Source organism: Diadema antillarum, unplaced genomic scaffold, assembly GCF_040938485.1.
Source record: "Diadema antillarum isolate AM-2024a unplaced genomic scaffold, OU_Dant_1.0 seq00002359_RagTag, whole genome shotgun sequence".
NCBI classification, from domain to species: domain Eukaryota; kingdom Metazoa; phylum Echinodermata; class Echinoidea; order Diadematoida; family Diadematidae; genus Diadema; species Diadema antillarum.
In genome coordinates this window covers 42,017-114,105 of record NW_027272973.1, presented here as the reverse complement: position 1 = coordinate 114,105, position 72,089 = coordinate 42,017, and the positions used below count along the sequence as shown (strand labels likewise).

Below are 72,089 nucleotides of genomic sequence, written 5' to 3'. Positions count from 1 at the left end.
AATACAAGACCTTAGAGCAGGAACATACTTTTGGAAAAGTTTGAGTCCTTAACTAACATTAGTCTAGCTTCTAGCTGCTTTCAAATACTTTTCATGTACAAACCTATGGTAACTTTAGAAGGGTCTGGAGCTAAGACTACGCGGAGTTAAGATCTGATATTTTGGGATTATCTATATCTCTACTAGGCCTATATATCCTATTAACTTGGGTTCTTAACTCTGAGGTCACAAAGTGTGAAACCCCCTAACTCTAACCCTAACCCTAACCCCCTAACCCTAACCCTAACCCTAACCCTTAATGATATACTTCATATACTGCGGAATACCCGTAACTCTAACCATAACCCTAACCCTAAACCCTAACCCTAACCCAAACCCTAACCCTAACCTTAACCCCTAACCCTAAACCCTAACCCTAACCCTAACCCTAACCCTAAACCCTAACCCTAAGCCCTAACGCTAACCCTACCCCTAACTCTAACCCTAACCCTAACCCTAACCCTAACCCCTAACCCTAAACCCTAACCCTTACCCTAACCCTAACCCTACCCCTAACCCTAACCCTAACCCTAACCCAACCCTAACCCTAACCCTACCCCTAACCCTAACCCTAACCCTAACCCTAAGCCCTACACCCTAACCCTAACCCTAGTCCTAACCCAACCACAACCAGATCATGGTTAACGGCGAATTTTGGAGAGCGTTTGGTGAATGGATAGAAGTGAGTTCTTAAAATATTGCAACCTACATTGTTATCCCACCCCTAACTACTCTTTAGCGTCAGTAAAATAGCATCAGAAAAAATAAAAAAATCTTTGCTAAATCGACACAAATTTAAAATGAATTAGGTCAAAATATCACAAAGTATAACAAAGCGTGACGAAGTATGATGAAGTAAGCGATAAACTGACCAGCTTGTATTATTCAATTGGATTATTTCGATGATTGCAATTTGTTTCTAATCCCACTCATTCAAAACCCTTTTCTGTGTCTCATATTTCTTTAGGGAGTCATCAGGACCAAAGGAGAAGTCAACTATGTATTTGCCCTAATAGAACATGGGATGTGATAGGGTGAGCACGAGTTCAGCCATTTCACGGAAGTAATACCGCCACGTTGTCTAAACTACCTCGAAGTGCACTCCGGCCTCGACCTGACGATGACTGAGGGACAGATAATGTTAAATGGCGAGTTACAAAACACCCTTCGTAAACAAGAAAGGGTGTTCCAACCGGAGGCGGACATGCTAGGAGTTACTGCAATCCTGAAGGTGGCGACAGATGGCTCCATCATTGACATTGTGAGTAAATATTCATATTTAATCATTGTTTCTAAAGTTCAAATAAAAAAGGCAGGTATTCATTTATCATTTTGTTGAAAAGCAGATGGGAGGTATGGAAAGAAAATTTAAAGACGTCTGGAAGCAAGACTAATTGGAATCAAACTTTGAAATTCACTTACAAAGGACTTTACTCATGGCTTAAGCCCTGAATACTTAACAACGATTAGTCTTCCTTCCAGCCGCCTTCAAATTTCATGTACAAAGTCTATGGGTTTTTGGACTTAGAAAATTTTTCGACTTCTCCATGGGCAATGTACATAAAACTTTAAAGACGTCTGGAAGCAAGACTAATTGGAATTAAACTTTGAAATTTACATATATAAGACTTTATTCATGGTTTAATAGTTCCCTTAAATATAAATGCTTAACAAAGATTAGTCTTCCTTCCAGTCGCTTTCAAATTTCATGTACAAAGTCTAAGGGTTTTTGGACTTCAAAAATTTTTCAATGTCCATAGACTTTGGACACTGTACAAAGTCTATGGACATTTTCTAACCCTAACCCTAACCCTAACCCTAGTCTTCCCTCCAGGCGCTTTCAAATATTGTACATAATAGGAATATTTTCAAAGACAGAGAGAAGAGAGAGAAGACTAATAGGAGTTACAATTTCAAATTCCAATATGTTTGACCTGCCACCTTTCTTAACATATTTGTCAATTATGAGTCCTTCAATACAATTAGTTCTCCTTCCAGACCCTTTCAAATATTTCTATGTACAAACATAGGGTAACTTGAAAGACGGCTGGAGCAAAGACTACTTCAAGTAAGACTTTGAAACTTATATATTTTGGACATTGTTCCCAACTTAAGTTTTTTCTCAAGTATGAGTGCTTAACTTAGTTTAGTTTTTCCTCCAGGCGCTTTCAAATATTGTATATATAGTACATAGGAAATTTTTCAAAGACGCCTGGAGAGAAGACTAATCGGACTTACAATTTCAAGGTCCAATATTATTGACCTGCCACCGGACTCAACATATTTTTCAAGTATCAGTCCTTCAATACAATTAGTTCTCCTTCCAGACCCTTTCAAATATTTCTATCTACAAACATACGGTAACTTGAAAGACGGCTGGAGCAAAGACTACTTCAAGTAAGACTTTGAAACTTATATATTTTGGACATTGTTCCCAACTTAAGTTTTTTCTCAAGTATGAGTGCTTAACTTAGTTTAGTTTTTCCTCCAGGCGCTTTCAAATATTGTATATATAGTACATAGGAAATTTTTCAAAGACGCCTGGAGAGAAGACTAATCGGACTTACAATTTCAAAGTCCAATATTATTGACCTGCCACCGGACTCAACATATTTTTCAAGTATCAGTCCTTCAATACAATTAGTTCTCCTTCCAGACCCTTTCAAATATTTCTATCTACAAACATACGGTAACTTGAAAACGGCTGGAGTAAAGACTACTTCAAGTTAAACTTTGAAACTTATATATTTTTGATTTTGTACCGAACTTAAGTTTTTTCTCAAGCATGAGTGCTTAACTAAGTTTAGTCTTCCTTCCAGGCCCTTTCAAATATTGTACATATAGTATATATCAAAAAATTCAAAGTCGCCTGGAGAGAAGACTAATTACACTTACACTTTCAAAGTTCTATATGTTGGACCTTCCACCAGACTTAACAATTTACCAAAGTATGAATAATTAACTATCATTAGTTTTTCTTACAGACGCTTTTGTATTTTTTATGTACAAAAAAAATTGTAACTTTAAAAACGGCTGGACCAAAAACTACTCAGAGTTAAGATCTAAAATTTCGGAATTATGTTAGTCTCGATAAGAACTATCTACCCTATAAATTTCAAATCTTAACGATATACTTCATATACTGCGGAATACCCGTAACTCTAACCCTAACCCTAACCCTAACCCTAACCCTAACCCTAACCCTAACCCTAACCCTAACCCTAACCCTAACCCTAACCCTAACCCAAACCCTAACCCAAACCCTAACCCTAACCCTAACCCTAACCCTAACCCTAACCCTAACCCTAACCCTAACCCTAACCCTAACCCTAACCCTAACCCTAAACCCTAAACCCTAAACCCTAAACCCTAACCCTAACCCTAACCCTAACCCTAACCCTAACCCTAACCCTAACCCTAACCCTAACCCTAACCCTAACCCTAAACCTAACCCTAACCCTAAACCCTAACCCTAACCCTAACCCTAACCCTAACCCTAACCTAACCCTATACCCTAACCCTAACCCTAACCAAAGCCCAACCCTAACCCTAACCCTAACCTAACCCTATACCCTAACCCTAACCCTAACCCTAACCCTAACCAAAGCCCAACGGTAGGGTTACCCTAACCCTTACCTAGTTTTCTTCCTCAGCAGTTGGCGCGAAATTCAAATATACAGTTGGCACTATATAAAAATTAAATCACAAGTCGTAGCTGTCTGCTTACATAGCCAGTACAAGCATGTATGGAAATAATTGCACAGCCAGGCTCCCCACATGTACATGAATTCTCCAGCCACAGTCAAGCAGTTTTTTGCTTTAAAAGTTGGTACGAAATTTAAATATTAACAATTTGTGTTACATTCAAATTAAATCACAATTATTAGTTTGTGCTGCTTACGGCCAATACATACATGTATGGAAATTCCCCAGCCAGACTAAGCACATGTATGGTACCCACAGTCAGCCAGTTTCCCGCCTTAACAGTTGGCGCGAAATTCAAATATAAACAGTTGGCGCTACATTCAAATTAAATCGCAATTCTTAGTTGTGCTGCTTACATAGCCAATACATACAGGTATGGAAATTCCCCAGCCAGACTAAGCACATGTATGGTACCCACAGTCAGCCAGTTTCTCGCCTTAACAGTTGGCGCGAAATTCAAATATTAACAGTTGGCGCTACATTCAAATTAAATCGCAATTCTTAGTTGTGCTGCTTACATAGCCAATACATACAGGTATAGAAATTCCCCAGCCAGACTAAGCACATGTATGGTACCCACAGTCAGCCAGTTTCCCGCCTTAACAGTTGGCGCGAAATTCAAATATTAACAGTTGGCGCTACATTCAAATTAAATCGCAATTCTTAGTTGTGCTGCTTACATAGCCAATACATACAGGTATGGAAATCCCCCAGCCAGTGAGACTCAGCACATGTATGGTAGCCACAGTCAGCCAGTTTCCCGCCTTAACAGTTGGCGCGAAATTCAAATATTAACAGTTGGCGCTACATTTAAATTAAATCACAAGTCCTAGCTGTGCTTCTTACATGATAGCCAATGCATAAAAAGTATGGAAATTCCCCAGCCACACTCAGCACAAGTATGGCAATTCCCAGCCACAATCAGCCAGTCTAAACCTAAGTCTCGTCCTAATTGGAAGTAGTATTATTGGAATTCAAATTGTATTTCAGAGTATTTCAAACCAACATGGCGGGAATTTACATCAACAGGGATATCGATAGTACCATCCTGATTGGAAATCACAATGTTATGCGTGCTCAGTTTAAGCAGAAGTATTTTTGTGGGACAGCAATCATCACTAGGGCCTCCAACAAAGGCGTAATTTCGAGCATAGCCTCCTTATCCAGGCAGGAAACGTCGAGGGTCTGAACGCATTATGTCCTCACTAACTACCCTTTGGCTGCCTTCAGTGGGGGAATCCAAAAGTTCCTGGTTGAGAAGCCGTGCACGGGTAATGTATGATATTGTACTTTTTTCAAATGAAATTACGTATTTGGCGTGAACATTAATACAATTATTGATATCAATATGAAGGTAGAAACTACATTCTTCTTGCCACAAGAGGGCATTATTGCAATTTATACATGTGCATACTAACATTATTCTTTAAAGTTGTTTTCCAACATTTTCTAAAAAGAAAGATTCAAAGGAACAGACTGAGAAAATGTGTAAAAAACCTATAGGAAAAAACAATTCTAATGGTTCTTTGCACGTTTTTTACACGTATGTTTTTCCTATTTGTATTCAATATAGCCGAGGGCCTTGGTCTCGATAACATTCGAGTAACACATTGCACCACGTCAGAAGAGGTGGTAAAGTTATAAAAGAAACCAACCACAACCAGATCATGGTAAACGGCGAATTTTGGAGAGCGTTTGGCGAATGGATAGAAGTGAGTTCTTGAAATGTAGCAACCTACATTGTTATCCCATCCCTAACTACCCTTTTGCGTCAGTAAAATAGCATCAGACAAAAAAAATCTTTGCTAGATTGACACAAATTTAAAATGAATTAAGTCAAAATTTCACAAAGTATAACGAAGCGTGACGAAGTATGATGAAGCAAGCGATAAACTGACCAGATTGCATTGATTCAATTGGATTATTTCGATGATTACAATTTGTTTCTAAACCCACTTATTCAAATCCATTTTTTGTGTCTCATATTTCTTAAGGGAGTCATCGGGACCGACGGAAAAGTCAACTATGTATTCGCCCTAATTGAACATGGGATGCGATAGGGTGAGGACGAGTTCAGCCATTTCACGGAAGTAACACCGCCACGTTGTCCTCGAAGCTGCACTCCGGCCTCGACCTGACGATGACGGATGGATGGATAATGTTAAATGGCGAGTTACAACACATCCTTCGTAAACAAGAAAGGGTGTTCTAACCGAAGGCGGACATGATAGGAGTTACTGCAATCCTGAAGGTGGAGACAGATGGCTCCATCATTGACATTGTGAGTAAATATTCATATTTAATCATTGTTTCTAAAGTTCATATAAAAAATGCAAGTATTCATTTATCAATTTGTTGAGTAGCAGATGGGAGGTATGTAAAGAAATTTTAAAGACGTCTGGAAGCAAGGCTAATTGGAATTAAACTTTGAAATTCACATATTATAAAAGAATTTACTCATGGCCTAATAGTTCCCTTAAATATGAATGCTTAACAACGGTTAGTCTTCCTTCCAGCCGCCTTCAAATTTCATGTACAAAGTCTATGGGTTTTTGGACTTGGAAAAATTTTCGACTTCTCCATAGCCAATGTACATAAAATTTTAAAGACGTCTGGAAGCAAGACTAATTGGAATTAAACTTTGAAACTAACAAATAATAGACCTTGGGCCAGTCACATACTTTTGGGAAAGTTTAAGTCCTTAACTGATATTAGTCTTGCATCCAGCCGCTTTCATATATTTTCTATGTACTTACCTATGGTAACTTTAGAAGGGTCTGGAGCTAAGACTAAATGGAGTTACACTTTGAAACTAACAAATAATAGACCCTGGGCCAGTCACAGACTTTTAGGAAAGTTTAAGTCCTTAACTAATATTAGTCTTGCATCCAGCCGCTTTCATATATTTTCTATGTACAAACATATGGTAACTTTAGAAGGGTCTGGAGCTAGGATTAAAAAGAATTACACTCTGAAACTAACAATCAATAAAACTTGGGCCAGTAACATAATTTTGGGAAAGTTTGAATCCTTAACTAATAGTAGTCTTGCATCCAGCCGCTTTCATATATTTTTATTATGTAGAAACCTATGTACCTAACCCTAACATGTACAATTCCTATGGAAGGGTGAGAAAAATTCAGTTCGAAAAACCCGTAAGGTTAATACACATGTACAAAGTCTATGGGTTTTTGGACTTGAAAAAAATTCCAATGTCCACAGACTTTGTACACTGTATAAAGTCTATGGAGATTTTGAACGTTTATAAAAGGGTCTGGAGATAAAACTAAATGGAGTTACACTTTGAAACTAAGAAACTATAAACCTTGGGCCAGTCATATACTTTTGGAAAAGTTTGAGTCCTTAACTAATATTAGTCTTGCATCCAGCCGCTTTTATATATGTTATATGTACAAACCTATGGGAGGCAATTGAAAACTTCAAGAGCGTCTGGAGCAAAGACTAAAGAGAGTTAAACTTTGAAACTAACAAATACAAGACCTTAGAGCAGGAACATACTTTTGGAAAAGTTTGAGTCCTTAACTAACATTAGTCTAGCTTCTAGCTGCTTTCAAATACTTTTCATGTACAAACCTATGGTAACTTTAGAAGGGTCTGGAGCTAAGACTACGCGGAGTTAAGATCTGATATTTTGGGATTATCTATATCTCTACTAGGCCTATATATCCTATTAACTTGGGTTCTTAACTCTGAGGTCACAAAGTGTGAAACCCCCTAACTCTAACCCTAACCCTAACCCCCTAACCCTAACCCTAACCCTAACCCTTAATGATATACTTCATATACTGCGGAATACCCGTAACTCTAACCATAACCCTAACCCTAAACCCTAACCCTAACCCAAACCCTAACCCTAACCTTAACCCCTAACCCTAAACCCTAACCCTAACCCTAACCCTAACCCTAAACCCTAACCCTAAGCCCTAACGCTAACCCTACCCCTAACTCTAACCCTAACCCTAACCCTAACCCTAACCCCTAACCCTAAACCCTAACCCTTACCCTAACCCTAACCCTACCCCTAACCCTAACCCTAACCCTAACCCAACCCTAACCCTAACCCTACCCCTAACCCTAACCCTAACCCTAACCCTAACCCTAAGCCCTACACCCTAACCCTAACCCTAGTCCTAACCCAACCACAACCAGATCATGGTTAACGGCGAATTTTGGAGAGCGTTTGGTGAATGGATAGAAGTGAGTTCTTAAAATATTGCAACCTACATTGTTATCCCACCCCTAACTACTCTTTAGCGTCAGTAAAATAGCATCAGAAAAAATAAAAAATCTTTGCTAAATCGACACAAATTTAAAATGAATTAGGTCAAAATATCACAAAGTATAACAAAGCGTGACGAAGTATGATGAAGTAAGCGATAAACTGACCAGCTTGTATTATTCAATTGGATTATTTCGATGATTGCAATTTGTTTCTAATCCCACTCATTCAAAACCCTTTTCTGTGTCTCATATTTCTTTAGGGAGTCATCAGGACCAAAGGAGAAGTCAACTATGTATTTGCCCTAATAGAACATGGGATGTGATAGGGTGAGCACGAGTTCAGCCATTTCACGGAAGTAATACCGCCACGTTGTCTAAACTACCTCGAAGTGCACTCCGGCCTCGACCTGACGATGACTGAGGGACAGATAATGTTAAATGGCGAGTTACAAAACACCCTTCGTAAACAAGAAAGGGTGTTCCAACCGGAGGCGGACATGCTAGGAGTTACTGCAATCCTGAAGGTGGCGACAGATGGCTCCATCATTGACATTGTGAGTAAATATTCATATTTAATCATTGTTTCTAAAGTTCAAATAAAAAAGGCAGGTATTCATTTATCATTTTGTTGAAAAGCAGATGGGAGGTATGGAAAGAAAATTTAAAGACGTCTGGAAGCAAGACTAATTGGAATCAAACTTTGAAATTCACTTACAAAGGACTTTACTCATGGCTTAAGCCCTGAATACTTAACAACGATTAGTCTTCCTTCCAGCCGCCTTCAAATTTCATGTACAAAGTCTATGGGTTTTTGGACTTAGAAAATTTTTCGACTTCTCCATGGGCAATGTACATAAAACTTTAAAGACGTCTGGAAGCAAGACTAATTGGAATTAAACTTTGAAATTTACATATATAAGACTTTATTCATGGTTTAATAGTTCCCTTAAATATAAATGCTTAACAAAGATTAGTCTTCCTTCCAGTCGCTTTCAAATTTCATGTACAAAGTCTAAGGGTTTTTGGACTTCAAAAATTTTTCAATGTCCATAGACTTTGGACACTGTACAAAGTCTATGGACATTTTCTAACCCTAACCCTAACCCTAACCCTAGTCTTCCCTCCAGGCGCTTTCAAATATTGTACATAATAGGAATATTTTCAAAGACAGAGAGAAGAGAGAGAAGACTAATAGGAGTTACAATTTCAAATTCCAATATGTTTGACCTGCCACCTTTCTTAACATATTTGTCAATTATGAGTCCTTCAATACAATTAGTTCTCCTTCCAGACCCTTTCAAATATTTCTATGTACAAACATAGGGTAACTTGAAAGACGGCTGGAGCAAAGACTACTTCAAGTAAGACTTTGAAACTTATATATTTTGGACATTGTTCCCAACTTAAGTTTTTTCTCAAGTATGAGTGCTTAACTTAGTTTAGTTTTTCCTCCAGGCGCTTTCAAATATTGTATATATAGTACATAGGAAATTTTTCAAAGACGCCTGGAGAGAAGACTAATCGGACTTACAATTTCAAGGTCCAATATTATTGACCTGCCACCGGACTCAACATATTTTTCAAGTATCAGTCCTTCAATACAATTAGTTCTCCTTCCAGACCCTTTCAAATATTTCTATCTACAAACATACGGTAACTTGAAAGACGGCTGGAGCAAAGACTACTTCAAGTAAGACTTTGAAACTTATATATTTTGGACATTGTTCCCAACTTAAGTTTTTTCTCAAGTATGAGTGCTTAACTTAGTTTAGTTTTTCCTCCAGGCGCTTTCAAATATTGTATATATAGTACATAGGAAATTTTTCAAAGACGCCTGGAGAGAAGACTAATCGGACTTACAATTTCAAAGTCCAATATTATTGACCTGCCACCGGACTCAACATATTTTTCAAGTATCAGTCCTTCAATACAATTAGTTCTCCTTCCAGACCCTTTCAAATATTTCTATCTACAAACATACGGTAACTTGAAAACGGCTGGAGTAAAGACTACTTCAAGTTAGACTTTGAAACTTATATATTTTTGATTTTGTACCGAACTTAAGTTTTTTCTCAAGCATGAGTGCTTAACTAAGTTTAGTCTTCCTTCCAGGCCCTTTCAAATATTGTACATATAGTATATATCAAAAAATTCAAAGTCGCCTGGAGAGAAGACTAATTACACTTACACTTTCAAAGTTCTATATGTTGGACCTTCCACCAGACTTAACAATTTACCAAAGTATGAATAATTAACTATCATTAGTTTTTCTTACAGACGCTTTTGTATTTTTTATGTACAAAAAAAATTGTAACTTTAAAAACGGCTGGACCAAAAACTACTCAGAGTTAAGATCTAAAATTTCGGAATTATGTTAGTCTCGATAAGAACTATCTACCCTATAAATTTCAAATCTTAACGATATACTTCATATACTGCGGAATACCCGTAACTCTAACCCTAACCCTAACCCTAACCCCTAACCCTAACCATAACCCTAACCTTCACCCCTAACCCTAACCCTAACCCATACCCATAACCCTAACCCCTAACCCTAACCCTAACTCTAACCCTAACCCTAACCATAACCCTAACCCCTAACCCTAACCCCAAACCCTAACCCTAAACCCTAAACCCTAACCATAACCTTAACCCTAACCCTAAACCCTAACCCTTACCCTAACCCTAACCCCCTAACCCTAACCCCCAACCCTAACCCCTAACCCTAACCCCCTAACCCTAACCCTAACCCTAATCCCTAACCCTAACCCCTAACCCCTAACAGTAAAACTAACTCTACCCTAACCCTAACCCTAACCTAGTATCCTGCCTTAACATTTGGCGCTACATTCAAATTAAATCACAAGTCGTCGCTGTCTGCCTACATAGCCAATACATTCACGTTTGGAAATTTTACAGCAGGACTCAGCACATGTACGGAAATTCCCTAGCCACAGTCAAGCAGTTTCCCGCTTTAACAGTTGGCGCGAAATTCAAATATTAACAGGTGGCGCTACATTCAAATTAAATCGCAATTCTTAGTTGTACTGCTTACATAGCCAATACATACATGTATGGAAATTCCCAGCCAGACTCAGCACATATGGTAGCCACAGTCAGCGAGTTTCCCGCCTTAACAGTTGGCGCGAAATTCAAATATTAACAGTTGGCGCTATATTCAAATTAAATCACAAGTCCTAGCTGTGCTTCTTACATGATAGCCAATACATAAAAGTATGGAAATTCCCCAGCCAGACTCAGCACAAGTATGGCAATTCCCAGCCACAATCAGCCAGTCTAACCCTTAGTCTCGTCCTAATTGGAAGTAGTATAATTGGAATTCAAATTGTATTTCAGAGTATTTCAAACCACCATGGCGGGAATTTACATCAACAGGGATATCGATAGTGCCATCCTGATTGGAAATCACAATGTTATGCGTGCCCAGTTTAACTCTTTATGTGCCACGTTCGCACGTCCGGCTCAGTCGACGGCGTGCCAACTTCGCATATTCTGCTCAACAAACAAAGCCGCCAAAACCGATCGATAAATCGCTAATCACTGCTAATCCCGCGGCACAATGAAAGCGTTTTCGTGCTTTTGTTGCTCTCATTATACGGCTTGCATTCTATGTGGTGATTGACTATCAAGTGGTGTTCCCAACTAGATTTGCTCGTACATTCTAAGTTTCTGTCACGGTTTTATGTGCAAAAGCCATGCCTTTACAGTAATGTAGCAACTGGTCATTCGAAAGAGAAATTGAAAATAGATTCGTCATACAATTTATATCGAAACAAAGTTTGGCATTCCTCTTTAACTTTGCCTATTATTATGCCCATCTTAACAGAAATTTGTAGAGGTTATAGAAATTGGAAAAACAGAATTCTTTCTCAAAGCATGACTACCTTCGTGTCTCGGAATAACGTGGCACACAGGGGTTTCCACCATGGCACATAAAGAGTTACGCAGAAGTATTTTTGTGGGACAGCGATCATCATCAGGGCCTCCAACGAAGGCGTAATTTCGAGCATAGCCTCCTTATCCAGGCAGGAAACGACGAGGGTCTGAACGCATTATGTCCTCACTAACTACCCTTTGGCTGCCTTCAATGGGCGAATCCAAAAGTTCCCGGTTGAGAAGCCGTGCACGGGTAATGTATAATGTACTTTTTTTTTTCAAATGAAATTACGTATTTGGGGTGAACATTAATACAATTGATATTGATATGAAGGTAGAAACTACATTCTTCTTGCCACAAGAGGGCATTATTACAATTTATACATGTGCATACTAAACATTATTATTTACATTTGTTTTCCAACATTTTCTAAAAAGAAAGATTCAAAGGAAAAAACTGAGAAAATGTGTAAAAAACCTATAGGAAAAAACAATTCTAATGGTTCTTTGCACGTTTTTTACACGGTTTTTTTTCCTATTTGTATTCAATATAGCCGAGGGCCTTGGTCTCGACAACATTTGGGTAACACACTGCACCACGTCAGAAGAGGTGGAAAAAGTGATAAAAGAAACCAACCACAACCAGATCATGGTAAACGGCGAATTTTGGAGAGCGTTTGGCGAATTGATAGAAGTGAGTTCTTGAAATGTTGCAACCTACATTGTTATCCCATCCCTAACTACCCTTTAGCGTCAGTAAAATAGCATCAGAGAGATGAAAAAATCTTTGCTAAATTGACCCAAATTTAAAATGAATTAGGTCAAAATATCACAAAGTATAACAAAGCGTGACGAAGTATGATGAAGTAACGCGATGAACTGACCAGCTTGTATAGATTCAATAAGATTATTTCGATGATTAAAATTTGTTTCTAATCCCACTTACAGGCGCGCCGGAAGTAGTTTTGGATTGGGGGGGGGGGGGGGCAAACATTGGAGGGGGCTCAAGATTAGACCATGCATATGTTACACAATATACACATCTCGTTTCATAAAATTGAATGGTTTACTTTCACCAAACCAATCTGGCTTTAGAGAAAAGCATTCGACTACCACTTCACTGTTAAAAGTGACGGATGACTGGTTACACGCCATTGATAGAGGCAAGTACACTGGGGCGGTTTTCATTGACATGAAAAAGGCATTTGACACCGTGGAGCATTGCACAATGATAAAGAAGCTGCACTCTATTGGAATTTCCGATGAAAGCCTTCGCTGGTTTGAGAATTACTTGTCTGGTCGACAAAATCGAATGCGTACATACTTTTGTAATGCAATGTCAGATCCCCTGGAAGTGTGTTACGGAGTACCACAAGGTTCCATTTTGGGGCCTCTCCTCTTTACAATTTATATCGATGACATTGTCAAACAGATTGAAGTGTGCAGTATTCATCTTTATGCAGATGACACTATTTTATACTTTTCTCATTCTGATATTAATCAAGTTGAACAGGCTATCAACATTGATTTGAATGGCATCAATAGATGGATGTGTTTAAATAAGTTGAGTTTGAATGTTGATAAAACTGAATGTTTGTTGATAGGATCACCCGCAATGTTAAAAAGATGCAATGAATGATAAATGTACAGGTAATTGGTAAGCGTATTCAGTCCAAACAAACAGTGAAATATCTCGGAGTTATAATTGATCAAGAATTAAAATGGAATATTTATATAGAAACATTGTGTTTGAAGATAGGTAATTTGATAAGGTTTTTGGGTCGTCTTCGTTTTAATTTAAATGAACAAAGTATGAGGATAATCTATAATTCTATAATTAAACCTTTGTTTGATTATGCAGATGTACTTTATGATTCTGCCCATAAGAAGTATACTGATCGATTACAGAAATTACAGAATAGAGCGGGGAGAATGATCCTGAGAGTCAGTCCGTATATGCATGTTTCAAATCACGTTATTCATCAGACACTAAATTGGGAATCTTTAAAAACACGTCGCTTAAAGAATATTTTGTTAATGGTATTTAAAACTCTAAATGATTTCAGCGCTCCTTATTTATTGGACCGGTTTAATTTTGTATCTCATCAATATTCTTTACGATCTTATGGAAGATTGACGCTGTCAAAGCCTAAAACAGAGTACTGTAGACGTATGTTCGCGTACCGTGGGGCATCAATGTACAATACTGTTCCCTTGGATATAATATCTTCATCATCATGTAATTCCTTTAAGAAAGCTATAAATAATTATGTATTACATTGGATTTTATGATAATGATCACGTATCTCTGTATTATGTAAAACGTTATGTTATATGGGGAGGGCTGCGGGTGGGGGAGGGAACATTGTATTTTGGTAGTCGGTATGGGGGTATCATTTTCATAAGTTTTTTTTTTTGTAATGTTGTTTTAGTTGATTTTGTACACTGATGTATCATTTTTTTTTCGCATCATATCATTATGTGTAAGTAAGCTTGTGTTGTTTTTATTGTATGGAGTTTCGACTAATGTAATTTTTTGTTCATGTGAAGTTGGACCCCTCGGAAGACCAGCACGGCCATGAAGGCCGAGCTGAGAAGGGCAATCCATCCGTTTTTCTTCAGTTATATATTCCAGTTGTATTGTATCATTGTTATCTTTTTATCTTATACGGTGAATAAATAAACAAACAAACAAACAATACACATACACACACACACACACGCACACACATCTATTATTTATATATATATATATATATATATATATATATATATATGTGTGTGTGTGTGTGTGTGTGTGTGTGTGTGTAAAGTGGCGTACGGTGGGTCGAAACATGGGGGAACCATAAAGTAATTTTGACGGTCTATATGCTTGTGCGTGTGTGCGTGAGCAATAATGGGACTACAATACATTACGGAATGTGATACATTCAACAACGCAGTCATTGAGGAACATTGTAAGTTTTCCTTACATGGATTATGGAATGACGGTGTGTAACGATCGACAAATTATATACTGTCAGCAACATAAGGTGAATGGCATAACAATAAAATGCGAGCGAGCGAAGCGAGCGAGCTTGAAAATTTTGATATTCTACAGTTCCAAAACTGGAGTTTTAATTGTAGCTACATATTTCGCTTTGAAATAAATGGGGGCGCATCGGGCGCAACTGCTGGCAATTATTGGCAGCAACATTAGGAGAATGGCATAACGATTCAATGCGAGCGAGCGAAGCGAGCAAGCTTGAAAATTTTGACATTCTACAGTCCCAAAACTGGGGTTTGTAGCTTTATCTTTCACTTTGGAAATTAATGGGGCGGCGCATCGGGCGCAACTGCTGGCAATTACTGGCAGCAACATTAGGAGAATGGCATAACGATTCAATGCGAGCGAGCAAAGCGAGCGAGCTTGAGAATTTTGACATTTTACAGTCCCAAAACTCCCGTTTGTAGCTATATCTTTCGCTTTGGAAATTAAGGGGGGCATCGGACGCAACTGCTGGCAATTACTAGCAGCAACATTAGGAGAGCGGCATAACGATTCAATGCGAGCGAGCGAAGCGAGCGAGCTTGAAAATTTTGACATTTTACAGTCCTCAAACTCCCGTTTTCTAGCTATATTTATCTTTCGCTTTGGAAATTAAGGGGTGGGGGCATCGGGCGCAACTACTGGCAATTACTGTCAGCAACATTAGGAGAATGGCATAACGATTCAATGCGAGCGAGCGAAGCGAGCGAGCTTGAAAATTTTGACATTTTACAGTCCAAAAGCTGCCGTTTGTAGCCATATTTTTTTCCCTTTTATTCATATATATACATATTTATTATATTTTCTTTGTTTATTCATTTATTTTTATTATCATTATTATTCTTTATCTTTTTTATTTTTTTTTTTTTGGGGGGGGGGCTTTTTTTTTTTTGGGGGGGGGGGCGGCCGCCCCCCCTGCCCCCCCACTTCCGGCGCCTATGCCCACTTATTCAAATCCATTTTCTGTTACAAAACACCCTTCGTAAACAAGAAAGGGTGTTCCAACCGAAGGCGGACATGCTAGGAGTTACTGCAATCCTGAAGGTGGCGACAGATGGCTCCATCATTGACATTGTGAGTAAATATTCATATTTGGAATTAAACTTTGAAATTCACATATAAAAGACTTTACTCATGGCTTAAATGTTCCCTTAAATATGAATGCTTAACAACGATTAGTCTTCCTTCGAGCCGCCTTCAAATTTCACGTACAAAGTCTATGGGTTTTTCGACTTAGAATATGTTTCGACTTCTCCATAGGCAATGTACATAAAATTTTAAAGACGCCTGGAACGAAGACTAATTGGAGTTACAATTTCAAAGTCCAATATGTTGGACCTTACACTGGACTTAACATTTTTCTGAAGTATGAGTCCTTCAATACAATTAGTTCTCCTTCCAGACGCTTTCAAATATTTCTATGTACAAACATATGGTAACTTAAAAAATGACTGGAGTAAAGACTACTTCAAGTTACACTTTCAAACTTATATATTTCGGATTTTGCACCGAACTCAATTTTTTTTTCTTAAGTATGAGTGCTAAACTAAGTTAAGTCTTCCTTCCACGCGATTTCAAATATTGTACATATAGTATATAAAAAAAAAATCAAAGTCGCCTGGAGCTAAGATTGATTACAATTAAACGTTGAAACTCACATATGTTGGACCTTCCATTGGACTTAACATTTTCCCACAGTATGAATTCTTCAATACAATTAGTTCTCCTTCCAGACGCTTTCAAATATTTCTATGTACAAACATGTTGTAACTTGAAAGACGGCTGGAGCAAAGACTGCTTCAAGTTAGACTTTGAAACTTATATATTTCGGACTTTGTTCCCAACTTAAGTTTTTTTTTTCTAAAGCATGAGTGCTTAACTAAGTTTAGTCTTCCCTCCTCTGGATGATTTTTTTTTTCATTTGAACAATTATAGATTAATTATACTGAGGACAGAGTTTCAGAATTTGTTATAAATTGGAGAATGAAGAATCAGAATTTTTTCAAAATTTAGAACAAATTGCAATGAATAAGGATGATGACATGGCAGAGTTACGATAAGAATGCATGAGTTGGGGCTCAAGGAAGCAGAATAAAAGAAGAAGGCATGCATAGATTACAAAATACACTGCCACATTTCTCAAATAATTATGTGAACCTCCTATGTCATCATCCTTGTTAAGTGTAATTTATTTAACGTTTTTCAAAGTATTGTTTCTCTGCTCAAGAAATACAGTAAATTCCACAAATCTATACATGGAGTTGTCGATTCATGTACTACACATGGGCGTAAATGGGGGGGGGGGGGATGGGGGATATATCCCCCCCCCCCCCAAATGGAGGAGGGGGGATAGCCTGTACAATCATCCCCCCTGAAATTTGAGGAAAAAATGGAGGAAGAAGAAATGTGATTGCATCAATTTGGGCATACTACATGAAGTTCATAATGTCCGCCTTCAGACAGGCAACAGAGCTGAACAGTATTCTATCTTGTAGGATAATGTATACATAATTTTCTCAAGCGCTCGCTCGCTTCGCTCGCTCTCGAAGAAAGTAATATCGACATAAAGGCCGTGTCACACCACTACCAGCCTTGCGTGCGACTTGCAAAGAACAATTTTGACTACCCGGAGGTCCCCGTAGATGATCCACACATGACAGTACCTAGATAGCATGTATCTCAAAAGTAGTCGCCCGGAGGTGCGCACGCATATTTTTTTACCCGCAACCGTGTTTAGGCCCTCTCACACCTTTTCCGGGCAAGCTACTCGGGCTTGTTACGTGTAGGGATTTTCTAGCATACCGGACATTCCTGAGGGCGGAAAAGGATTTGTGCGAGTCAGCGCATGAGTCTTACTTGCTGGACGCGTTGTACTTGCGAGTATATACTGTGTGACCTTTGTACCAGTCGCGTGGGGGGCTGACAACTCAGTGAAGGAATTCCTCTAATGGAATGCCTGAAATCTCACAGAATTTCATTATCTAGGCTGCATACGGGACTGCGAAGTACCTGCGTGGGAATTGCCTGGGAAGTACTGCCGCTAAGGGTCTCCTACTGGCGTTCTGCGTGGACCTCTACGGGCATTCCCGCGACTCACGCGGAAAAAGTTTTGGTCATGCTCAAAACTTGGCTGCGGTTAAATCGGACTTGCGTGAGCACCTCCGGGCAACTACGCGCTAGATACTGTCAGGTGCGGACCAACTGCGGAGAGCTCCGGGGAGTAAATTTGTTTCCCCGCAAGTCAAGCCGCAGAAGTTCCCCCGTACGGTATGACAAGGCATGAATGAAAATTGCAAACATTCTTGTTCGCCCGCTGAAAATCTTCTACGTGCTGGAAACTACCTCCTCGCCACAAGCCCGCGTAGCTTGCCCGGAATGGTATGGTCCAGACGTTGACAACGTCAAATAGCATAGGCTTACATGTAAACATGCTATGACGCGAGCAACTCGGGACCATCTGCAAATTATATACGAAAACAAACAAAGAATAACAAAAACTATACCGCCATAATTGAACCCCCCCCCCTCCATTTCCTGAATCATTCCTGAAACGATGATGAATCTGATACATCTGTGGGCATACCCAGGGAGGGGCGTCGAATGATTCCCGAAATGAGGAAAATTTTCTTGCGTTTTTTGATAGAAAAGTTGAAAGGTGGTGTTAGCACTCGCCCACGCCTTCTCCCTACTCGCCCGTGCCCTCCTCCCCCCCCCCCCCCCGCCCCTACGCATACACAAGTAGACTGTGGTTACACTTTAAACATAGACAGTTTTCCAAATATGCCACAAAATGTGTGCACCAAAACGTTTAAATGCAATCAGAAAATACAGAATCCCTCGTGTGGGAAGGGGGAATAGGGAATAGGGCTTATCCCCTCCCACTTTCTCTGATTGACAAATTTCCAGATTTTCCAACAAAAGTGTGCACCAGATTGTTGAATTTCAGTTCTACAACTGAAAAAAAAGCTCCCTCGAATATGGGAGACGTATCTTGCCGCCCTCCCATTGCTTGGTCCCCTCTATAGACTTAGTATACTTTGGGAAATTACAATTTCCGAATTTTCCACAAAAAGTGTGCTTCCGATCGCTTTATTTCAATTCTAATAACGCAAAAGCTCAGTCTTGTGTTCCCCCTCCCGCACCCTCCCCCTAAGCTCTACCTCACTAGACCTTGTACATATAACACAAAGATGGTGCACACTAGGAATAAGAGCTAAATTCCATGATTTTAACACTTCCCTGAAAAAGTCATATTTATTTCTTCAATTATTATTTTTTTTTTTTGGGGGGGGGGCGGCGCTGGGAAAAAATTCCAAGTATTGCACCAAAAGTTTGCACCAGATCGCTGAATTTCAGGTCTGAAAAATGCAAAATCATCTTCGTGTGGGAGGAGAAATGCCCATTATCTACACCCTCGTGTGCCTGCTTTTTCTGTTTGAATTGCTTAACAGACAGCGTTCATGATAATTATTCATCGTAGAAATTAAGAGTTTATTCAAATGATACCGTTTTATAGGCAAATCGTTCATTGTAATCTACATCAAAATATTCTGGTACCTTAAAGTGGGACTATTACAAGTCGATAAAACACCCAAACATGCATAAAATTGCACCATTTACAACGTCAAAATGCAAAAAGTTCTCACCATGGGGGGGGGGGGGACTATTTAGTAAGCCTTCACAGTGATGTCGCACAGGCGGAGCAAGAGCTGAAATACCACGATGTAGTCATTCAATTATCTATGAATATTTCTTTTTCTTACTCGTTTTTTGATAGAAAAAAATCCCAAATTTCACCAAAAGTGTGCACCAGATCGCTAAATTTCAGGTTTGAAAATGCAAAATCTTCCTCGTGTGGCCAAAATCACACCTTCCCCCCTCTAGGTCGCTCCGCTCAATCGCACAGATATTCCAACTCCAAGTCCCTCCCCCATCCACCATAATTAAAACGGAACGATGCCCAAGGGATGATTAGTTTATTGACTTGAATAAAAAAAAATTGAAGAATACAATTAATAGCTACAGGAAAATATCTACTACATTATTACATACAAAGAAATGGATATCTATATTACCATTTTATTGAATTTATTTGGGCATTATTCAGGGATGAATTTTTGAAAGGGGGGGGGGTGGTGTCAAAATCGCCTGTCAGTCAAGAAGAAAGAGCATCAAAAGACGAGAGAAACAACGACAAAAAAAGTCTTCATACTTTTAAGGTCTGATTTTCCGCCGAAAGTCAAAGTCGGCTGACAAGCAAAACAACAAACAATCAAACAGACAAAAACAAGAACAAAAAGTCTTCATATTTATTGCTGCCACTTCCCTCCCACTTTGCATGCAAAAGAGTGGGACATTCGATCCCTGTAAAGTGCGTGTTGGTGTGGGGGGGGGGGGGAACCAAGCTCCCCCCCCCCCCCCAAGGGCTGCGCCGGTCCGGTTATGGGCTTGTAACCCCCCCCCCCCCCCACTCCTCAGTACGGATTTACGCCGTTGGTACTACATGATGTGAAATTATGAAAATCGTCTGGAATATCCCTTTAACTCAAAGGTTTGGGCGCTAACCCTAACTCCCATAACTCTAATCTTAACCCTAACCCTAGCATTCCTTGGAGCTAAGGTCCAAACTTTTAGGGGTGTACTTTCTTTACCAAGGGGTATCCACACAGGAAGTCTGGGTCCTTAACTCAAAGGTTTGGGCGATAACCCTAACTCCAATAACTCTAACCCTAACCCACCCTAACCCTAGCACATGTATGGAAATTCCCTATCCAGACTCAGCACACGTATGAAAATTCCCCAGCCGCAGTCAGCCAGTTTTCCGCCTTAACAGTTGGCGCGAAATTCAAATATTAAATGTTGGCGCTACATTCAAATTAAATAACAAGTCCTATAGCAGCTGTGCTGCTTACATATATAGCCAATACATTTCCAAGCCAGACTCTGCACATGTATGCAAATTCCCCAGCCACAGTCAGCCAGTCTAACCCTAAGTCTCGTCCTGATTGGAAGTATTATCATAATTGGAATTCAAATTGTATTTCAGAGTATTTCAAACCAACATGGCGGGAACACACATCAATAGGGATATCGATAGTGCCATCCTGATTGGAAATCACAATGTTATGCGTGCCCAGTTTAAGCAAAAGTATTTTTATGGGACTGTCACAGCGATTGCACTTTCTTCAAATGAAATTACATAATGGGGTGAATATCAATACAATTAATATTAATACAAAGGTAGAAATTACATTCTCCTTGCCACAAGACATGGGCGTAAATCGGGGGGGGGGGATGGGGGAATATATCCCCCCTGAAATGGAGGAGGGGGGGATGGCCTGTACAATCACCCCCCCCCCCCTGAAATTTGAGGGAAAAAATGGAGGAAGCAGAAATGTGATTGTATCAATTTTGGCATATTGCATGACGTTCGTACGCCCGCCTTCAGACAGGTAACAGAGCTGAACAGTATTCTATCTTGTAGGATAATGTATACATAATTTTCTCAAGCGCTCGCTCGCTTCTCTCGCTCGCGAAGAAAGTATTATCGACATAAGGTATAGTCCAGACGTTGACAACGTCAAATAGCATATATAGGCTTACATGTAAACATGCTATGACGCGAGTTACTCGGGACCATCTGCAAATTATGTACAAAAACAAACAAACAATAACAAAAACCTTACCGTCATAATTGAACCCCCTCCATTCCTGAATCATTCCTGAAACGATGATGAATTTGATACATCTATGGGCATACCCAGGGATGATCAGGGGCGTTGAATCTATCGGGGGGGGGGGGGGTGGCAAAGGGGCGTTTGCCCTGCCTCTACGGAAATGTTGGGGGCAGACAAATCATTTCTTTATGGAAAATTGTCCAACTACCGCCAGAAGTATGCACCGGATCGTTGAATTGCAATCATAAATATGCAAAAGCTCCGCTACTTGGTCCCTTTCGATAGACTTTGTACACTTTTGAGATTGACGTATTTCCTTAATAATATTTTATCAAAGAGTGTGCAGCAGATCTTTCACTTACAAAAGCTCCCTCATGCATAAGAGGCGTCGATGGAGGGGGAGGGGATGGTTCAATAAAAGTATTGAGGACAAACATATCATTTTGCTCCTCCTCGTAACTTCCGAGAAATGGAATTTTTTTTTACTTTTTTGATTGAAAACAGTCTAAATATTCCACCCAAAGATGGCTGAATTTCAATTCTGAAAATACAAAATCTCCCTCGCGTAAGAGGGGGATAGGCCTAACCCCTTCTATACCCTCCCCGTTCAGTCCTTTCTACTTTAATGCACTTAGACTGACAGATTTTAAAATGTTTCATCTAAAGTGTGCACCATGTCTGTTACTTCAGTTTTAAAAAATGCAAATCGGTTCCGTAGGTGGGAGGGAATATCTAGATACTTTAAATTAACTGAGGGCCCCCCCTAAAAAAAGTAGTATACACTTTTTGGATTGAAATTTTCCCAGATTACATCATAAATGTGTTTATGAGATATTTTCATCTGAATTCTAAAAATGCAAAAGCACCCTCGTATATGCAGGGGCGTCGATCCTGGAGGACGGGGAGCGCGGACGGGGGAAGAGGGGAGGGGCAAATATATCATTATGATTCCCAATGATTCCCGAAATGAAGACAATTTTCTTGCGTTTTTTGATAGAAAAGTTGAAGGGTGGTGTTAGCACTCGCCTACGCCTTCTCCCTGCTCGCCCGTCCCCTCCCCAAACCCCGCCCCTATACATATACAAGTAGACTGTGGTTACACTTTGAACATAGACAGTTTTCCAAATATGCCACAAAATGTGTGCACCAAAACGTTTAAATGCAATCAGAAAATACAGAATCTCCATCGAGCAGTACACTGCATCTGACTTGTACCTCGCTCGGGTGATCACGCAACACTCAAGAAGTCTGTGCCGCGGACATTGTTTCATTGTTTTCTTTTTTCTTTTTCTTTTTACTTTTTGGCGTTTATATTTCTCCAATTCAGAAATTGTCATTCCTTTAATTACATCCCCAAGTAAGAAATAATCTCACATCCGCATCTGGGAATCTACACCCCACAAGCAATGCTTCTATGTAGATTCCTCATATTTCACATGTTTTATTGTCTTATAAGCTGTACGTGACAATTCATCCAGGCTTTTGTATTGTGATGTTTATGTTTTATGTATTTGTTGAAATGTGGAATATGGAACAATAAAAAACAAAACAAAGTAGGAAGGGGAATAGGGAATAGGGCTTATCCCCTCCCACCTTCTCTGATTGACAAATTTCCAGATTTTCCAACAAAAGCGTGCGCCAGATTGTTGAATTTCAGTTCTACAACTGAAAAAAAAGCTCCCTCGAATATGGGAGACGTATCTTGCCACCCTCCCATTGCTTGGTCCCCTCTATAGACTTGGTATACTTTTGGGAATGACGATTTACGAATTTTCGACAAAAAGTGTGCTTCAGATCGCTTTATTTCAATTCTAATAACGCAAAAGCTCCGTCTTGTGTTCCCCCTCCCACACCCTCCCCCTAAACTCTACCTCACTAGACCTTGTACATATAACACAAAGATGGTGCACGCTCGGAATAAGAGCTAAATTCCATGATTTTACTCTCTAAAAAAAATCGAGTGAAAATATTCACTCTTAAAGGAGTGAATATGAAAAAGAGTGAATTTAGAGTGAAATTGGAGTGAATTTTGAGTGAAAATGTTCATTTTCACTCATTTTGGAGTGACCTCAGGGATCACTCGAAGATTTTGGAGTGATCCCTGAGGTCACTCTAAAACGAGTGAAAATGAACATTTTCACTCAAATTTCACACCAAATTCACTCTTTTTTTTGTATTCACTCCTTTAAGAGTGAATATTTTCACTCGATTTTTTTTCAGAGAGTAACACTTCCCTGAAAAAGCTCTATTCATTTCTTCAATTACTATTTTTTTTTTGGGGGGGGGAGGCCGCTGGAAAAAAAAAATCCCAAGTAGGGCCTATTGCACCAAAAGTTTGCACCAGATCGCTGAATTTCAGGTCTGAAAATGCAAGATCACCTTCGTGTGGGAGGAGAAATGCCCCTTTACAAGACGACACTATTGCACTTTATACATGTGCATACTAACATTATTCTTTAAATTTGTTTTCCAACATTTTCTATAAAAAAAAAGTTTAAAGGAAAAGACTTAGAAAATTTGTAAAAAACCTATGGGAAAAAAACAATTCTAATGGTTCTTTACACGTTTTTTTAAACGTACATTTTTCCTATTTGTATTCAATATAGCAGAGGGCCTTAGTCACGACAACATTTGGGTAACACACTCCACCACGTCAGAAGAGGTGGAAAAAGTGATAAAGGAAAACAACCACAACCAGATCATGGTAAACGGCGAATTTTGGAGAGCATTTGCCGAATGGATAGAAGTGAGTTCTTGAAATGTTGCAACCTACATTGTTATCCCATCCCTAACTATCCTTTAGCGTCCGTAAAATAGCATCAGACAAAAGTAAATATCATTGCTAAATTGAAACTAATTTAAAATGAAATAGGACAAAATATTACAAAGTGTAAAAAAGTGTGACGAAGTATGATGAAGTAAGCGATAAACATTATTACTGACCAGCTTGTATTGATGAAATCGGATTATTTCGATGATTGCAATTAAAGTTTCTAATCCCGCTTATGTAAATCCCATTTTCTGGGTCTCATATTTCTTCAGGGAGTCATATTTCTTCAGGGAGTCATCAGGACCGAAGGAGAAGTCAACTACAATGTACTAGTATGTCAAATTTGCCCTATTAGAACATGAGATACGATGGGGTGAGGATGAGTTCAGCCATTTCATGGAACTAATACCGCCACGTTGTCTAGACTACCTCGAGGTGCACTTCGGCTTCGACCTGACGATGACTAAGGGACGGATAATGTTAAATGGCGAGTTACGAAACACCCTTCGTAAACAAGGAAGGGTGTTCCAACCGATGGCAGACATGCTAGGAGTTACTGCAGCAATCCTGAAGGTGGCGGCAGAAGACTCCATCATTGACATAGTAAGTATAATTCATATTTAGTTATTGTTTCTAAAGTTCAATAAAAAATGTAATATAACATTTTTCGAAATTTTTTTCATATGACTTTTTTTTTTTTGTTAGAAAACGTTCCAAATGGTCCAAAACTTGTAAAACACACGTTTTAGGAATTTCTTTTTCACATAGGTTTTGTACACAAAATTTCAAAGAGAGCTGGAGGCAAGACTAATAAAAGTTACACATTGAAATTTAAATATGTTGGACCTTCCACCCAAGCAATGATTTCTTGACAGTATGAGTGCATAACTATGATTAGTCTTCCTTCCAGCCGCTTTAAAATATTGTATGTAAAATGTATACGAAAAATTCAAAGACGGCTGGAACAAAGACTAAACAGACTTTCGGTCTGAAAAGCAAAAATGTTGGACCTTAAACCACCACAATTATTTTGTGAAGTTTGAGTTCCTGAATATAATTAGTCTTTCTTCCAGCTGCTTCCATTTTTTTTATGTACAAACAAAATCAAATGGTAAACTTAAAAGCGGCTTGATAGAAGACTACTCGGAGTTAAGATCTAACATTTTGAGAATTTGTATAACTCGACTAGGCCTATCTCCCAAATCAATTTAGGTTAGTCTTATGTGATTGAGCCCTAACTCTAACCCTAACCATAACCCTAACCCTAACCCTAACCCTAATCCTAACCCTAACCCTAACCCTAACCCTAACCCTAATCCTAACCCTAACCCTAACCCTAACCCTAACCCTAACTCTGTACATTTAATTTTGATACATTTTCGCAGTACTTCATCCGAACAGAGATGACATTTTCATTTGACTATGGGTCTTTGGACATCAGATGATAAACTGCGGAATCATCAATAGCAATATTGATCATGATTATTAAGACAATAAATTAATGTACACAAATTGAAATTGCTTTTCTTGACTGGTATTCTAAAGTTTTGAAAAAGCAACAGAAACCAAATATGTAGTCTAACTTCTTCATCAAAACTGACTTCGAGCATAAAAAGTTCTAATACTACAAGTATTTAAATCATTGAAAATATCAAAATCAAGCTCATTTTTTCAGCCTTTTAGCACTGCTGTGAACAAACACAATTACGCCCATTGGCCGACAGAAGAAGTCATTCGTCTTTTTGAAGGACTTTTGTTCCTTTTCGAGGGACTCGCGGTCCATTCTGGGGAATCATCGTCCATGCGGGGGACCCAATGTCATTTGTTATAGTCCTACTTAGGAGACTCAGTCTGTTTCTTTTACTCATGACATGTCTTTTTTCGGTGACTAAGAATCTCATTTAGGGATTCATACTCTTTTGGGGGACCCGCAGTCGTTTTTTCTGAGACTCGGTCTTTTTTTTTTTCTTTTTTTTTGGGGGGGGGGGGGGACTCAGGTCTTTTTTGTGGGACTAAGAAATCTAATACAGAATTCATGAAGAAAACAACAATTTCTATCAAAGTGGAAAGCAAAAAGAGCTGGTTATTAAAAAGGGACTGAAATGTCCATTCCAGTGAACTTTTTTTTTTCAACTTTGACCCATCATGTCCTTTTTGGAGGGCTCATAGTCCTTTTTTTTTGTCGACTCAGTCTTTTTTCATGGAACTTCGTGTCCTTTTTTTTTGGGGGGGGGGGAGGGAGGGGGAGTCATATTTTATGTATGTGTCAGTATTCTATAGCTAATCCTAACCATAACCCTAAGGTTAACCCCAACACTAAATGAAGAAATTAATAAGAAGCAAAAACCAAAAGTCTGTCTCAAGCAGAAAAGCTGTAAGACCGGAAATTAAAAAAGGTTTTTAAATGGTTTAAATTTTGTGGAACTCTCATGTCACAAATATCTTGCCTTTACCGCAACCAAACCATAACCACAATCCTGACGTAAATGTTTACTCCTAACCATAACCCCTTACCCTAGGTATGAATATAAAAATTATACTAGGTGGATGATTTAAAAAAAAAAAAATCTCACTTTCGATGCTTATCCGATACTGTCGTGTTCGAAAATTGTACATCGGATAAAATTGTCATTGATATGAGTATATGAATGTACAATTTAGTTGGAGATAATTTGAATATGAAAACATAAAATTATATCGGTTTCAAGAAATCCAGAAATAGAAGAGTGAGCCCGTCAATTTTTAACATGAATACACGTCGCGTAGTAATTCGAATTACTACAGTACAACACGACGTAAATAATTACGTCGCGTAGTAATTGGAATTACTACGCAACGTAAAATTTGCGTCGTGTCGTGATTTAAACTACTGGTACTATACACGACGTAATTCCGAATTACTGCTCAACGATTTAACGTCCCGACATGAAATGAATCAGTGTCGTGTTGCAATTCATATATGCTACACGACGTAAATAATCACGTCGTGTTGCAATTCGGATAACTATGCCACGTAATTATTTGCGTTGTGTAGCAATTCGAATTACTACACAACGTATTACGAATTACTGCTCAACGACTTAACGTCCCGACATGGAATGAATAGGTGTCATGTTGCTATTCATAATGCTACATGACGTAAATAATTACGTCGTATCATAATTCCAATTTACTACGCGACGCAAATAATTACGTTGTGTTGCAAATGATTACTACACGACGTAATTGCGAATCACACTACGTTGATGAAGCAATGGCGTCGCCGTCGGAAGAACAAAGCGCTGCTGGCACAGCGGGAGAAGCACCGCAACAACCAGCGGGCAATCAAATTCATCCTACTGAAGTATCTCGATCTATCAATCTCCAAAGAAATGCACAACGAAAGGCTCAAGTACGGAGTTTCCCACGAACGAAGAAATTGGAAAAATTAGGCGTGTATTCGTCCTGCAAGGTATTTTTTACTGTTCACTCAGATATATGTTGGCCCACATACTTGCTTTTGCGTGTGTGGTACAGGTCAATGCCTGGCTTTGACATACATAAATGCAGCTTGTTGCAGATTCAGCGTGCAGCACAGCGGCCGGAGCCTCTCGAACTGTTTAAATGTGAGCCGATGAAGTTCGGAGCCCCGAATGATGAGGGTTTGTTTCGATGCCTCGACATTTTTGCGCGGGAGACAGACTGCAGTTTTCGTTTTCCCCGGTTGTTTATAGATGCACAGAGAGTTTACTTCTAAATTTTACTAGATTGTTGTATTCATTGTATGACTAGAGTACGTAACTGCGGCAGTATGCGGCCGTGCAGCCGTTCGCGGCAGGTACAACATACTCGGTAACATACCGCTAAACACAGCATTGCACTGTTACATGCACACTACACATACTAACACACTACCAATCAACAAAAACCAACCGATAAAATGGGCACAATCTCTGACAAAAGTGAAATTTTCCCCCCTAAATAACAACATATCGCATCCAAAAAAAAAATTTCGGTACTTCTTAACAATCCACAGTTAAGAAACAATGGTCCAAGAAACTGGATTTTTTGTTGTTTTCCCAATGTTCATAGATTTTAAAAACATATCCTCACGTAAAATAGAACTTTCGCGAGCCGATGTGGGCCGCCATTTTTTTCGGAAAGTGGATGTTACCATCGAAAAATTCAGAAAAACACGATATTCGATAAAGACATCAACAACACCGCCAGAATTGCGATCTTGTTTGTGGCCAATGCATGTGCGCCCGCTATTTTCACGTGCTTTCGCAATGGGAATTGGCGCTTACGCAATGTTCGCGAGACATGTGAAGGCGTTCAGCTGAAGATCGCGGAGCACGCGCGTATTGCATAGGGATTGTACATCGTGCCGCAAGCAGAACTACTACAAATGTACGTCGCATATTGCCCTTATCGGCGAAAATTGTGCCGGGTTTTACCCTGATCGGCGAAAATTGTGCCGGGTTTTGCCCTGGTAAATCATGAAAACTGCGTTTGTCAATGGTAAATTTCTTTTATGAAAACAATTGTTAATGAATAATCTTGTCTATGATGTATGAAATGGTTGAAAATAATTTGCCTGATTTGTTTACAAGTTGGAAGTTTGAAGTTTGAAGTTTGAAGTTTGAAGTTTGATTTATTACTCAACGACCCTCATGGGGTATGGGAGTACAATGTCAATTGAAAATACACAAAATAGAAAAATTCAAATAAGAATTAACATATATACATGTATAATACAAATATATACAAGATATCAACATACTTTTCAAATATAATTTGCATAAAAGTATGTTATAAATAATATACTATACAAATGTAAATCTATCACATGAATTACGAACGATGCAGGCACTGTCTGATGCAAATAATCATGCAAAGGGTATATAAAATAGACTAAATCAAACGAAATAATAAAGTGCAGTAACTATCTAAAAGAGGACATTATTACCTTACAAAACCTCGAAATGTTTGACAAAGTCTTTTTCTTCGTGGAATTGAACAATTGATCATATTTAAATGTGTTAGGATGCTTCCTATAATATTTTTCGAGAAATCTTTTACGTTCTGTCGTAAAGAAGGGACATACAAACAAATAATGAAATTCATCACCAATATCATTTTGAGAACAATAGGTACACAAACGTTCAATTCTTGGAATGTCTTTGTAACGCCCAGACACTATTGGAAGCTTATGATTAAGGCAACGAAAATGTGTTAAAGATTTCCTATCATTTTCATTAAGACGAATCAGATACTTTTCAAAGCATAATTGCTGCTTAAAAATTCTATAAACAGTGCATTGATTGTTTAACTCAACATCACTGTGCCACTCCTGTTGACTCATATCTTTAATTTTTGTATTTATTATTCTTTTGAATGAAGATAAAGATAGATTACTTGCTTGACTCTTCCACACGTCAGAAAGGCCTAAGCTATCAAGAGTATTCTTTACTTTGAAAATCCAACCCATCTGATTTTTCCCCTTCAAAAAGGAGAAAAATTCAAAGCTATAAATGATGCTTGATAATTTAGCTGATTTCCCGTTTACAAGACGGTACCAGAACATTAGCATTCGACTAGTGACAATTTTTTCCAATTTGTAGTGCCCAAGTTCACCGTAAGTCATGCAATTGGGAGTTCTCTTGTTCAGACCAAGCAATTCTTTACAGAACTTCAAATAAAACGTTTCAATTTGAATTACATTTTCAAAACCCCAAACCTCACATCCATATAGCAGAATTGGTAATATCAATTGATTAAATAGCTCAAGTTGAATATCAACAGGTAGACAAAGAGATGCAATTTTGCTCTTCATGGAAAAACCCTTAACAATGCTTAAACTGCCGCAAACGGGATATTTTACTCTAAACTAGTAGTAGGTTAACTACACGCAGCCGCTGTCGCTTCACGACAGCGGCTGCACGTCTATTCCTTCGCAGACGTTGTTATTTTTCAGCGGTGGGTGTGCGTTTCCTTCATGAATATCTTTATTAATCGTGGAAAACTAAAATATAAGGAATCCCCATAATCTATGATAATCATTCAATAATCGGTATGCGATTTTTTGTTTAATTATGTCAAAAACTCACCGAAATCCGTGGCTAAAGTCAGGTCTGTAAACGTCCGTATTGCTTCACTCCTCATCTGCATGTTATTTGAATGGCATTCACTCTCCTATACTACAACGTAGCTAGTCGGGGCGGAAGTGATGAGCTAGTCGGGATGACCCATAAAAAGTTAAAATCATTGCCGGTGCAGCACGCGCGGATACGAGTGCTGTAGCTTTACGTACGTAACACATGAAACGCACGGGGGAATGGGCGTACGTAAAACGCAACCACTTCCGGTTCCACATGCGTGGTAGTTTGTTGATTTTGTGAAGCTCTCGAAGGAAAAGATGCCACCGCACAATCTACTCCAAAAAATTCAACAATAAGGTCTGGATACCAAAAAACCCCCGAATTCAACTCAACCATCAGGAAAATATGCTGTAGATGAGTGGTAAAAATGATCTTACTCTTAAAATCAAACAAAATAAAAGGCATTTTATGTGATTTTGCCGGCAATAGTGACGATCGTTTACAACGTTTAAACACTAACACATGTCAGACCGCTGTGCTTCGCACAGCGGTCTGGTCAGGCTAGTAGTAGTACTGTAGGTATGACTGCGGTTAACTAGACACCTTCTATACACAGCCCAGTCGCTGTAAAGCATGGTAAGTAGCTGTACTAACAGCGTCTGGTCGGGCTAGTAGGCTAGACTGCGGTGTAATATCCTAGATCATGAGATCTATAGAACTCTATATGCCAATGCAGTTACCGTATGAGTTTGTGCACTAACGTAAGCTTCTCAAGTAAATTAGACCAGTCTGAACTGCATTTTATAAATTTTATAATGGGATCGAAATCTCTGTGATTTCGTTTATACCATGCAGTTGTATGTTCCTTGCTATTAGTATTATTATTAATAGTATTATTATTAAAACCCTTATCAGTGCTTATAACGTGTTAAATACATAGGGCCTACATGTACATTAATATTTGAATTGAATAGCAATATAGATCTACATTCCTCCACCCTTTGTCTACAGGCTGAAGACTCGTGTAAATGTAATGGCTGGAAAAATCCTAATCCACCCCCTACTCCGACTCAGCCATCTCGTCTTGATATAGCAACACCATTAGCAAGCCGCTCTGATCCTTGTAAAAGTTGTGGACATCAGCTAGGTAAGTGTTAATTTGGGTGCGCCAAAAAAAAAAATGACGTGTGTATTCATTTAGTAACCTTTGTCCGACTGTAGCAATTATATTCAAGATCTACAGTAAATTTACATAAGATTTACTTGTATTTCTCACTGATACTACTCGTGCTTTCTGCTGCCATTAAGGTAATGACCATATCAATTTTTTTCAAGCTTTTACAATACATGTACCTGTTACCATTAGAATGCCTGGTGTTGATTCCAACAAGCATGGATTATCTCCTCCCATTTGTTTATGTCTACAATGTATACGGCCACGGTACTGATATTTACATTATTTCCCCTTGTGTGTGTGTGTGTGTGTGTTTGTCTGTGTTTGTGTGTGTGGGGGGGGGGGTTGAGGGACTAATGTTGACAGTTTGCAAGGCGTGCAGATTGTTCCATGGTGCACAACTTTGTTGGTGTTCAATTACATTTTAGTTTGGAATACTGTACACAGTACAAAGCTGAATTACAGACAAATGTCCTTCTCAGCTTCAATGCAACTTGTGAGTGTATTATTGGCATTCAAGATGTGTCGTTTGTTTGGTGCACATTTAAGTTCATTTGGTCTTGTTGAATTGATGTGGTAGAAATCTCAATTTTATATTCGAATTTTATTGAATTCATGTGGCTATACAGTCATTTAGAGATCACTGGGGAAAAAAGGATATGGTGATGAGGAATGTTATATTTTTGACGACCTGACAACATGTACATTTGTATGGTTTTCTATGATAGTGACCTTAATGAATTGTTTAGAGCTATGTTATAAAAGATACAATGTAGTTCAGATTTTAAAGTCCTACCAATTGATGCATGCCACCTTTGTCAGACTGAAGAGTGCTTGAATAGTACATTAAAACATTTCTAGGAGGAAAAGCATTGCTTGACATCAAATTCACCCCATCATGTTTGTGAAAAGGGTGCTTCTCTCTTCTGACTATTTATAGCAAATGTGATGATTTTCCTGCAGATCTGGAGCAGTCACCCATTGAGTGTTTTGCCTCATGTCTGACTTCTGATGCATACAGTTCAATAATTTGCAAAATGAATACGACATAATTATTTTGTATTGTGCATTTGTGACCTGCTAAAACAAAAGTATCCAAAAGTGGGGGGAGAACGATTTTCTGAAAATGACATGACATTATTCTCTTACTCTTTAGCTTTAATTTTGTACATAAAAAGACTCATAAAAGTACTCGGTTGTGAAGATATTGGGGAATTTGTGAGACCATGTTGAGTGGTCTAGGAAATCAGCATTTCAAGAAAACCAGCTTCAAAGTTTTCTTTACGCAACCATGATCAAGGGGAGGTATGAAGATGACTTCTTGAAAATAGAAGGTATGCTCATAGGAAACTCTGTGATGTTCATTCAAGCTTAGTGCCAGCGGTCTACGTGCAACCAATCAGTAACCAGGGTACCACGCACTCATCAATAAAATCACTCCCTCATTGCTGGGGGAGTCTATCTGCGGCACTAAATCCAAATCTTTGGACGCGTTTCTGTTCCGCTGAAAGTGAGAAAATCATGGCCCAGAAAATGCTAATTTTTTGCCTGTCCTTTGATCATTTAGCTTCAGAATTTCACCAGGTGATGTAGTTGAAATATTAGACAAGAAAATGTCAAATTATATCTGATTGCTTCAGCTGATTTTGATGATCTGACTTCAAACTTGATTTTCTCGGCTCAACCCTCAGCGACTTTTTAATAGGATCCTTTTGTTTTGACGTTGCACATTTGGAAAGATCACTGGTGTAAATGTAGCAAGAATTGCCAACCCACTTTGATGTTAAAGTAACAAAAGCAAATGCACAAATGATTTACCTTTCCTATAAAGTTTGACTACAAACCATACTTTTGCTCCTTCTAGCGACTCATGTTTCACACCTGGAAGATGTAGCTGAAGAAGAGATTGACAGACTGCTTGGAATCGTGGTTGATGTGGAACATCTCTTTATGTCAGTTCACAAGGAAGAAGATGCAGACACAAAGCAGGTCTACTTTCATCTTTTCAAGGTATGAAATACTGTTAGAATATTGTCAACTAAAAACAGTCAGAATTTCAGTGTTTGGCGTATTTTCTTTATATGATTTTTAGTTTGAAAAACATTTCCCATGTGGGTTGTAGATGAGATTATTTACTACTTGTAAACAAAATGAAGTGTGACACTAAATTGCGTAACCATCTTGTGCTTTAATATTAAAAGTATATCACAAATTATTACAGTCTTTTGCTTGGAAGTACATTTCATATTCTTAATCGCTATTTTTGTCTCTGTCAGCTTGTTAGATACTTAACCTGTCTTGTGTTCCGACTGTACTGTACCTAACCAATAGCAGCTTACACATTGATAGAAACAAAGCACCTCAAACAATATTGCAACAAGTGGAAAACATATTTTGTACACTGTACTATATATTGGCATTGTGATTATACTTGAAAACAGCCAAAAGTATTGTAAATAACAAATCGTTACAGTGATTTCTCTTCAATGATCATGATAAAGATACAGTATATCTAATGTTTTTCTTACATGTGGTGTGCTATTTGAAATAATTTAATTTCTTCATGAAAGACATTCATGTGTAGCACACTTGTACGTCACAGTTGTACAATCCACAACTCATCTTGAAAAACTGAGAAAAGGTCACTTTAAATGAGTGCTGCTGTCTGTCTTTAGGAGGAATTGTGTGTACAGTTCTGTAAATGCTGATTTCTTTGACTTAACCCTAACTAGGCCGGGGGAGGGGGGGGGGGGCCCTCCGAGGCCCACCCCCTTGACATTCTGCGCGATGTATCGCTACATTGTATTAAACGTGAAAAGCTATTGCCGCGATGTTTCATGACTTTTTTCTTTCGAGTCTCGGTTCCGAAGTTGCGCATAAATATGTACAGTACGTGCATGTCGACCCAAAATTGCTCAAAAACGTGAATTCGTGTACAATTAAATGCAAACTGTGCTTACAGGCAAATTTCATAAAAGTATGATTACTTGGGGTTTTATTGATTAAAATTAATTAATAACATATTTTCTTGATCGGAACCATGTCGCGGACAAATTTCATCGAAAAACAATAAAATACTTCTGGAATTTTTTCTGATGGCACAATTTTTTTTTCTTATATTTGCTCAGAACACTAAAAAGAACATTTACCCCCAAAAATGTGCCAATTTTGAGCTTTATTTGGTGATTTATACCAAATTGTATGATTTCATGCATCATTATGCATAAATTAGCATAATTAAGCATAAATGATAATTTTGTTTTCAAAAGATTAAACTTTGTGGTACTATAGATTACATCATAGGCAATGTGTGTGCCAATTTTCGTTGCGATCGCGCGGTCGACGGCCGAGATCTGGAGGGGGGGGGGGGGGGGGGCCTGGGAGGCCTCCCCCCCGGCTCTATGATCTACCTGATAGCCCGGCCTACAGACTGTAGTTAGGGTTAAGCATTCTGCATTAAAAGCATTTAAAACTAGTAATATTGTTCAGAATCTCTTGTCCTGAGTATAATGACCCTTAGTGTACAGAACTGTCAAATTATCTATCCTATTAAACATTGTAGAGCCATCATAAGAGGAATCCCACCTTGAATCTGTTTTTGTTTTTTCTATCCTGATTTTATCTTTCCTCTTTGAATCATGCAAACAAAAAATTAGTTGGGAAAAAGGTAGTTATCGCAGATTTAAATCTTGATCAAATGTTTCTAAATTGTCATATTGTCATTTTGTTTAATGCTTTCAATACAGTCTTTGAAAACAGATGAATAATATACACTGTATGCTTGTCACAATGTTTATATGCAAGGCTCAACACTAACTGTGTTATATTTTGTTGATGGCCCATACCAAATTTTTTGTGCTTTTTTTTGTGGCCCAACAAAGGTAAAAAAAAATCAGAGAAATTAGATAATATGATCATAAAACAGTACAAAACAAACAACAAGCAAACAATAAACAGACCATAAAGTATGTAAAAATTTTCAGATATAACAAAGTGCTTCAAAAACTGTATTGTGACAAAGAAGTATATTATAAAATGACAAAAACATTAAAAAAATAACTGCAAGTACAGCTGTAATACATGTTTTATTGAGATTTATGTTGCCTTTTGTTCTGTAAAATGTCATGGGCTGATGTTTACAATGTAGAAGTTTTAGAAATGCATTGGAATTATGATTTGGGAGCATTGACAGCTGTAAGTTAAATACATGTCTTGTACAGGTAATTTGATTAGCTCACTATTTTCCTGGAATCTTGCTATATTTAATGATTCAAATCTGTTTATTCTTGCACTGAGCAGCTCCTTAGGAAATGCATCTTACAAATGAGCTCACCTTCAGTGGAAGGACCCCTTGGAAGACCTCCCTTTGAGAAGCCCAGCATAGCCAAGGTAAACCAACATCCTTCAGAACAGTGTTATTTCAGTACTGTTTTTTCATACACTTTCAATAAAAATACATATTCCTGGATTAGCTTTGGTTGAAAAAGGTCTGTCCTCGGTACTTTCCCCACCCACTATCACCCCCTTGAAAAACTAAGAAAACAGAAAATAAACTTCAGAAAATAACTTAAGGGAACATTGCATGTATCCTAGTTATATTGATCTTCACGAGGATATAGATCATGAGGTTATACATGTATGTATACACAAATGTTGTCTATGGTACACTATATGCAGTGGTGTATCTAGGGGGGGGGGGGCAAGGGGGGCACGTGCCCCGGGCGCCACTCCTTGGGGGCGCAAAAACGAAAAAAAAAAACGAAAAAAAGAAGAAGAAGAAAAAGAAAAAAAAAACGAAGAAGAAGAAGACGAAAAAAAAAACTCGCCCGGAAAAGGGGGGGGGGGGAGGGAGAATGGTGGGGGGGGCAGAAAACCAAATCAAACAAGAAAAAAACAAAACATGATGACGCGGACAAAATAACAATGTTTATTGTGTTCACACAAGAATTCCATGTTCTGTCAGCTGAAATACAAAAATTTTCGGCTCGCTCGCTGCATTCGCTCGCCAAAATTTATACAAATAAAGAAGGTAAGAACAAAACGTGATGATGACGCGGACAAAATGACAATGTCTTTTGTGTTCACACATGTCATTTTATATTTAGCAGGCAAAATGTTTCACGGAGCAGCGGCTGCAATTTCTTTCGTTCTGAAGCGATCGCCAATTGGATCAAAAGAAGGTGCCAACGGTTTCGAACATACGGGGGGGGGGGGGCAACAAAATCAAGCATGATAAGAACAAAAAGTAATGATGACGCGGAAATATACAAATTTCGGCTCACTCGCTCGTACAATTTAGAGTATTTTTTTCAAGTCCACAGTTTGTTGGTATAAATCGTTATCTATAAGGCCGTCACTATATCTTGATTAGAATTGTAAGATTCAATAAGCAAAAATGACAAGAATTCAATGTTTTGTAAGCTGAAATACAAAAATTTTCGGCTCGCTCGCTGCGCTCGCTCGCGAAAATTTATCAAAAAAAAAGAGAGAAGAAGATAAGAACAAAACGTGACGATGACGCGGACAAAATGACAATGTCTTTTGTGTTCACACATGTCATTTCATATTAAGCAGGAAATTGAATGTTACACGGAGCAGCGGCTGCAATTTCATTCGTTCTGAAGCGATCGCCAATTGGATCGAGAGAGGACGCCAACGGTTTCGAGCATGGGGGGGCGCAAAAAAAACAAATCAAAAAAGATAAGAACAAAACGTATTGATGACGCGGAAATATACAAATTTCGGCTCACTCGCTCGTACTAATTTAGAGTACTAGTATTATAAGTCCTCAGTTTGTTGGTATGAATCGTTATTCAATTTTGTAAGCTGAAATACAAAAATTTTCGGCTCGCTCGCTGCGCTCTCTCGCCAAAATTTATCCAAAAAAAGAAAGAAAAAAGAGATAAGAACAAAACGTGATGAAGACGTGGAAATATACAAATTTCGGCTAACTCGCGCGTACTAAATTAGAGTACTTTTTAAATTCCTCATGCAGTTTGTTGGTATAAATCGTTATCTATAAGGCCGTCACTATATCTTAATTAAAATTGTAAGATTTGATTAGCAAAAAAGACAAGAATTCCATGTTTTGTAAGCTGAAATACAAAAATTTTTGGCTCGCTCGCTGTGCTCTCTCGCCAAAATTTATCAAAAAAAAAGACAAGAAAAAAGAGATAAGAACAAAATGTGATGAAGACGTGGAAATATACAAATTTCGGCTAACTCGCGCGTACTAAATTAGAGTACTTTTTAAATTACTCATGCAGTTTGCTGGTATAAATCGTTATCTATAAGGCCGTCACTATATCTTGATTAGAATTGTAAGATTTGATTAGCAAAAAAGACAAGAATTCCATGTTTTGTAAGCTGAAATACCAAAATTTTCCGCTCGCTCGCTGCGCTCGCTCGCCAAAATTTATCAAAATTCATTACATTTAAATCACCCTCAAAGACCCCCTTTAAGTCCTTGAAAAAGCATATCATGTGGACTTTGTTTAAAGTCCCTACCGGGATGGGGTTGGGGTTGAACACTTTTTCAGAAATTAGGGGCGCAATTTTCGCGCTTGCCCCGGGCGCCGTTTTCCCTAGATACGCCACTGACTATATGTTGATGTTCCATGTTCTACAATGCATCTTAAGTGCAGCATGTAAACAGTGGGATATCAAGGACAAGAGGGATTGATTGATAGTAGCTGAGTAAAATGTTATTACTCTTTTTCGGGAGCAGCATTCAGAAAATTGCTTCTAAATATTTAACCCTAAAAAGATAGGGGGGGGGGGGGAATAATAGCGACTACTCCGCCGTGCGAAACTTTTTGACCGCGCCGTTCGCTGACTTTTTACTTACAAGTCTTGTGCATCTTTTGACACCATTTTCGCAAAAATCGAGCATACCATTATGACCTTTTATACATACAATCGTATGCCTGTCAGAACAAAAATGGCTCAAAAACATGATTTTGTGTATACAGTCTATGCAAATGGATTTTTAAATCTTTAATACATAAAGATATAATTATTTTCACTTTCGTAAGCTGAATCTAATTGATTTTAGCATAATTATGCTTGAAATAGGTTCTGTCGTAAAATTTGGGGAAAAAAATGATTCATAAGGTCGAAAAACAAAGAAATACATAAGAAATTCATAAAAAATAAAATACATAAGAAATCGATTTTGATACCAGATTTTTTTTGTCATAGTACATTGTTAGGAATGCTACAAAGAATGTCACCAAAAATTAGGATTCTAGGAGCTTTATTTTCTGATTTAGAGCAAAATATACGCCATTATGCATATATTAGCATAATTCATTATTTTGACAAAAATTTCCATTTCTTTTTGTATAGTTTGGTAGATTACGCCACTGGTAATGCCTAGATGCCAATTTTCGTGCCGATTGCGCGATCGATGGTCGAGATCTGGGGGGGGGGGGGGGCTGGTTAGGGTTAATAGTGTGAGGTCCTATTGAATTGCATTGACATTCTCACAAAACCCATTAATATGTAGGGGGAGGAATAATGTATACAGTGAGGTTTTTATGTTTGAAATTTGTTGTCAAACAAGTCCGTTTTCACACCAACTACAACAGCATGTCTTTATGAATTTGCTGCAAGATAACGAAAAAAAAAAGATGCAAGATTAAGTCGCACCAGTCCTATACAATTCTACAGTGTGCATGGCATCATTAAATTTTGTAGTAAAACTTTGCATTTCTCTTTTTTTTTGTGCTAATACAATTATGTCATTTTGATTATTTTATTCTTTTTTTGTTTTGTTTACTACTTGTCTTCAAAGTATGTTGCACTCAGAAGGGAATTTCCTTCAAGTCTATCACATTTGTTTGATCTTATTATGATGACAGCCTGCTTGTGAGTGTAATATGTCTCAATCTCATTGATTACAGGGTGTTTCCAACTTTGTCCATTACAAGTTTGGTCCCCTTGCTCACAAGGAGTGGATGATTATGTATGACCTTGCCAAGATGTTTCTACACTGCATGAATCACTGGAAGCTGGAGACACCTACTGCCAGGAAGCAGCGTGCCCAGGCTGATGAGGCTAGTGCCTATAAAGTCACATACACAAGGTCAGAGGTTGCAAGCAGTACTTTGTGATGCTAAAAGCTATTATACAGTATTCCACATTCAATCTTGCTATAGGATTGGTCAAGAGCTGATCACGTGATAAAGCGTAGTTTTTCCTATCACCTCACCTGAGAAGAAAAGTTCATTACACTCTATGTTGATAGTCCCTTCTGTTTCGCTGATCGCTTCAGTCCATACAGTCCTAACGCGAGATGAGTACGCGCGAAATAAAAGTGCGTTGCACTGTGGACTATCATTTAAAGTCGGACGATCCTAACCCCTAATGGTACGTTATTGTGTAACTCCTCCGAACAAAATTTGTGCGGCAATTGCGCAATGCCAGACTGCAGTGCTTGTGGGACAATGCTGCCACTGAGACACGTGTGTGTGTGTGTGTGTGTGTGTGTGTGTGTACGCACCATACACAAACATTGTGACCACGAGCTGTGATGATTGAAGGAGAGAGGCCAGAAGACGTGGGCTCTTTTGGCCTCTCTTCATGCGCATGCGCACTGTGAGTGTGCGTCCATTCGGAAGCTCGCGTGGCTTGGACAGCCATTTTGGGTCAGGTGATTTTGAGACCAGTGTGTGTTCGCTGACTCATTGAGCCAGTGCTATTCTCATTCGATGTCATGACATTTGATACAGAATGGGGAGCGGCAGCGTGTTGCGTTCGCCTCTGTGCCACTCAAACTCGCCACGATTGTAAGGCTTTAACTAGGTCACTTGATAGTCCACAGTGCAACACACTTTTATTTCGGTGCCGCGTGGTGCGCGGAGCAAATTCATTGTTTTGTCATATATGCCCATACGTCTAAAGTAATCTACGTAGCCTAAGCTGTAAGGATACCTAAAGACAGCTTAAAACGGTGTGAGATGTGGAATAAAATGGGAATATCTTAGGACCCCAGATGTGGAATATAAAGCAAATAATCAACTGTTAGTTTCAGGCAATGAGACAAACTATCACTTCCTCGGCGATCTGAATGTGTACGCTATCTTTCCTCAGCTGCACTTTGGAAAGATAGCTACATCCAGATCGCCTTGGAAGTGATAGTTTGTCCCATCACCTTCACCAACGTTGATTATTTGCTTCGATCATCATCATACCAGTTTTCATTTGGGTCTGTTACCCATTAACAGGTGGCCGGAATCACCTCACAGCTCTCAGAGTAATACATTAAACTCTTTGATCCAAACATAGAAACCACTATTATCATACTGGGAGTATATAGTTGTTGTTTTTGTTTTTTCAAGTTCATACAATGAGTTTTATTGCTGTATGAAATTAATTAGTGTACGTATGCCTACATTTTTCATGAAAATTGATCATTCTGTTCTCCGGTACCCTAATGCTTAAATTCTAGGTCATCGTGTAAAAGTCTTTTTCAGGAAAATTTCAAAAAAATGCATGAATCACGCAAGAAATTCAAGCCTTACGCAGTACATACGTGATTTGCGCATTTCATGAGTTTGTCTGACGTGGAACCTTCGTAGTTGTCCTCCGATGTGTGCCAGATCGGCGCTTTACGCTATTCCAGGTTTTGAGCAGCTCAAAACTCGACTTTGAGTAAGAGTTTGCGCAGTTTTGCGCTGTTTTATGTAACTTTTGCGTAGTTTGCGTAGTTCTTACACGAACAATGCATGAAATATGCATGGAATATCACTGAACATTCACAAAAATGTTGGCGCTTTTGCATTCATGCGCGATTCATATGCAGTTCATTAGTGATGTGCAGATTAAGCATGGTTTTCCGTAGACCTCGGTCGTCGCGCACAACCACGTATTCGCCTCATTTGGGGCCTTTGCGTGCCTATGCACTCAAAATGTGTGGTTTGTAATTGATTTTTCCATAGTTCTTGCCGAATTCATCAGTGATTTTCATCACCTAAATCAGCAAAAATTCTTGACGGACAAGCACCCTCAACCAAATTTCATGCATGATTCATGTGTTTATGCGACTTTTGGGCTGTGTGACCGAGCCCATAGTGCTATTCGAGCATGTTGTAATATGTTTGGATCATTGTTGTTTTTTAATGTTAATCTCGCATGTTGTACTGTAAAAGTAGAAATTTTCGTATATTTCGCGCATCAAGAAACTAGCACGAAAATAAAAGCAAGTTAATATTTTTGCATGCCACATGTTCCAGTGGTTGATGTCTTGATTCCGCAGAATTAAAAACACGCAAAACTCTTCTTACCAAGCCAAAAGTGAAAAATTGGTCGCGCGAAAATATTCACCTTTACAGTATATGTTTGTATCATTATTTTTAGCTTATTGAGACAAGAGTTGCTTTCTTATAGTCTGCATGTCTCAACGTAGTTTCAGGTAGTGTAAAACTGCACTGCATCATACATGGATTCTGAGTCTTGTTTTGATCTCGTCTCTCCTCCCAGATGGCTGTGTTATTGCCATGTGCCATCTTTCTGTGATAGTCTTCAACATCATGAACCAACAGACATCTTTGGTCGCACTCTACTCAAGAATGTTTTTCCTGCCATGCGTCGACAAGTACTAGATATGCTGAGATCAGAGAAGGACAATATGCCAGCTGAGAAACGCAACTTGGTGCTAACTCACTTTCCCAGGTAAAGAAAATCATCCCAGTGAGTAATGCTATTTTGAGAGACTTGTTCATGTACCTTTATATCAAGTACGAAATATTGTTTTTTAATCATAAACCTAATTACGTAAGTGCAAAATGATTGAAAATGAAGAAACAGATTACGCTACTTCCACTTTGAATATCTCCAGATAAGATTAATCTGAGAAGGTACAGAGGAAGGTTTGATATTGAAGTACATACGTAGTCAAGGACACAGCAGTTTTCTCTACAGTAAATGCCTTTTGATAGTTACCTAATGACTTGTATGTGGCATGAAACGAGTTACAGCATATTGACAACATGGTGAAAAGGTTTCAGGTCAGTGCATAGTTATGATCAATTTTAGTTTGTCATAAACCTTAACCAAATGTTTCATTGAGTATTATTGCTGCTACATTTTGTCAGATTCCTTTCCATGTTGGAAGAAGAAGTGTACAACAGTAGTTCTCCCATCTGGGATCCTGACTTTGCCCCAGTTCAAGGTGTGGACTCCATGTCATCCACAGACACAGCAGCTGGTGAGCCTGAATCTGTTCAAGACCTGTGTGTCTTCACTACATAGTTTATGGAAAATAGAGTAAATATTGCAAGACTTTTCCTCACTGAAAACTGAGGAAATCTTTTCAGGGACATTCAAGCATTAGTGTCCTTTTAAAAATATTGATAAAAAGCTCATCAAATTGTAGAATAATTTTGAATAATCATATCAAGGCAAAGTAACCTGTCTTGATATTTCACATTATGAGAAAGAGAGATTTGACATTAGGTCATCTGTTGTCATTTTTGTTGAAGAATTATTGTCATTTAAAAAGTGTACAGTCTGACCTCAGTTATCATGCCACGTGGGGACCAGCACCAGCCTGGATTCTTGATATGCCAGATATAGGAGGAACAATGTTTATCTAATATATGAGTACAAGTAGACTGCCAACCGAGTGGTAGCTACATGTACGTAAAGTAATGCACTGCAGCAGTAATGTAAATTATGTTTAGTCTACTTCAAATCATACTCATGAAATTGAAACATTTAAGAGTAAGATTCATAACATGTTTCTGTAGGGAATATCATAGAAAAATTGTGTGAGTTTTGTAGGAGTTTAAATGTGTTTGAAATCCCTTTTCTTTCTTTCTTTTTTTTCTTTTGTCTTCACTGCTTGGAGGCGTCCAGATAATAGAGAAGTCCAGATAAGAGAGGGTTGGATAACCAACATTGGACTGTACCTGTATTTTTTTTTAAGCAGTAGTGATAAGTGTTCAATTCTTATCACATTTCTAAATTCATCCAGGGAAAGGGTTTTAACATTTTATTGCTAATTTCATTTTTATAGGAAAAATTATGGTCTTTCACAAAATCAGTGTTATATCATTAGCAGTAAAGGGGCTTTGCTATTACTTTTATCTGTTCATCACAGAGCTGATGTCATTTAGCAGGATGATAAATCAGTCCGAATGCTTTTTTTTTTGTCAAAATGACATGAGAAAGTTGCCTTAATATGCTGCACAGTGCACAGCTAGTGTCATGAGAAGAAATTTTTCTTTTGCCACTTTTAATAGAGCACATTCAATTTCTAATGTTGCTATGATAAAATCCTATATGCAGACATAAATTTCTCGTTTTGTGACCGATGACATAATGTTCATTGTGTTGAACTTGACAAAGAAGCGTAGGGCCTATAAAGTTGACAAACATTCCGTCAGCATCGCATTTTCATGCTTTTTCCTTAAGCCACCGCAATGAAGAAAATAATGTGCCCAAAGATAGGATCAGTTGCTTTAATATTGTGAATCTTTTTGAGAGGTTTTATGCACATCTTGAATTAGGTTTTGTTTCGTTGTTTTTTGTTGAGCCCATAATGGTGCACAAAATCAGACAATTTGGTAAAAATCACTATTAGAAAGCTCAAAACAGGCACATTTTTAGTGTAAATATTTTTTTTTAGTGTCCTTAGCAAATGTAAGAGAAAAAAATAGTGGAATCAGAAAAATTTCCTAAGTATTTCATTGTTTTTTAAATTTCTTATGTATTTCCTTGTTTTTTCGACTTTAAGTTTTTCATTGTTTTTTCAATGAAATTTGTCTACGGAATGGCGCGGAATGCTGGGGGGGGGGGCCTCGAGGCCCCCCTCCTCCCCCTGGCCGAGTTAGGGTTAAGTTTGTACGGCGCATTTTGTTTATGGCTCAAAACTTTTGATCCATATGTCTGTTTGTGACCAATTTTAGATGGTAGATGTCCCTTGGGGATTTCAAGGTCACCACAAGGTCAAAGCTCATAGGCAGGGGTCAACAAACTTTTAGGGCCCAATGTTAAATTTTTACTGCGCGTTTCAATTATGGCTCATACCTTTTGATCCCTATGTTCGTTTGTGACCAAACTTGGACAGTAGATGTCCCTTGGAGAATTGAAGGTCATCACAAAGTCAAAGGACGCAGACCGGGGTCAACAAACTCTCAGGGCCCAATGTTAAATTTTTATGGCATGTTTCAATTATGGCTCTTAACTTTTGATCCCTATGTCCGTTTGTGACCAAATTTGGATGGAAGATGTCTCTTTGGGAGTTGAAGGTCATCACAAGGTCAAAGGTCACAGACAGTGGTCAACAAACTTTTATGGCCCAATGTCAAGTTTTTATGGCGCGTTTCGATTATGACTCTTAACTTTTGATCCCTATGTCTGTTTGTGACCAAACTTTGCTGGTAAATGTCCCTTGGGGAGTTCACGGTCACCACAAGGTCAAAGGTTATAGGCAGGGTCAATGAACTTCCGGGAGTTAGAAAAACATTAATTTCTTCTACGCAAATGGGCGGGACACATTTTGGCACTTGCCTTGTTTTTTTTTTGTTTTTTTTCGTAGCTCTATCCAACAGACAACAATATTGAAGCATGGGAGTTGTGTCTTTTTACCTTTATAGTGCTAAGTTACTTGCTACATGTATTTGAGATTTCTAATCCTATTTATTGAGAATAGTGCTTTTCATTATTCAGAAAATATTCATTCAACAAGAATTGCCCAAACACTATAAAACATCATTCACTTAATGGCCATGCTACTTAGATTATATGCATGTTACAAATTAGGAGCTGGGTGCCTGTCGAAAAATGACAAATGATAAATTCTTTTCAGACATTGACCACACTTCAATACTGCTGTAAGTGGGAAGCAAATTGAGTGAAGATCCTGCGCTTTATCTCTAGATTCCAGTCAGGCTGACCAATCAGCAGTGCCCACTCTTGGCCGAATTACTGTGACAACTGCTACAACTGGGGCCCCTGCAATGGCTGATGGTCACACATCCTTCAACCTTAGTCCTGGTCTAGTGAATGTAAGAAGGGCAGCAAGACTCAGTGCTCTAGCAGCAACTCAAGGTAGGCGAACAATGTATTGCTCAACATGCTGATTACGTAGTTCATTTGTCTACAGTGTACACTTGTACATAATACTCATGTACATTTGTAAATTGTGAGAACAGCATAATAATAAAATCATGACTTTATGGTCACAGTAATGTCACATTGATCATAGTTTTTGCATTAAATAGTCCTCCAGAATACCATATGCAGAGCTACAGTACCAGCCAGATGTGTTTATGGTACATTTCATGTTTTTCCATTTTAACAAGATCTTTTTTTTTTCATTGAAAACTGTCTTTATCTGAAATCTACTTTGGTGTGTTTTATGTGTGGAGTTTTCTCAGATATAAAACAAAATATGATATCATCCTGGTTCTGTTTTACTAACTGCATCAATATTACCTACTGAGGGTTAAAGCAGCCATGTGCATACAGCATCCCTCAACTTGTTTAAGTGACTGCATAGGTAGGCCAAGTAGGTACTTACAAACCTCATGGTTCTGTTTTGTTGTTTTTGTTGTTGTTTTTAGCCACAGAAAAGCGTAAAATGGAAGATGTACCTTCTGAAGAGGACATCAAGAGGCAAAGATTAGAAGGTGAGATAGACTTTGCAGAAATCCAACATAATTTTACTGAGATGAAGGAAATATGAATTTTTACCTATTTTTTTTTTCCTAGTCCTGAAAACATGTAAGAGTTATTTTACATCATGCATAATCATATGATCCTGTGTATCTGACTAGAAGATAAATTGCAAAATATTTGAAAATTTGTTCTGTAAGAAAGAATATCATCACAAAGTTTAAGGCTTTTACCTGTGAGAACTGAATTATTTAAACAAAATTAGATTGCCTAAATGTAGATTGTGATAACAGAAATATGAAGTTAAACTTTCACACATTTATTCTCGAAATATGAACAATAACACTGTTGTGATTTTATGGATGGGCTTCTGAAAGGTTGCGAAAGGAGGGAAATTATCAATTTTATGTACCAACAAGGATGATAATGAACTTGGCTACTGTAAAAGTGGACATTTTTGCCCATTTCACTCAAACAAAAGCTGGCAGGAAAATAAAAGCAGACACATATTTTTGTATGCTGGATGTTCCAGTAGGTAATGTTCTGATATCATGTATTATTAGAAACACATGAAATTCATCGTACCCAGCTGAGCAAGAAAAATTACTTGAGCAAAAATATCCACTTTTATAGTATAAGATGTCATATTTATATAATATGGACTGGCCTTGAGGGGGATACAACATTTATTTCCTGAACTAGAATTGTATTGCCCTCGTCTTCAAGTCGGGCAATACAATTCTAGTGAAGCAATTAATGACGTATCCCCCGAAAGTAGGCAGTCCATATCATTATTATTATTACCCATTTCAGGCATCTTGAGCAGTAAGATAAATCATTACAATGTAAACTTTTTACAACTTCCCAATTCACGGTATTCCACTCGGCGCCAGCTCGAGCTCTACACCACACTGCGCACTACATCCTTATACACAGCTCAGGTATGCGGCACGCATATAACAGCCAACTCTCACAGGCGCAGGGACCGTCCTTTATTTTTACGTGTTAACCTATGGGAATTTGCCCTCTGTTACAAAACTCGGGTATACGGGGCGCATAGAAACAGCCAGCTCACACAGAAGCAGCGATCTTCCTTTAGTTTTACGTGTAAACCTATGGGAATTTGCCCTTTGTCGCGAAACGACTCTGCGAGAAACTGTCATCAACAGCAAATTTACATCACGAGGAGCTCAAGTGCCCGGATGCTATATTCCCCTCATTTTTACAATGCAAATCCTATAGGCATTTGGCAAAGCGGGGAATATGGAAAATTTGCTCCTCTTCTTCCTGGTGGCGCGTAATCGTGCGTGTAATACGAGGGAAATACAATTTTGTAGAACCACAGCTCAGATGCCTGATACGGGTAATAATATGATATATGATACAACATACGCTCAGAGACTATGTATTTAAAACTCATTGTGGTCTTATGCCTTCTGTACATGGATACTTGGTTTAAAGACTAAGCTTTTAATCTCTCTGTAGAGGATATTCCCAACAATATCCTGAGTGAGGTGTTGTCAACTGTCAGTGATCCTGCAGCCATGGTTGGACCAGAGGTGAGCTAACATGAGTCAGTTTCATATACAGGCACTACTTATCACAGAGCTGCCAAGTCTCCCTGATTCTGCAGGAGTCTCTCTGAAAATATCAAAATCTGTTCATGTCTGAATAAGAGAATATCAAAAACTCCCTGATTTGGGAATTATTTTCACCCATTGAAATGCATTTAACACACAGATATCTCCCTGACTGCTTTGTTGAATCTCCCTGATATGGATGTGGAAATGTTGACAGACCTGTAATCACCAAGTCACAAGTGGATTAGATTTACTGATAATAAGCATTCAAACATATTGGTGCATGTACAGTGATATCTGTATAGTATAAAATGACAGTAAATATTTAAAAAGAAGTTATTGCAGTGATTCATTGCAATGAATGCTGAATATTGGTAACATACAAAGAGGAAATTCAAGTTTATTAGTACTGTAATTGTCTACTAAATTGGAATTGATTCAGGATATCTATCTTTTTTTTCTTTTTTTTGTGTTAATATCATGCGGGTGGCTACAGTTTTGTATGTGTACATGAAAATTAATATCTGAAGAAAGCTTGGAGTATAGTTATCATTCTGTGTGGAGGTGTTAGTATTAATTTATGATGTCCCCAGAATTTTCTGAGGTTCACTTAGTGAATTTTTGATGACAGGGAAATCTCTTTGCTGCTCATTCTGCACGAGATGAAGCAGCTCGGAATGAGGAACGTCGAGGAGTGATAGAGTTCCATGTGATTGGTAATTCAGTGACCCGCAAGCCATCAAGACAGACACTCATATGGCTTGTTGGACTGCAAAATGTCTTCTCACACCAACTTCCTCGAATGCCCAAGGAATACATCACCAGGCTTGTCTTTGACACGTAAGCTGCAAGTTATTTCTCTGTTTATAAACCATCATACTGTTCAGTAGTGATACAACCATCAATTTCATTGTCATGTACTTGTAAAGAAACTACTACGTATACTCAACAAGCTTGAGTATATTATGTTAGAATACATGTACATACCAATTTGTTTGAGCCATAAATCAAATACAAGGCACACAAATGAAAACTCAGAGATACAGCGTGGCATGCATGTGAGTCTACGTGTAATCTTTACTTAAAAGAGATGTGTAAGTCAGTACTGTAGACTAAGACCAGATTTCATGAACTGCAGGTAAGTTTCCCATCTATTGCCTAAACGAGGCAACTAAAAATAGAATTATAAAATAAACAGTTGGTGTAACACACTTCGAGCATTGAGGAAAGCCGTGATATAATGACCTTTAGACTTCCGACATGAGGGTATGTATTGAGCAAGTTAACTGCTTCTTTCTGTATTTCTCTCTCTCTCCCTCTCCATCTGCCTCTTGTCATCAGGAAACACAAAACTCTGGCTTTAGTGAAAGAGAATCGGGTAATTGGTGGAATCTGCTTCCGAATGTTTCCTACCCAAGGCTTCACTGAAATTGTCTTCTGCGCTGTTACTTCTAATGAGCAGGTCAAGGTAAGCTGAGCTGTTTTATAGTTCTTCCCCACTCCAGTACCACTCAATCTGTGTTTGGTTTCAATTGTAAAAAAATCACCACATATGGAATGCAAAGTCCATGCTCTACAGTTTGCATAATTTACATGATTGCATGTAACTACATACTGTATATGGAATAGCCATTACCATCACTTCATCTTGAAGGAAAAAGATGCTGATATTTGAGCGTTGGAATTAAAACATTTGTTCAAGAGATAATTACGTTTGTTTATGTTTTCTGTATAAATGGGTTCATATGATGTAAAAACAAAGACTGGGATTGGGATTGAGAAAAATGTTTCTGTGTGGAAAATAGAAAAAGAGAAACAACTTGATAATTCAGTGAACTCTGTAAAAACCATGTAAACTCTGAAAAAAAAAGCACATAAAAACTTTCAAAAAACAAATGCAGCACTGAGCGGCACTGACATGTCACATAGTGATGTATGTGTGTTATCATGTGTTCGTAATGTGGAACAGCAACAATATAAGAAGGAAAATTTAGTCACTGTTTTATTCTGATAAATCTCTCTGACATTGTTTTGAACAATTAATTTCACCTCAAATACAAGTCAATGATGCTTGAAGAAGTAAATTGATATGTTTAGCTGATTTTGGTGATAGCTTGCAATAAGATTTTCTACTCATAAATGTACGGTATAGACTATGGTCAAGATCAAAGTTCATTGTACTTTTGTGAAAACACTATTTTCCATTGTAACCTCAGCTAGGAATGTCCAGTAGTGATGCATGTTGGTGGACAGGGTGCAAATACATTGATAATGATGCACAGGAATGTGATAGTGGTGAATGGATGGAGTTCAAGGTAAAATGCTTAAAGACAGGAATCTTGCTTAATGCCATCAGATCAAAGGGATGCTTGTGGATTATCATTTGCTGTGTTTGAATGGTACCCACTGCACTTTTGCCAGATTTTAGTATCCATCATTCTTTGGTTAGCTGATTAATTGCTGTGCTGTGTTTTCTTTGCTGTCTCACAGGGTTACGGTACACACCTGATGAATCATCTGAAAGACTATCACATCAAACATGGAATTCTCCACTTTCTCACCTTTGCTGATGAGTTTGCAATTGGCTACTTTAAGAAACAGGTGCCTATCATTGGCTGCATTTTACTTTATGTCAGTAGATTGGTAATAGTTCAGTTTGAACAGTTGGTTAGAGGTGATTTCAGAGGAGGCTTCACCAATCTTGACAGTTGTTGTGCCTCAGGGGGAGATGAAGCCTCAATATCAAAGAATTGTGTACACATCTTCTTCTATAGAACTAGAAGAGATATTAAAGCTAAATTAGCGCTATGAGTAAGCAGATTGAACTGCCCCCAAGTTAGCTATGTTCTCAGGCAACAGTCTGCAAGAATGCATGGGAAATGTGAACTTGCGATGCTCTGTTGAGACCCCCAGGTCTCTTATATGTAGATAATGTCGTACCTGAGGGAGGATGTTCATGACAAAATTGACGACGTATATTAGGTCCAACAGGAATGGTACTCCATTCCTGATTTTTTATTCTAAATTGCAAGATCACAATTGGCAGAAATCATCCACAATGGTTAGGAATGCAGACTTTTCATCCATTCCATATGAACATGTGGTCCATGAATCTTCTCAGGACTACGTAGAACACCATCTGATTTTTAGCACGAAGTACTTATCCAGTCCTACAGGTAAGTTATATTTTGTATAGATGTTTTCAATTACTCACAAGTAGGTTAGTTGTTTGTAGGGGCCCTGAAGAGAACGACACCTTCAGGTCACCTCAGGATGACTACATCAAGGATAAGGGTATTTAGCCCTGAAGAGAACGACACCTTCAGGTCACCTCAGGATGACTACATCAAGGATAAGGGTATTTAGCCCTGAAGAGAACGACACCTTCAGGTCACCTCAGGATGACTACATCAAGGATAAGGGCATTTAGCCCTGAAGAGAATGACACCTTCAGGCCACCTCAGGATGACTACATCAAGGATAAGGGTATTTAGCCCTGAAGAGAATGACACCTTCAGGTCACCTCAGGATGACTACATCAAGGATAAGGGTATTTAGCCCTGAAGAGAACGACACCTTCAGGTCACCTCAGGATGACTACATCAAGGATAAGGGTATTTAGCCCTGAAGAGAACGACACCTTCAGGTCACCTCAGGATGACTACATCAAGGATAAGGGCATTTAGCCCTGAAGAGAATGACACCTTCAGGTCACCTCAGGATGACTACATCAAGGATAAGGGTATTTAGCCCTGAAGAGAACGACACCTTCAGGTCACCACAGGATGACTACATCAAGGATAAGGTCAGGTCACCTCAGGATGACTACATCAAGGATAAGGGTATTTAGCCCTGAAGAGAACGACACCTTCAGGTCACCTCAGGATGACTACATCAAGGATAAGGGTATTTAGCCCTGAAGAGAACGACACCTTCAGGTCACCTCAGGATGACTACATCAAGGATAAGGGTATTTAGCCCTGAAGAGAATGACACCTTCAGGTCACCTCAGGATGACTACATCAAGGATAAGGGTATTTAGCCCTGAAGAGAACGACACCTTCAGGTCACCTCAGGATGACTACATCAAGGATAAGGGTATTTAGCCCTGAAGAGAACGACACCTTCAGGTCACCTCAGGATGACTACATCAAGGATAAGGGTATTTAGCCCTGAAGAGAATGACACCTTCAGGTCACCTCAGGATGACTACATCAAGGATAAGGGTATTTAGCCCTGAAGAGAATGACACCTTCAGGTCACCTCAGGATGACTACATCAAGGATAAGGGTATTTAGCCCTGAAGAGAATGACACCTTCAGGTCACCTCAGGATGACTACATCAAGGATAAGGGTATTTAGCCCTGAAGAGAATGACACCTTCAGGTCACCTCAGGATGACTACATCAAGGATAAGGGTATTTAGCCCTGAAGAGAATGACACCTTCAGGTCACCTCAGGATGACTACATCAAGGATAAGGGTATTTAGCCCTGAAGAGAATGACACCTTCAGGTCACCTCAGGATGACTACATCAAGGATAAGGGTATTTAGCCCTGAAGAGAATGACACCTTCAGGTCACCTCAGGATGACTACATCAAGGATAAGGGTATTTAGCCCTGAAGAGAATGACACCTTCAGGTCACCTCAGGATGACTACATCAAGGATAAGGGTATTTAGCCCTGAAGAGAATGACACCTTCAGGTCACCTCAGGATGACTACATCAAGGATAAGGGTATTTAGCCCTGAAGAGAATGACACCTTCAGGTCACCTCAGGATGACTACATCAAGGATAAGGGTATTTAGCCCTGAAGAGAATGACACCTTCAGGTCACCTCAGGATGACTACATCAAGGATAAGGGTATTTAGCCCTGAAGAGAATGACACCTTCAGGTCACCTCAGGATGACTACATCAAGGATAAGGGTATTTAGCCCTGAAGAGAATGACACCTTCAGGTCACCTCAGGATGACTACATCAAGGATAAGGGTATTTAGCCCTGAAGAGAATGACACCTTCAGGTCACCTCAGGATGACTACATCAAGGATAAGGGTATTTAGCCCACCTTCAGGTCACCTCAGGATGACTACATCAAGGATAAGGGTATTTAGCCCTGACACCTTCAGGTCACCTCAGGATGACTACATCAAGGATAAGGGTATTTAGCCCTGAAGAGAATGACACCTTCAGGTCACCTCAGGATGACTACATCAAGGATAAGGGTATTTAGCCCTGAAGAGAATGACACCTTCAGGTCACCTCAGGATGACTACATCAAGGATAAGGGTATTTAGCCCTGAAGAGAATGACACCTTCAGGTCACCTCAGGATGACTACATCAAGGATAAGGGTATTTAGCCCTGAAGAGAATGACACCTTCAGGTCACCTCAGGATGACTACATCAAGGATAAGGGTATTTAGCCCTGAAGAGAATGACACCTTCAGGTCACCTCAGGATGACTACATCAAGGATAAGGGTATTTAGCCCTGAAGAGAACGACACCTTCAGGTCACCTCAGGATGACTACATCAAGGATAAGGGTATTTAGCCCTGAAGAGAACGACACCTTCAGGTCACCTCAGGATGACTACATCAAGGATAAGGGTATTTAGCCCTGAAGTGAATGACACCTTCAGGTCACCTCAGGATGACTACATCAAGGATAAGGGTATTTAGCCATGAAGAGAATGACACCTTCAGGTCACCTCAGGATGACTACATCAAGGATAAGGGTATTTAGCCCTGAAGAGAACGACACCTTCAGGTCACCTCAGGATGACTACATCAAGGATAAGGGTATTTAGCCCTGAAGAGAATGACACCTTCAGGTCACCTCAGGATGACTACATCAAGGATAAGGGTATTTAGCCCTGAAGAGAACGACACCTTCAGGTCACCACAGGATGACTACATCAAGGATAAGGGTATTTAGCCCTGAAGAGAATGACACCTTCAGGTCACCTGAGGATGACTACATCAAGGATAAGGGTATTTAGCCCTGAAGAGAACGACACCTTCAGGTCACCTCAGGATGACTACATCAAGGATAAGGGTATTTAGCCCTGAAGAGAACGACACCTTCAGGTCACCTCAGGATGACTACATCAAGGATAAGGGTATTTAGCCCTGAAGAGAAGGACACCTTCAGGTCACCTCAGGATGACTACATCAAGGATAAGGGTATTTAGCCCTGAAGAGAACGACACCTTCAGGTCACCTCAGGATGACTACATCAAGGATAAGGGTATTTAGCCCTGAAGAGAATGACACCTTCAGGTCACCTCAGGATGACTACATCAAGGATAAGGGTATTTAGCCCTGAAGAGAACGACACCTTCAGGTCACCTCAGGATGACTACATCAAGGATAAGGGTATTTAGCCATGAAGAGAATGACACCTTCAGGTCACCTCAGGATGACTACATCAAGGATAAGGGTATTTAGCCCTGAAGAGAACGACACCTTCAGGTCACCTCAGGATGACTACATCAAGGATAAGGGTATTTAGCCCTGAAGAGAATGACACCTTCAGGTCACCTCAGGATGACTACATCAAGGATAAGGGTATTTAGCCCTGAAGAGAACGACACCTTCAGGTCACCTCAGGATGACTACATCAAGGATAAGGGTATTTAGCCCTGAAGAGAACGACACCTTCAGGCCACCTCAGGATGACTACATCAAGGATAAGGGTATTTAACCCTGAAGAGAACGACACCTTCAGGTCACCTCAGGATGACTACATCAAGGATAAGGGTATTTAGCCCTGAAGAGAACGACACCTTCAGGTCACCTCAGGATGACTACATCAAGGATAAGGGTATTTAGCCCTGAAGAGAACGACACCTTCAGGTCACCTCAGGATGACTACATCAAGGATAAGGGTATTTAGCCCTGAAGAGAACGACACCTTCAGGTCACCTCAGGATGACTACATCAAGGATAAGGGTATTTAGCCCTGAAGAGAACGACACCTTCAGGTCACCTCAGGATGACTACATCAAGGATAAGGGTATTTAGCCCTGAAGAGAACGACACCTTCAGGTCACCTCAGGATGACTACATCAAGGATAAGGGTATTTAGTAATTATTATCTTGAGCCTCTGAGACTGCCACTTCCTGTATGACTCTTGTTTTATGATCAAATATTTCTTTTTTAAAGCTCACCTGACCCAAAGTCTCAGGTGGGCTAAAAATGCAATCATTCATTGTCTGGCATCATTAATTGGTTTTTTTTTTTCACAATTTCAACTTTTTCTGAAGAAAAAACATGTTACAAATTATCACCAAACTTTAGCAGGTAGCATTCCAGGGATGATAGGTGTGTGTCCTTGGCATCTTTATTTCATATGTAAAAGTCATTCCAAAACACTTATGCCAATTGAGTTAATTTGACATTGAAAAAAACGAGAATACAAAAATTTGATGGCTGCTATTTTCATTTAGGTACTTCATAATACATTGGCTTGTCATATTTTCTGTGTTAAGATTCACTCATGAGAAAAATAATTTGATACATGTGATGTTTAGGGCTTCTCCAAGGACATCAAATTGGCCAAATCTAGCTATGCAGGCTACATCAAGGACTACGAGGGCGCCACACTGATGGGCTGTCAGCTCAATCCACGCATCCCCCACACAGAGTTCTCTCTCATCATCCACAAACAGAAGAAGGTATGTTTATACATCAGTGATTCATTACTTGACATTATCTGACAGAGTTGCTGTAGTCTGATGTTCCATAGTATTGATAGATCATGCAGATTTCTTCATTTCTCAAAGCTTCACAGTGAATAGAGTAGAGAAGGTATTACGTAAAGTCTAACATTTGTGATGACATGTAAAGCAGGTCACTTCAAGCTGAACCAATGTTGTGTGTTGTCAGAACATCCTGATGTAAGGAAAAGATGCTGCAGCAGATGTAGATCTTGGAGCTCCCGTGAGTCTATCAATCACAGCCTGTGTGCAAAAAACAAAACAAAGAAAGACCCCATTTCCTTACTGTGCCAGGGATATGGAAAATGCATTGAAAAGTAGCTGTTTACCTCTGATGCACAAGTAGCAGGTGTGAATTTTTAAAACCCTGCAGATTGTGTCTACATGACCAACAATGGTATCAGTCAAGCATTTCATGTCACCAAAAAAGAAGCAGAGTAGTGCTAGACATACATCACACTTTGATGAACTAATTTATAGTGATTCTAGGAAATGAAACTGAAACATTTGTGAGGGAATCGTTTTTGTTTTGATGGTGGTGTGGTGTTCTTAATAGAAGGTCATTGAAACATTTCTAGTGAGGCATAATGGTGTCACTGTCTGTGTCTTTATCATCATGTTTGAACAGATTGTCAAGAAGCTGATAGAGAGAAAACAAGAGGAGGTGAGGAAGGTCTACCCAGGATTGACTTGTTTCAAGGAAGGAGTGCGACAGATTCCTCTGGAGAGTATTCCTGGACTAGGTCAGATTTCACACAATGGATTTAAATTAAATTATTTCTGTCAAGCTGTGACATGTACAAATGTTTAGATATGTTGAATAGGGTCAGTGCTTTACTCAGTAATCACACTAATTCACAGTGACTACATTATATCTTCAGGTGAGAATCATAAGGGCATTATGTTGCCACTAAACCCAGCGTTCAAGGCAATTTAATGTCCTTCTCATTCTCAGCTGACGATACGTGTAAGTGTCTTTATACCTGGTACTACTCAGTCAAAATCTCTGCCTACCAACTGAGTGACTGCAAAAGATGATACTTTATGAAGGCCTGTGTAATTTGCCCTCCAATACACCACTGAGTATCTTCCAATTGAAAGCAGTTAAATGCAGCTGTTTGTTTTGATGAGTATCTGAATTGAAATTATATAATACACATCTTATTTCATATTCTGTATTTTCGTCTGGGTCATTGTTGTTTAATTCACTGTGCAGAGATGGCTGATTTAAACTGAATGACCATATTCATGCAGTAGGAGGTACTGTAAACGTGGAAATTTTCGCGGTACATTAATTTTCGCGGATTTCGCGCTACGTTCGGCTAGCGTGAATTCAAAAACGCGCGAACATATCTTCACAATTTTCTATGCACATTTTGAACGGGATGAATTGTGTGCGCTTCATCGATGATACTGCTACGTAGAACAATGTACAGGCATGTTTACGCTACTAGTACTGTGCGAAGAGACGGTAGATTGCTGTGTACTGTAGCATGCATGTGTGCACCGCACGCACCGATGCCACATTCCCCCGTGTACGGTACAGCTGTACTACGTATTTGAGTGCTTGTACTCGCAGTTGAGCCGCTCGCTATGTCGCTTGTCGTACGCTGGCATAGCAAGCTACAAACTGTATGTAGCAGAGGCTTTGGATGAAAGCAGTGAATGTGTACTACAGTAAAGTAACCTGCTGCGTAGCGTGAATTTAAGAACCCGCGAATACGTTTTCGAGCCGCGAAAAATTAATCGCGCAAAAATATTGACGTTTACAATATCTATATCCCACTGTGCTATTATTTACCTCTTCGATTAATGCAGATTTTAGTTTCAGTTTTTTGAGTGCCGTTGTATGTAAAGTTACTTCAAACTTTCATTTTAAGTCATTTTGAGCTTAGTGTGGAAGTACAGAAATATGACATGTGTATGCACACTTGTATAAAAATACCTTGAGTCAGAACTTCTTTACTTCACTCATCAATCATACTTCTCTCATCATCCTACTTGTGTGGGTTTGTGTGTGTTTTCTTCTCTTTTTTTTTCTCTCTTTTTTTTGTGGCGGGGGGGGGGGGGGAGGGGGGGAAGAGGGATATCAAACAGTTTCTCCTTATGAGGGACCCATGAATTTCAATCTAGGAAAGCCATCAATAGAGTACTGTCAGAGACAGGTATCCCTCAAAAACAAGCAAACAAAACAATCACTAGACATGCATACTTTCTACATGGGATATTCCTTTTCCTATTTGGGGTACTGTAATACAAGGAATGTTTGCGTGCATTGTGATTTCACGAATTTCATGAGAGCCAAGATTCGAAAATTTAAAATGCACGCAAAAGTTCTTGTCTACACTGTATGCATTGAATGTTACAGGCAACTTGCGAAGATTTCCTGCTGCGAAAATATTGTGTTTTACAGTATATCCCTGACGACACTCCATGCTGACAGTGACTGTACATTTCAGTCATGGCTTTCTAGTCTTTCTTGTGTGATATCATTGTGACTTTTATCACTTGATATATCCTGGTTTTATGAGCTTAGCTCTTATTGGGCTTTGTTCACTGATTGATGGAGATGTGTGAGAACTAGTTATTGTGTCCAATAGAAAGAGATAACCTAATTCCCATATTGTGTCACCATGACCTCCTGGTTGGTCATGGGCAAGTTGCTACAGCTGAGTGGGCTGGCTAACTTGCAATTATTAAGAAGTCAAGTTTGAAGGAATTACATTGTACATGTATCTGAATGCTGATGAAATAGCACAGCAGGTTACATCCTAGTACCAGGGCACACAAAGGGTTAATGGGTTAATAATGGAAGTGTTCATGGATTTAATTCAATTATTGTTATAGCATACATGTATATGCTTGCCAATCTTTAGCAACATCAGGTTGCTTAAATGAAATTGTCTGTTTAAGACTATATTGACGAATCTCTTTTTTATTACACTAAGACTTGTACAGTGTATGAATGTGTTTTGGATTTTTACTTGTACGCCTAAGATAAAAAGAAGTTCAGCTATATTATGTATCAGCTCAAATTGCATCTCAACTCTTCATTTTTTCACACCAGTGGAGGCAGGATGGCGTCCTGTGAGAGAAAAGCCCAAAGTTGCTCCATTGTCTGAAGAACAAGTCCAGACTTCATTCAAAACCATCCTCACAGCTGTAAAGGTCTGTTACCACTATTTCTTTGCTTCTTTACCATGATAGGGACTGCGTGCTAACTTTAATACATGTACAGTATATACAAGATAAAGACAGTGTAAACACTAGATGAAATCATTAACACAAGATATGTTATACAGTGCACTCCCATTGTAACGAACACGGCTATAGCAGAATTCTGATTTCAAAGAAGTAAAAACTCAGGCCGCAATATTAGCTACTCTATGTATTTTTATTGTTTAGCTGTTCAGTTACAGCAAAATCTGTAACAAAAGAACACTGCCGGTCCCGAGGACTTCATTTTAACGGGAGTCCACTGTACCCAAATTAATCGCTGCTTAGATTGCAATTCTACAACTTTTGTATGAAATGGTACTCTAGATTTTAATGGTCAATGCACAAAATTAAGTTTTATATCTGGACATAAAATGGAGTTCTTTTTTTATGCCTCCGCCAATGAAGTGGCCGGAGGCATTATGTTTTCGGGTCGTCTGTCCGTCTGTCCGTCCGTCCGTACGTACGTCCGTACGTCCTTCCCGTTTTGTTTTTGTCGATATCTCAAGAACCTTGTGGTGGTTTTACATCAAACTTAGTATGAGGGTATATCCTGGGGGGATAATACTTTGCTTGGATTTTAGAGTCACGGGGTCAAAGGTCAAAGGTCACAGTTTATTTTGTGAAAAAAGGTTGAAATTTCATGTTTTTCTCCATATTTTGCAAATGGTTCAAGGTATCTTCATGGAACTTAGTATATATGCATGTACCAATGGGCAGTGATTATCTAGGGAAGTTGGGAGGTCATAGGTCAAAGGTCAGGGGTCAAAGGTCAAGGTCAACTCCTCAAAATACCACTACTTTCCTTATATTTATGCAATGCCTGAAGGATTTTTTTTAAACTTGATGTTTGCATGTATTACCCAATATATATATATATATATACATATATATATATATGTGACCCTGCACCTCAAAACAAACAAAAAGTCGCCAGACATCAATATTTAGTTAAGACCATATTCTGAAAGAGCAGACTTTAAGCTTTAAAATGATGTATAACTCAAATCAAATGGACTCTCCTAACCTATCTAAATATTGGAAAGAAAGCACAAAATCAGGAAAAGTGTGAACTGAGAAAAGAGGCTCTGAAGTACAGTGTCTATTCAAGCGCTTAATCTTTACCAAACCGTGCTGGCTGTGCGATGAATGGGACAAAAAACAGGAAGTAAACCACCAGAGTAACAACAATGAAGGGATTATCAGATTAAACTGAAATTAAGCATGCCTCATTAACACATTCTGTCCATAATTAATGCCAACTTTCAAAGCAGTAGCACTATCCTCTCAAAAGTTATTAGAGTTGAAAGTGAAGAGTGTGGACAAGGTTTTTCAGAAATGAAAAAGGGATTCTAAAGACACACCTAATCACACTATTCTACCAAAAATGTTCGAGATAAACTGCTAAAAAAGCACACTTTCCTGCCCGTTTTATGATACCAAATTTTAGCATAATGTAAAAGAAGACCCGCTCTTTCAGAAAATATGAAAAAGTCAAGTTCGGCTAGGTTGACCCATTTCACTTATTTTCAGTCCTCACGCAAAATCAGTGTGTGCGACTTTATGTTCGTTTTGAGGTGCACGGTCACATATATATATATGTATATATATATTCTGTGGGAAGTTTCTTGCCAAAATGTCAAAGGTCAAGTGAAAGTGCTAAATTGCACTTTTTCCTCCATATCTCAAAAGTAACTCAAGGTATCATCATGAAACTTACATATTTATGCATGTTCTACCTAACAGTGATTCTCTTTGGAACTGTGAGGTCAAAGGTCAAAGGCCAGGTTTAGATAATACTATTTTACCATTTGATACTGAAATTATACTTTTTCTCAATACCTTGAAAATTACTTAATGCATAAACAAGTTTACAAAAGGGTCAAAAGTCAAGTAAAAATCATCAGTTCCCCAAATACCTACACTCTGACGTTTTAATCATTCATCCAATTGAACCTAGTTCTAGGAAAGTGAACATTCGGCACATTTGTGGCAAACCTGTCATTTTAATATTTTGCCAGTTGTGTGAAACTGTCATCACACATTGTCAAGACATTGTACTATAGACCTATTAGGAGAACAACGCATTATGGCGGAGGCATACCAGTCGCCGTAGCGACATTTCTAGTTATTGTTTATCATTGTTATTATAATTATTATTATTTTTATCATTATCATCGTTATTATTATTATTATCATTATTATTATTATTATTATTATTATTATTTTTATTATTATTATTATTATTATCATCATCATCATCATTATTAATAAAGGAACCAAAATTAAATCAATTCATCTGGACTTACTGTTTTACTTCCGAGAACGGTTTCACGTCCGATCCTGGACGCTTCATCAGCTCGTCTGATTTGATGCCGGAAAGGCGTCGTTGCTAATCAGCGCAGACGCACTACCAACGTTATTGTTCGAAGTCAGTCGCCGAGGAATTCTACGGATGACAGAGCTGTACACCCGGGAGAGGTTGTGTGGCAGTCCCCCACCCTTGTCGAGGGAGGGGTTTTCGGAGTTGACGTAGATGGCTTCCTGGACCCCCCCTCTCAAACCACCGAGGCTCCTTATCTATTCAGATACGCACATCTTTGTCCTTGAAGTTATGTTTGAAGTTCTTCAGGTGGGAGAAGACGGCCGAATCGTTGCCCAATGTACCTGGTCTTCGATGTTGATATAAGCACTTATGTAGCGGCTGCTTGGTTTCACCAATATAGTTCTCTTGGCAACCCTCTCCTTGACACTGTATGGCGTTGACCACGTTGCTCCTCTTTTCCTTCGGTACCTTATCTTTTGGATGGACCAGTTTCTGTTTTAGTGTGTGAGCCGGTTTGAAGTAGACAGGAATCCAGTAGCCTGAGAGAATCTGTTGGATTTTTTGAGAGAGTCCGCTGACGTAGGGCACCGAGACACCTATCCCCCGGCGCTGTTCTGTTGGACGTGTTTCCGTATCACGATGTTGACGTTTGCGTGGGTGGATCGCTTTCTCGATGCTCCAACCGTGGTAACCACACGCTCGAAGTGCTTCCCGGAGATGTTCTTGTTCTTTCTCCTTGGCCTCGTCAGTGGAAGAGGGTATGTAGGACGCCCTGTGAAAGAGTGTTCGTACTACTCCCAATTTAAGAATGAGGGGGTGGTGTGAATCAAACAGAAGGTACTGATCTGTGTGAGTGGCTTTTCTGAAGACAGAGGTAGGGAGCGTCCCGTCGTCTTGGATGGTGATAAGACAATCTAGAAACGCTAGTTGCTTGTCTTTTGCTGTCTCAACTGTGAAATTAATACACGGGTCGCAGTCATTGATGTATGTGGGGGAGGCTTCTAGTTCTGAGGTCTTGATCTTAACCCAGGTGTCAGCCACATACCGAAACCAGTGAGAGGGTGATTGGCCTGCGAATGAATTCAGAGCCCTCTCTTCAAAATCTTCCATGTATAGGTTGGCGAGGACTTGCGATATGGGAGAGCCCATAGCACATCCATGCTTCTGTTTGTAGAAGGTGCCGTCAAAGGTGAAATAGGTTGTGGATAAGCAGAGTTCTAATAATTGACAAATTTGATTAGAATTGAGCTTGGTTCTTGAGTTGAGGCTAGAGTCTTGAACAAGGCGTGAGCGAACTGTTTCTATTGCCCTGTCAGGCGGCACGCTTGTGAAAAGAACAGACACATCCAGGGAAACAATACGTTCATCGTCTTCTACCTTGATGTCCCGCACTAGAGTTTCGATGAAGTCTTTGGTGTTTAATCACGTTACGCTCTGATGAGCTTACGAGGGAGCTGAGAATTGATGTGAGGAACTTGGCAATGTTATATGGGACACTGTTAATGCTACTCACAATAGGTCTCAGTGGCACGTTCTCCTTGTGGATTTTGGGAACAATAACGTCGGTAGTGCGTCTGCGCTGATTAGCAACGACGCCTTTCCGCCGTCAAATCAGACGAGCTGATGAAGCGTCCAGGATCAGACGTGAAACCATTCTCGGAAGTAAAACAGTAAGTCCAGATAAATTGATTTAATTTTGGTTCCTTTATTGATTGTTACCTGGATGAATCACAACTTACACCATTTTATTATTATTATTATTGTCCCCGCCGAACGAGTTCGAGCAGGGGATTATGAAACAGGCTCCGTACGTGTGTGTGTCCGTGTGTCCGTCCGTGTGTCCGTCCGTACGAGAGTATGCTTGTGTGGCTAGGAGAACAATAGTGCACAATAGATGGCCTTTATTTCGTCAGGCTTGTGTGGCTAAAATTTTTGCTTGTGTGTCTATTTTAACAAAAGGGAGAACAAAGGGGTAGACACACAAGTATATCACCGTGAGGTTGTCCGTCCGTCCGTCCGTCGTAGCGTGTGTCCGTCCGTGTGTGCGTCCGTGTGTGATCAAAATCTTCAATTTGCTACTTCTCTGTCATTTATGAGCCAATTTTGATTCTGTTTGCTTTATATGATAGCACTACATGGGAGCTTTGAAACTTCTACACAGAATTTCAGTCGTGACCTTTGACCTTGACCTTTGACCTATATTGTACATTTTGCTACAAAATGCTACTCCTTCGCCATTTCTATCCCGATTTCGATTCCGTTTGCTTTATGTGATGGCACTAGGTGAGGGCTTCAAAACTTGTACACAGAATTTTGACCTTTGACTTCTTTGACCTTTGACCTTGATTTTTGACCTGTATTGTACATTTTGCTACAAAATGCTACATCTTCGCCATTTCTAACCCGATTTCGATTCCGTTTGCTTTATGTGATGGCACTAGGTGAGAGCTTCAAAACTTCTACACAGAATTTTGACCTTTGACTTCTTTGACCTTTGACCTTGATTTTTTGACCTATATTATACATTTTGCTACAAAATGCTACTCCTTCGCCATTTCTAACCCGATTTCGATTCTGTTTGCTTTATGTGATGGCACTAGGTGAGGGCTTCAACACTTCTACACAGAATTTTGACCTTTGACCTTTGACCTTGATTTTTTGACCTGTATTGTACATTTTGCTACAAAATGCTACTCCTTCGCCATTTCTAACCCGATTTCGATTCCGTTTGCTTTATGTGATGGCACTAAGTGAGGGCTTCAAAACTTCTACACAGAATTTTGACCTTTGACTTCTTTGACCTTTGACCTTGATTTTTTACCTATATTGTACATTGGCTACAAAATGCTACTCCTTCGCCATTTCTAACCGGATTTCGATTCCGTTTGCTTTATGTGATGGCACTAGGTGAGGGCTTCAAAACTCCTACACAGAATGTTGACCTTTGACTTCTTTGACCTTTGACCTTGATCTTTTGACCTATATAGTACATTTTGATACTAAATGCTACTTCTGGCGGGGACATATTTTACGCACCACGTAATTTCTACTTTTCCTTGTTATTATTATCATTGTCATCAACATCATCATCATCATTACCATTACTTTCATTATTGTTTACACTAGAACTTTTGCCTACTACTATGCTGGCAGAAGTAGTTTATACAGCAGTCTCAAAGTGTTAAGAACTTGTATGTGAATCAATATTCCCGGAACAACTGAGTGACAAATTTGCCTTCATAAAAATGAATGAAAACCAACCAATAATGTCTGAGTAATAGCCATAATAAACAAATCATCTGTGGGCATACATACGTACTTGCGCACATATACAGTGTACATATGCATTCATGTGCGTGTGATTCTTTTTTTCCATTGGTATTACTCAGACAATGAATAGTCTGTGTTTATTAACATTGATGAAGGGAAATTTTCAATCAATTAGCAATAAAATCATTGGTTTGTGACAATTTCTCCATACCAACAAGTTCTAATAACAGTTTACAAACCAAAGAATTGATAATGGTTATTGCTTCAACAGAATCATAACAGCGCTTGGCCCTTCCTCAAGCCAGTAGAGAAGTCTGAAGCTCCAGACTACTATGAACATATCAAGTACCCAATGGGTGAGTCATTCAATACAGTATGTGCAGAATAGAGACCATTGCTTTCTGCTGAAGGCTAAACCCTATCAAGGCGGGGGGTGGCTGGAAGGCCCCCTTCGATGTGCACAGTTATACTAGGTATTTTGCCATTACCAGAAGCTAATGGCGTGATGTCTTATGACTTTTATTTTTCAACTCTCAAGCACCTTTGGATACCAAATTTGCTACACCCAGGCACTCGGCTTCAAAATTAGGAATAGAGATGTGCATGCATGTCGGACCAAAGCTTGTGCAAAAACATTTATTCATGTACAGTTTCAATGCTTACTGTGCTTTCAATCAAATTTCATAAAAGCATGATTATTTTTGTCTTAGACTCAATATCATACAGTGTACTTTCATGCTCAGAACAGTAGTGCCAATAAACTTTAGCAAAAAAATAGCGAAAAAATGTCGAAAAACAAAGAAAATATGTAAGAAAGTACAAATAATGAAATACTTCTAGAAATCAATTTTTAATGGCACAATTTTTTTCAATTACATTTGCAATGAACTATGAACCCCCACTACTTTTTCACTCCCGAATTGGCACCAGAAAAAAAAAATCATGGTTAAGCTTTTTTTTATGTGTCAGCTGAACAAACGCGGAAGTACAGCAGAAAATTGCATTGAAGGCCTTTTATTTTATTTTATATTTTTTTACTTGTTCGCTGTTGAAAGCGGAAAGGGCACCAGAAATATAAACTACCCTCCACTTTTCGAAAGGTGTGTACATGGTTATTTGTGCATGCATACTGTATGTTTGTTTAGGAAATAGAATACAAAATCGTTTCTGTTATTTTGAAGAATTTGCTCACCTTTTTTTTTTTTTTACATTGATGATGTACAGTGGAAGTGTGTAGTATATCTCTGTGTTTTGCTCTGATGTTTTATAAGGATGTTATTATAGGTCATTAGTATGTCATCCCTTGATTAATGCATTGCATTAATCAAGGGATGACATGCATGTATTTGGTGATATTAGTGTCACTGTATCTGCAAGAAGCACAGTATTCATGACTCGGTTCAATCCATTACAGTAAACTGTGCGCTTAGAACATCCATATTAAGCGCCTGTATTATATTATTACTGTTATTATTATTATCATTATTTTCATTAATACAACATACCTATGCCTAACCTCTGTAGATGTAGGAAGTCTATTCTAATGCATAATTCCAGAAGAAAGTCATGTTAAAAAATCTACAGGAAATGACTCCAGTCATTTGAGGCTCCAAAGGGATGGCACGTAATTTGTATGATTTAATGACTCTGTAGGATGTTTGTCATCAAGGGATTCAAATGTGAGTTCTCTTTGGCTTTTGAGACATTGACATCAATGTCAGTTATGTCAGAAAATCTTTCATCTGTGTTTTCTTTTAGACCTAAAGACAATGACAGAGCGGTTCAAAAGCAAATACTACAGTTCCAGAAAACTGTTCATTGCTGACATGCAGCGAATCTTCAGCAACTGCAGAGCCTACAATACTGCTGATACAGAGTATGTTCGCTGTGCCAACACTTTGGAACGCTTCTTTATGAACAAGATCAAGGAACTGGGTCTTGTGGACAAATGAGGAATTTATCTACTCCATGGTGCCGTCAGCTTTCAACTTCTTGGCCATGCTTTTACTGACCCGAATACATCAACAGAACAGTAGGTCATAGGGTTACACAATGTTGAGTACATAAGACTAGCATGTATGAGACAAATGAACAAGGCAAGTATGTGGCTAGAAATGTGTCATTATTTGTGACTTTGTCTTCTCTTGATGATGTCTCATGCACAAACTGACTTCACCGTGGGGGACAGCTGTGAGTAGCAGAATGAAACCAGTGTTTGTAGAGCTATATGGGATGAGATTGAAAGTGATATGGTTGTGCCTTGGACTAGAGTGCCTTGTGCAAGAAAGCTGTCATTTTTGTCTCGCCCACCGGAGGTGAAGGCGAGACTAAGGGATCCAAATGGCGTCCGTCCGTCGTCCGTCCGTCGTCCGTCCGTCGTCCGTCGTCCGTCCGTCGTCCGTCCGTCGTCCGTCGTCCGTCCGTCGTCCGTCCGTCGTCCGTCGTCCGTCACAAATGTTAAAGTTTACCTGCAAGACTCTCTTATGATGCATAACTTGGCAACTGTTACAGCAATGGCAGCCACACTTGGGTGATAGAAGCACTAGGGGTATCTTCATGTTATGGTGTTGTCAGAGGTCATGTGATGAGGTCAAAGGTCATTTGAGGTCATATATTAAAGGGTATGTGCAAGACCCTCTTTTCTATGTTAAAGTTTACCTGCAAGACTCTCTTTTGACAAATAACTTCACATAAGTTGCTTGGATTACAACCTAACTTGGGTCATAGATGCACTGGGGGTACCTTCATGTTATGGTGCCGTAAGAGGTCACATGATAAGGTCAAAGGTCATTTGAGGTCATACGTTAAAGTTTACTTGCAAGACTCTCTTATCACACATAACTCAGCACATGTTGCTACAATGGCAATCAAACTTGGGTGATGGTAGATGTCTCTTGGGAAGTTGAAGGTAACCACAAGGTCAAAGGTTACAGACAGGGGTCAACGAACTTTTAGGGCCCAATGTTAAGTTTTTAGGGTGCATTTTGTTTATGGCTCATAACTTTTGATCCCTTTGTCCGTTTGTGCCCAAACTTGGATGGAACATGTCCCTTGGGGAGGTGAAGGTCGTCACAGGTCAAAGGTCACAGACAGGGGTCAACAAACTTTTAGGGCCCAATGTTATGTTTTTAGGGTGCGTTTTGATTGTGGCTCATAACTTTTGATCCCTATGTCCGTTTGTGACCAAACTTGGACGGTAGATGTCCCATGGGGAGTTAAAGGTCATCACAAGGTCAAAGGTCACAGAAAGGGGTCAACAAATTTTTAGGACCCAATGTTAAGTTTTTATGGCGCGTTTCGATTATGGCTCATTACTTTTGATCCCTTTGTCCGTTTGTGACCAAACTTGGATGGTAAATGTCCCTTAGGGTATTGAAGGTCACCACAAGGTCAAAGGTCATAAGCAGGTCAATTAACTTCTGGGAGTTATAAAAAATATTAATTCCTTGTACGCGAATGGGCGAGACACAATTTGGCGATTGCCTTGTTTTTTTCATATTGCTTTGTTTTGATGTAGGAGGAGTGGTTTAATTGATGCATGCTCAATATCTACATTTCAATAGGTCTTGTAGAATACTACAGCTCATGGGTTCAGAAAAAAAGTGCAATGGAAATCACATATTGCAGGATGGGTTTGGGAAACAAGTTATTCTCCTGTTTAAGCTCTTGCTATCCAATCACCCAACAGAAAACCCTCACTTTGCCATTTGGGAATTACACTAAACCATGCATTATAGCTATGATACCATGTGATATCCATGGCAACTTGTACAAATGCCCTACAAGAAGAAGAGACATAGAAGTAGTCAAAGTGAATCTGTAGTCCCATAGTTGGGCAGATTCACAGGAACAAGCGTTATTGCAGGTATTCATTCTGCAAGGTAATCCGCAAGCTAGACCTACATATCAAATCACAATGCCTGTGACCTTATCAAAGCCCAGAAAAAGGCAGTACTGTTTGATATTGACATCAAGGTGTTTCGTTACACTATTCAAGTGAACAGTGTATAAAATGGGAAATCTAATGCAAACACATTTAGTTTCTTCTGTCTCAATCTGTCAAACACACGCTAACGCACACACACACACACACTCACACACGCACACACACGCTGTACACATGTACAGAATCGCATAGTGGGAGAGTATGTGAGGGGCACCTGGAAGGTGGAAGGTGATTCTCCACACATGTGCTGCATTGGGTAAGGGAAGAATGAGAGTGCTGGAAATGACACAAGCACAATGTCACCTTTCAGTGTATGAAATTTTCATTTCCCTACAAACATTTTATGCACAATGAAAAAGGTTCTTCACCATGCAATCAGGACACTTCAGTTTTTTGGATTGGATAAAAAATGATCATTCTTGTACGGAAAATGAAATCCATGTGATCTCTGGGTTCAGTTATCGTTTTTAGATATTCATGAGGGACATTGCAGGAAACGTTTTTCCGAAAATATACCCTGCATATTTCAAAGCAGGCTGTGGTTCCAATAATGCTATGGAAATAAAGCTGTAAAACTGTTGTTATAATTATCAGTGCTGTTGCCCATAGGTTGTGTTGCACTGAATCATGATGACATCTCTTACCATTTGTGACGTTAAACTGCCTCAAGTTTCATTTCACGAGAGAATATAACCTTGAAATGTTTAATAGCCGTTTTACACACAACCCCTCAAAAGGGAAGGTAGAGAGACTATTGGTTTGATATATAAAGTGCAATGTATCATTGCACACTGCAGGGACTATTATCAATTATGAAACACCTGAAGAGATCCTTGTCATTTGATTGGTTGTTTGACGTTGATCATTCGGCCCATTTCACTCTGACGTCGTCATGCGTGCAATTTTGGCTCCATTTACTGTGCAAATTTGGATCCATACGATTTGCTCCATTGCACACTCGCTGAGAGCCCGGCACACTACGCGTATTAAACACTTGCGTTTGCAGTGTTTGTATGTGACAGCACGCTGGTGTAAAGCGCTCTGTGAGCACTCTTGCGATCTCGGATTCTCTCTTGTTTCTAAATTAATAAAACATCAAATGACAAGGATCTATTTAAGGCGTTATATAAAACAAATAATAGATGTTTTTCATTCATGCAATGGACACAATATTTCATTCGGTGAAAGATGAAATGTTTGGTCCATTCAAGGAGGCTGTGCCTCATTGAATGGATCATTTCATCTTTCACCTTTGAAATACATGTATTCTTTCCATTGCACTCATAAACATTCATTATTAATTTGTATATCACATTATAATGGGTATTCCCTAAAGAGGTATTTTGCATTGTTTGTATTGTCTTGGTGTGTACTGATGTCATTTTTTTGGGGGGGGACAGAAAAGGATGAAGTCAAACTGTCTTCTACTAGATGAAAGTCACCATTGCTCTTATTTGTCCTGTATGTTTCTTAAGAGCGTGTTTCTACAGGGGACACCTCGTATCACCTCGTATCACCTCGTATCACCTCGCATCACCCCATATTTTATGACTACCAGAACTGTTTCTACTGAGCAATAAATACGTGGTGATGCGAGAAGATGCAAGAGAACTTGCTGTGAACTGGAAGTCGCATATTTTACAGATGTGGTCGCAGGGCGTGCGGTATGGGACAGTGAACAAAATGATCGAGATGGCACAAACTAGATCGGGAGGTGAAATGTGCATGAGTATTTCCACTTTTGTATTGTTCTCACTGCCAGTCAGAGAGTAAGGAGTCAAGTTCAATCTGCTGCTTTGAGAAGGAGAAGGTGGCTGAATGTTTAGGGAGATGAAGCATGTATGATAGGCTACAAATATACATAACAGCATTCTGTCGGCATTCTGTTTGTTTTGGCGTCCAAAAATGAAATGCCCCTCACTACTAATCTGTCATCTGCCGTCACTTGAAAATCGAAAATTGCTGCAGATCCATTCTCCAACATATGATTTATTCAAACAACAAGAAACAAGTTAGTGTACAAGTATCTGGTGGTTCAAGCCATGAAACAAGAAGCAACAGTACGCAGTACTAAGTGTACAGTGTAGACTGTATAGTGCATGTATTGTATAGGACTACAACACACGAGATGTGTCAGCGCTGTGAACGCAAAGCAGGTGTGTGACCATACGAATAACGCTGGCAAAATTTCCCAATAATTTGAGAGTTCCCGGACCGGTACATGGCAAATTTCGCTACACCGCAAATTTTGCTTCCCGATGTGTGTCTACTGACAAATCGTCCCTCGCATCACCGCGCATCAACCACCTCAAAAGGTGGATGACAGAGCACCTCGCATCACCGCGCATCAGCCACTACCCGATGTGTTTCTACTGAGGAAAAATTTGAGGTGTTACTGCGCATTGCTGCGCATCACCGCGTATCACTGCAAATCACCTCGCATCGCCTCGCATCACCTCGAATTTTCATTGCTCTGTAGAAACATGCTCAATGTCAAGCTCTGTGTTCCAGGAATTGATACACTGTACAAGGAGTACAAATTGCAAAGTGACAACCAGTGCATCCCTTAAGTTATAGTGTGGACTGAAGTCTCAAACCCCCATTAGAAATGTGCAGGTTGCTTGTTACTCCAGATTGTAAAAATAGTGACTGAATTCCTGACCTTGACCGATAAACATGGCATGTCAAGCAAGACAGGTATTAAAAGGAAAATGCTTGCTATGCATCGATTCTGCCCCAGGTTTTTCATAGTCTTGAAGGTGTGTGCTTGCCTCATATGAATGTATGTTCTGGACTGTTATAAAGTCGTTTGATTAGAGAGATGATATTCTCATTACATGAGCTGAACAAGTGTGATGATGCAGCGTGGTCAACAGACTGTAGGGATTGCCTCTTGTGTGTGTACTTGTACAATGAATAGCCAACTCAGACTATTTTTTAGTTGTTTCCTGTAATGCCGTTTACTACAAATATCCACCTACCGTATTACAAATAGGTTAATGCCATCTCAACTCATTCCTCCAAACAAGAAACAAGATATGTGTACATGTATTTTGTGTTCTTTGAAAGAATACTTGTACATTTTACATGTAGAGTGCACTCTCGTTATAACGAACACGGTTTTAACAAAATTATGGTTACAAGGAAGTGAAAATTCAGGCCGCAGCATTATCCGTTCTTTGTATTTCTGTTATTTGTTCAATTGTAACAAAACTTCAATACAGTGAAAGAAAACTGCTGTCCCGAGGACTTTGTTATAACGGGAGTCCACAATACATAATTTATTTACACATTTCAGAGCAAAGAACCAATAGTTTATGGCCGCATCATTTTAGCCTCCTCTTCCAAACTGATATGAGATTGACCTGCACTGGATTTCTCAGTGAAAGAAGTTGTGTACCACAGATTATGATTGAATGTATATCATTTGACTTTGAATGTACAGTGTGTATTTTACTAGGTGTCCTTGAATGTCCAGGAATTCCATCATAATATGCAGACCAATATAATGTTCAGCATTGTGCATATGTGTGAATAAATTATTGTTTTGTTACAAAAGGTACCGTAATGCTGTGTGGCGTACACTCTATCATGAAACTTGGGTAAGGCACACTGTTACTCCCGTACAGTACAAAACATTTCAGAGAATGTGTATGTATGTATGTATATGCTGTACACATCGGCCTTGAGATGGCAAAACAATGTATGTTGAAAATTCATGAAAATTGACTTAGTCACATATTTCAGCTTATCTTAGTATTTAATCTAACTCTTGACCAAATCTTGAAATCAG

General features: G+C 39.1%; 1 protein-coding gene across 1 annotated transcript; it reads left to right on the top strand.

Moving 5' to 3' along the window:
- The first annotated feature begins 27,611 nt into the window (after positions 1-27,611).
- LOC139714642 (histone acetyltransferase KAT2A-like) lies at positions 27,612-66,635 on the top strand. Its single transcript, XM_071626321.1, has 18 exons — positions 27,612-27,809; positions 31,450-31,585; positions 33,477-33,622; positions 35,912-36,001; positions 39,517-39,698; positions 42,095-42,286; positions 42,709-42,821; positions 45,497-45,667; positions 46,183-46,248; positions 47,720-47,793; positions 48,446-48,654; positions 49,156-49,282; positions 50,305-50,415; positions 55,353-55,496; positions 56,167-56,281; positions 58,606-58,706; positions 64,622-64,706; positions 66,109-66,635. Exons 1-18 carry the CDS (start codon positions 27,612-27,614, stop codon positions 66,300-66,302), a joined length of 2,454 nt encoding a protein of 817 aa, XP_071482422.1. The 3' UTR covers positions 66,303-66,635.
- The last annotated feature ends 5,454 nt before the right edge of the window (positions 66,636-72,089 follow it).

Excerpts from the sequence above, each read along its gene's own strand:
- LOC139714642 (XM_071626321.1), top strand. The coding sequence starts at position 27,612 with ATGGCGTCGCCGTCGGAAGAACAAAGCGCTGCTGGCACAGCGGGAGAA. Across the intron at positions 31,586-33,476 it reads AAGTTGTGGACATCAGCTAG|CGACTCATGTTTCACACCTG; the intron begins GTAAGTGTTAAT and ends TGCTCCTTCTAG. Across the intron at positions 47,794-48,445 it reads CAGCCATGGTTGGACCAGAG|GGAAATCTCTTTGCTGCTCA; the intron begins GTGAGCTAACAT and ends TTTTGATGACAG.